At 41.1% G+C, this 72,089-nt stretch overlaps 2 protein-coding genes across 2 annotated transcripts; one reads left to right on the top strand and one right to left on the bottom strand.

The window, feature by feature from the left end:
* The first annotated feature begins 7,939 nt into the window (after positions 1 to 7,939).
* Positions 7,940 to 10,114, top strand: LOC128711107 (facilitated trehalose transporter Tret1-like). The gene is made up of 2 exons (XM_053805972.1): positions 7,940 to 8,023; positions 8,666 to 10,114. The coding sequence occupies exons 1-2, from the start codon at positions 7,940 to 7,942 to the stop codon at positions 10,112 to 10,114; spliced, it is 1,533 nt and encodes a 510-aa protein (XP_053661947.1).
* Positions 10,115 to 18,415: 8,301 nt separating this feature from the next.
* Positions 18,416 to 50,100, bottom strand: LOC128715933 (uncharacterized). The gene is made up of 15 exons (XM_053810855.1): positions 49,229 to 50,100; positions 48,465 to 48,482; positions 47,867 to 47,955; positions 46,481 to 46,567; positions 45,264 to 45,328; positions 44,917 to 45,137; positions 44,771 to 44,853; positions 44,534 to 44,674; positions 42,436 to 42,510; positions 40,466 to 40,618; positions 36,163 to 36,377; positions 29,622 to 29,672; positions 26,560 to 26,934; positions 19,737 to 19,847; positions 18,416 to 18,562 (listed from the first exon to the last, which is right to left on the bottom strand). The coding sequence occupies exons 1-15, from the start codon at positions 50,098 to 50,100 to the stop codon at positions 18,416 to 18,418; spliced, it is 2,703 nt and encodes a 900-aa protein (XP_053666830.1).
* Between the last annotated feature and the right edge of the window lie 21,989 nt (positions 50,101 to 72,089).

Below are 72,089 nucleotides of genomic sequence, written 5' to 3'. Positions count from 1 at the left end.
ACTTACTTACTTATCCGGCGCTACAGCTGATTCGCGATCTTCGCCCTCTGAGTCCCTTGAACCGCTCACGGTAGAGCGCCGGCATCTGTCAATCTATTATCCAGGCCTTTATGGTGAACTCATCGACGGCATCACTCGTTCTCAATTTGGGACTTAATAATTTAATTTCCTATTTTCTGCTGCCAGAGCTCACATCTGCTAATCCATTATCCTGGCTTTTATAAGGAATACTTCAACTTGCTTTCTTCATCCCCTATCCCAGGCCTACCATGCCTACACAATTCATCCAGGCGGCGTTAAACAAAATTAACTCGTAAGATCGTCCGGTAGCGGGTTTAATGACATGCCAAGCTAATCAGAACCCTGGTAATTAAATTCATTGTATTATTAGTGTGAGAGATCTAGAAAGACAGAACCATTTCTTCTTTTCCTTTATCGGTGCAACAAACCTCAAGAGGTCTAGGGTTGCCATTTCTGTCTTTCTTTGACTTTATTTACCCGTAGCGAGATAGTCAGTCCTGCGTACGGAGGATTAGCCCGGATGGGATTTTGGACCGATCCTGTCGTGTGAAGGCACCGGTGCCGCTACCAATACACCACTGAGGATCATATTGTACGAGTAAACCAAATCAAAGAAAAACAAAAATGGTCTAGACCTCTTAAGGTTGTTGTGCCACTAAGGAAAAAGATTATTACGTGAGGTCATCTCTCATAGCTATGGTAAAACTTAGACAGTGTATTATTGTGAAATAACTTCCATTGCTCAACTGGTATGAAACTTGCGTGTAATGTTTTTGGGTTAATTTTGATACGAAGTAATAGATACATTCTTTTGAAATGTCGCTTTTTCGGATGACATCTCAAAAGCTAACAAGAACTTTAACCTAAAAACAATAACAAAATCTGTTTTATTAATCGCTTTTCAATTCAGGCCATCTTCAGGTTGCTGGTTGGCTAATGGTAAATTCTTTTAATTTGCTGTTGTTTCATGTTTTGAGGATCAAGCTTGTGATCGTCCATCACATATGTTGGTGAGCAGAATGGTGATTTCTTCACAGTGTGTACGTTCGTGTTAGTTGCACCCATTGCACTCGTTTGTGTAAGGATAGCTAGATCGGTGTGGCTAATTGTGCCTCGAAAAAATCACATACACAGATGAGCGGCTGGTGGACCGTGGGCGGAGCGGAAAGGTGCGCAATCGATGAAAACTTTACATAACACTTTACCAACAAACACGCACCTCCCGGGCTGCCGGTTAGAATACTTGTTTGGTGCGCCTTCTGGGCCACGCTTGGGGGTGCGCGGTATCGTAGCGATGGACCCTCAACAATGGCGCCATGGGTGGAAAATCTAATCGGCATTCGGCAAGGGGGAAAGCATCCTGTTTGTTTCCCGAATCACGCTGCCACGCGTGAGTCGTGTAATTTTGCCCCACGGGGTCGCACGTTAGCGGCACCTATCCTTACACCACTTCACCTTCAACACACAATTACCTGCCCGCCTGCCTCTGGTTGGCTGGCAAGCCATACTGCATTGTAATTCCATACCGTGGGCGGTTTGTTGCTACGAGAACCGTACAGAAGCGAAGGAGCACCAGTTCCAAATACGCCAAAAACACCATCGAGCAAATGATTTGCTGGCGTATGTTGTTCAGCGTAGGGGCGCCGACGGAGAACGAAACATCAGCTATCGATCAGAGCGTACAGGCCGCCTAGCGGAGGAAAGCGGCGAGGAAAGGGGTAGTTTGGGGTGGTCCTGGTGTGCCTGTTATGGGAAATTTCCTTGCGTGGGGAGTAGTTTTTTGCTCGGTACAGCACGGTGCACGTGAAATAACGATTCAAAGTTCATTAGCCATTTTATATTCAGGAACGCGGTGACTTACCCATCGATACTCTGATCCCTCCACCCTTCATGTAATGAGGTGCTGTGTACTACTTGCTGTAAGGAACCTCATTCTACCTAGCGGTTGGATGCTTGAAATTATGGGAATATTCTAGTTCAAGGAGTTAAAATTAATCTCGGAGCAAATAGTCGAGGTGTTATTCTTATGCATAGTTGTGTATTAATTGATAAGTTAATTGTAATAAATTATATTTAAGTAAATAAATCTTTAAAACTTCATTCATTGAATGATGAATTACCATAAATAAATTCCTTGGGTAAAGTACCCTCAGTAAAAGTTGGCTTGTTGTTTTTGGTTCTATTGACTTTATTTATCTGAAAATGAAGAGGGCGAGACTTAAGGTACGAGTGAACATGTGGGGATTTGGCATAAATCCTGTCCTGTTAAGACCTTGAGACGCCATCGCAAATCCTTAGGGATCACGCAAATAAAATGCAGCAATAAGAATTATAAACTAATATCTCTGTTTTGTCCATACAGCATTGTTTTTGTTCGATTTTCAATCCGACTGCATGTATTTGTGACGAATAGTATAATTTAACAATTGAGTAATTTTGTTTTATGAATTTTACCATCTGTCTGTAGACCCGTGCCGCGCTTTTCACATTCTAGTAAATTATGTGTGAAATATAAGTGAAGTAATTTTTGTCACGTCATAGATACCCAATTTACCACACTGATAGCTTATTCTCCTTCCTCCAGCGATCGAAACGTGTTTATCGAGAATATGTGTATTTTTTGGATGTTTTTTTTCCATGAAGTACATCATTAGGAAACATTACAGACAATTAGAAAGCTCCACAAAAGGCATCCACAATGCTCGGCGCTGTACGAGTTCTACCGGGCATGGGGATTCGGAAAAGCATTGGGCCATATCCTGGTGGGTCGTACCGTCCAGCTCGTTGGCCGAATCAAGCCACGTTACCTCACCATAACCGCATAATGGTATTGATTTAATAAAATAATCATACTTTCTACTGCAATCGCTACTGGTGAACGGGAGGTTAGGTGAGTTGGTTTTTTTTGTGTGTGTAGTTGTTCTGTATTTCATTTTTTCCCTTCGTTCGGTAAAAGCTTCTCTGTCTGCGCATTCTATCGACAGGTTGAAAATGTGAGGTTATGCTCGTACGGTTTATTGCGGAAGACAGGAGAGAAGGCAGACGAACGAGTTGCAACTAGGTGTGGTCAGTTTGCTAATGCTATTTTCCTGCTTAAATGTTCTAGCAGAATGTTTCTTCGCGGGGTTTGGGAACAGATTTTCTGTTCGCTAATCTCCAGTCAGTAATCAAAGTTAGATTAGAAGAGGTGCGTGTGGAGAACATGGATTCAATAACGATTTATTTCATTAAAGATATCGGAAGATATTTTTCTCAATTGCTTAATTTTGTAAAAGAAAACAAATACGATCGTTTGGGGCTATCATCTACATTTGATAATGATTAAGTTAACTTTGGGATTACGCTTTGGGTGTCTTACACAAATGTGTCAAATAAGATAACTTGTAATAATATGAAATAAGAAATAAGAACAATGTTAACCGCAAATTAACATCGCTTCAGGTTCAATGTCAAAGATAATATAATGATAAATAATAATGAAATGAATGAAAATAAAATGAATAAATAAAATTTAAGGTTAGCAGTTGTGTTCTACTTCGTTGACGGAAACTTTCGCTGTGTTGATTTCATTGCACACAAAACCAAAACAGTGCGTGTGAAACATTTCATGGAACAACGTGAAATCTTTCATTCAAAATTCTGCAACGTGGTTTCATGGACTACGGGTGAATGTAGTGGCATATTTTGGTCATAAAAAATATTACAGGCTCATTTGTCTGTGGTTCAGTATTATCGTGATTTAATTGTTTCTTTGTGTTATACAATAACAGTTTCAAACGCACTCACAAATGTCATGCATTGTTGGTATATTAATGAACCTATTTAAGATGTTCCTAACGTTCCTGAATTGGCCGAACTGCTTAAATCCATTTCTTAAATAATTCAATCGAATCCTTATAACACATGAATGCATGATATAAAATATAACAAACTCTCTATAAATTGAACATCTACGTTTGCTTAACACAAATCTGGTGTCTAAGCAGAAAAAAATCTCGTACCGCGTGAGCTAGAAGTGCTAATTGTTACTGCTATCATCGTTATGCGAAGCAGCCGGTTCGGAACGGCGTAAAATCGATTAGCAATAAATCTCTTGTTATGAAGGTGGGACAGAAATTTATGAAAAAATAAATAAGAAGATTGGCGATCGCTGGCGCTGCGCGTGGTTGTCTGCAAGGAATCGTAACGAACGTCACCACCTGTGGCATTTGGTGGTGGAATTTCCTGATTGCGTCCATTGCGCGCGGACAAAAGTTAGATTTTTTTGTCTGCTAATGTTAAGCAATGTGGGTGTAAACATTCCGAATTATTTATGTTTATCGAACATTAACACTTTTTCTCCAACGAGAGCAAACTTGTTGGGATTGTGCAGTTGTCCCATGTGTGCGATTTCACGGCGTGGTTAGTTCGTATCACAGTAAATCAATAATGAAAGTTTGCACTTTCGATTAGCATAGGTTATTAGAATTGAGGCCATAGAACTGGTTTCGAAACCGGAAAAGGGTGAGTTTAGAAATTGTACATTATACAGGTAAGATGAGCAATGTTCAAGAACGTCCAAGAGCGTGCTGAAGAACAGTGATCTTCTGAAAATATTATTTATTTATTTATTTATTTATTGATTTACCCTAACACTTTACTGCAAAACGCTGTAATGCATATGAAGCCAATTATAGACTAAACACTTATAAAAGTCATTATACTAATCACTCATCGGTTTATTGTGAAAAACCCGGCTCGTTTCACATTCGTCCTTTGCATGCATCCGGCGGTACGGTAGATTGATTAAGTAATCAATCATACTCATACCTCGCTGCATTACTTCACTTTTACTTCCAAACGATCAAGCAGCGATCGATGCTCGCCGCTGACACACCAGGCGAAGACTTTTTCTAACCATTTCTATCCCCGGTGTGTTGTGTTGGGGTAAAACACAAAGCAAAAGACCATTCCTCTCAAGACTCAAGAAAGTGTTGCTCCTACATGTTTTGTGCCCTTTTTTTTCGGCTGTCAAGTAAAATTGAGCGAGCCCCAAAACGTGTCAACAAGCGCCACACGGTGTTTGAGAAAGTGAGCCCGTTCGAGTGCGGCTCGTGTGAGAAGCCGAGCATGGCCTATGCTGCAGCTTGGGGAGAGAGTGTGCAGTGATAACGCATCGGCAGAGCCGCTGCTGCTCGCGTATATGATCGCGGTTTGCGTCGAATGGTCAGCTCATTGTTGAGCGATCGCGATCGGTGATCGGATCGGTGCGTCGTGCGTCGAGCTTGGTGAGCGGAAAAAGCCGTCTGCCGTGTGGAACCAAAAAACCATTACAGGGTGCATAATATTTAAGCATTACACAATACTACTGAAAAGAGCATTAATCGTGATGGCAGTGTTTGCAGTGCAGGGTGAAGAATAATAGGAAAATTGTAATATACAGCCTGAGAAGCACTCGCTCGGTGGTGTGTTGATTTGAGTACGCTTGAAGTGACCGCAAGTGCGTACAATACGCGCTGTTTGGTGTGGCCTGGTAGATGTATGCGAGTGCGCGTGTATGTGCAAGCGTTACTTAACAAACATCCGCCATTGTCGGCACAAACAGTAACATAATAACAACAGAAAAGTGTATGGTGCACTTGGCCGGCGACCTCCACAGTACCGCGCCGTGATTGTGGAATGCTGATGTGGTGTCTTGCAACAAGCTGAGGGTGTTTGGCAGCGCGCAGAGTTGGTCGTCCGTGGCCGAAAAGTGACCCCGGGCAGGAAATAGTGAGCAACAGCACGAGAAGCATCGATTTAGTTCAGTTACGCATGGGAGCGATCGGGAAGGATTTCGGTGTTAACCTTCAAGAGGTCGCGGTACGAAATGCACCATAAATCCAGCGTGAGTGTGTGAACGACGAGAAGAAGTTGTCCGTGGGCAGTTGTGGACGGGACAGCTGATGCTGTTCCTTTGCAGGCGAAGAATCTTGTGGCCTTTAAAATATCTACCGGTAAGCATAATGATAGCGATGCAACCCAAACCCCCATGAACGGTGCGACTAGCAATCGTGCGGCGGCAGGGCGAAAGAAAGAGAGAAAGCACCTTTCGTTTTCGTTTGTTGGTGCACGCTGTTTTTTTTTTATTTCGGCACCGGGCTTCTTCTGGTGACCTGATTTTACTTTCAAGACGACAGCGATTTCGGTGTTACGTTGGGCGACGAACCGGACTTTTTGGTGGATCGTTCCGTCGTGGTGGCTACGTGATTGAGTTGCGGTAGAGTTTATTGTTGTTTTGGGGTTTTTTTTTTTGGGCGGTGTTGTGCAGATACATGTGAGAGTGACTTTTATGTGTTGTTGGGAAATGGATGTCGAATAGATGCATCGTATTTGTATTCACACGTGGTTTATGTATGCGTAAACGAGTTGAGTGTTGCTTATTGATTTTGTTTGTTTTATTAACAACCACAGCCAATAGTGGCCTGTATCATACTCTAAGCCAGTTTTTTTTTGTATGCGTTTTGACGTTTCCAGGCTTCTCCACTTACAGCTCCCTATATAAATGGCAAGCCAAGTTAATCTTAGGAAAAAAGGATTAGATCCTGATGAAAGCTTCGATCAGCTGCTTGGCAGATGTCAAAACAAACATTTTTTTTGGCTGGTCTTATCCAGGTTAGGCCATATTTTACAAATATTAAAATTGTAAACAAACATTTTTAATGTAAATAACTAAAAAGGATTATTTTAATAAATAGATTTTTATATTTAAATTGAATTTAAAATAAAATGTCATTCTATATGTCCAAATGCTATGTCCTTTACGAATCTGCAAAGAATGATACAACCTGACAATTGGATTATTTGACAGATACAGTCTGAAAGCTTAAGCCTTCGAACTTATGGTATGATCTGTCCGAGTATTAGTTTCCCCCAATGTGTTAGTGAAAATGACTGTTACATTGGTTAGAGAAAGATTTTGAATACTTTACATTCATTTTTAGCTAACAGCTCTTAATTGCATGCTTCCAAAGCCATAATATATTTTGCACTTTACAATGCTCATTTCCTACTAACGCTTTCTTGGTTAAGAATTTGAATTGTTAAACAGAGGCATGCAAATGCTTTATCTATCATTATCTTTGATGTACGCTTGTTTCGTAAATGAGTCTGACTAATGATAAGAAAAAAAAGACGCTTGGACGCAGTTTCGACTGTTCGCTGCTTTGCAACTAGCGATGCTTTTAAGCGTTGCACTTTGACGGAAACGCCGACCGTGAAACGAATATTAGGCAAATGAGTTTTGACATCTTGCTTGCTGGACAGGATGTCCATTCCGGGTTGTGTGGTGCGGTTTTGTGTTGCATTCTAATCGTGATCCATTATTTTAATTACGCACCAGAGATGTAGACGATAGAAGCTCTTAACTTTGGAAGATTTTGGTAGTCAATTCTGATTGGTAGTCCATAACCGATCTAAAAAAACAACATTATTAAAGGGCCAGACTATTGTTTTAAATTCGAATTAGTAGTTCATTTTGTACTTTCTGCGAAGGATTTGCAAGTTGCTGTACATCCACTAATACGTAGATCATGCATGGCTGAGCTCATCAGTTGACTGATTAATCGACCCACATAAGTCCCCGTGCATCGTCTAACTGCAAATGTGTCTTATGCACAACACGCCAACCTTCCCGCTGACACAAGTGTCACCTTATCACGCTACCAGCCACTCTAAAGGCTGTTGACTTCGGACGCTGGCGGCGCAGAAATGTGCGAACCTTATCAATGTGGGTCACACATATTCTTAGGCTAATCCCTGGGTGGTGGTTATCATTTGTTTCATCCGTGCTATTTAACTAACTTTCTTATTTGCTTTCCATGATCTTGCCCTCAGTTCTCGGTTGTCGTCAGAATTTGGCTCAAATCACTTCGCTAGCTGTTTTCCCCTTCGTATCGCGATGATCATCAAGAAGCCACCGGCGACGGATGACGCGTTCATCGAGAGCAACGTAGTTAAACGCTTTTCTCCCCTGGCACGTCAGGTGAGTGTGCAAATAGAGCGTTATTTATGGTGTGCGCTAGACAGCAAATCAAACAGCGGAAGATGGCGAGCCGCGCGTTTAAGTGTGGTCGCTTCTTTTAGATAAGAACGAGTCGGAATATTTGTTTTGGTAATGTATGATATAAATTTATGTGAGAACAAAGAGATACAATATGAACTTTGAAATCTTTCAAATAATTATTTTTTTAAAGAATGAAATTTTTCTAATCTATTTGAACACTGTATAAAAATTATAATTATCTATTCTAGTGAAATTAGATGCGAAATATTGAATGTTCTTCTTCTTCTTTATGGGCACAACAACCTCAAGGAGGTCTAGGCCTGCCAATTCTGGCTTTCTGTGACTTTATTTACCTGTAGCTGGATAGTCAGTCCTGCGTACAGGGGATTGGTCCGGATGGGATTTTGGTCCGGTCCGGTCGTGTGAAGACCGGCGCCTCTACCATCATGCCACCGGGCCGTCCCAATACTAAATGTTAGTATATTAAATTTCTCAATGCTTTATTTAACCATTGCTAGATTATTTGGTCATAGTCAGAACAAGTAAATGAAGGGATGTCAGGAAAATAAGAAAATGGCAACCTTATCGTTTTAGTAAACAATTATCTTCCATTTTTCACAGGTGCTGGCAGCATCCGGACCCATCATCAGCAGTGCAGCAGCCGGCATGACGAACGGCTTTTCCGCCATTTTACTTCCACAGCTCCAGCAGCCGGGCAGCAAACTATCCATCACCGAAGATCAAGCGTCATGGATCGCTTCAATGGCACCGTTACCGATGGCGCTCGGCTGCATACTGGGTGGTTTGCTGATGGAACGCTGCGGCCGTAAGTCGGCCCACCTGCTGCTGAACATATCGTTTGCCGTCGGTTGGTGTGTACTGTCAATGGCCGGCAGTTATCCACAAATTCTAGCCGGGCGCTTTATCACCGGACTAAGCTGCGGGCTGGTTGGGCCTCCTGCCTCGGTGTACATAGCGGAAACGAGTGATCCACGCTACCGTGGCATTCTGCTCGCTGGCGTCACGTTCGCTGTGTCGGGTGGCATTTTGCTGGCGCATCTGTTCGGGACCTTCTTCCGATGGCAAACGGCCGCCTTGCTGTGCTCGCTGTTTATGATCGTCGCGTATCTGTTGATGCTTGTATCGCCGGAAAGTCCTGCATGGTTGCTTGCCCGGGGAGCTCGGGCCGAGGCGGAAACATCGTTCCGTTGGTTGCGCGGTTTCGATCCGGCTAGCCGGCAAGAGTTCGATGCGATGGTAGCGAGAACGGAAAAGCGCGAGAGCAATGATAAAAGCATGGAAACGCGGCCAGGGGCTTCGAATGTGAAGCGCTCGCCATATCGACGACGGGAGTTTCTTATGCCGCTGGCAACACTGCTCGTGTTCTTTGCCACCATGCAGTTTTCGGGCGTGAACATCGTCGCGTTCTACTCGATCGCACTGATGAAGACTACGATCGGGAGCGATAACTTGAACGAGTATCTCGCCATGTTGATTGTGGATTTGGTACGCGTCGTAACGTCACTGGTGGCGTGCATTCTGCTCCGCTCCGTTGGCCGTCGTCCACTGGCGATGGCAAGCGGTGTAGGTACGACCGTGTCGCTGATCGGACTGTCGATCTTCCTGTACTTCCAAACGAGTATCCCGCTGTACCGGAACTACTCCTGGCTGTCGTTGGTCTTTCTCATCAGCTACATCGTGTTCGTCGGCATTGGTCTGTTTCCACTGCCCTGGTGTATGACGGGCGAAATCTTCCCGGTGGCCACCCGCGGTCTTGGTTCGGGGTTAACATCGTCGTTTAATTTCGTGTGCTTCTTCGCTGTGATCAAAACTGGCCCGACGCTGTTTGCGACTGTTGGGATTAATGGAACGTTCCTGGTGTACGGGGTGATTTCCTTGCTTGGGACGCTGCTGCTGTATGTCATACTGCCGGAGACGAAGAACCGCACCTTGCAGGAGATTGAGGAACAGTTCCGGCGTGGACGAAGGAAAGCAAAGGATGCAGAAGCGCCTACAGTGGAAGTAGGACCGTCAGCAACACCGTCAGCTGGAATAGCAACAATCTCTTAAGTGCCTACAGAGCTATGCAAATGTCCATGCCGGTGTGGTTGCTGAAGATATTATGTCTAACAGTTGTTTATTTCTAGAACTCGTTGTGTTCGATTGATTTTAGTTAGTTTTAAGATAAGTAAGTTTTAAAATAGCGTCATTTACGATAGAATTTCACTTTAAAACTTTGTTATTAATGCGTAGTGTTGAGGTACGAGATTCAAGGAGTTGTTTTTTTTTGTACTTACCACAAGAGCAATGGTAAAGTGAATGTAAATGTCTTAATTCCATCTCAAACGCCATTTTTATTATTTCAATCAAAAAATCGTTTATTTAGGATCATAAAATTAAAAACATAACGTGACGTACAACATGTTGGGTTTCCTTTTTTGGTTTTGTTTTGTCCTCAATTTACTTGTTTTGTTTGTTTTCCTTGCTTTATTTATGTATATATATATACGTTTATGTATATGTATATTTTGTGTATATATATATAATTTTCGTTTTCTTGTCTCTTTCCTATGTTGCTTCTTTCCTTCTTTCTTCCTCCCATTATCTGTCTCTCGCTCTCTCTCTGTTTTTATGTTTCTGATTCCTCATAACCGCGCTTCATTAAACATTTAATGTTTTCTAGATTCCCTTCCTTTGTCATATGTTTTCGCTCATTAGCGCACTATGAAACGTTTGCGTTTGCGTTTGTTATTCCAATTGGTTTTGTGTTGCTTTTCGCGGCTTTTTCTCCTTCGCATCGTCTTAGTGCTACTACGTTTGCATTTATTTTATCGCGCTTTTGTATTAACTGCTGTAACTGCTTTGCAATTGCTATCGTTTTTCTATGCTCAACATTTCATACATTTGCTTCCATTCCTGGTCGTGAAACACAGTCGTTCTCATTCACGCAACACAACTCTTACTTACTCGCTACACCTTTACACCTGTTGTTTAGTTTAGTTTAGGACTTCTTTTGCTTGTTTGCCTTCCCACTCCTCCTTTTTTGTTTTGCTTGACAGTTTTGTTTGTTTCGATAAATGTAGTAAAAGTTGCAGTACAAGTTTAAGCTGCTAAAACTTATCAAATAATCAACAGTTCGCTGCGGACGATTGAAAACTGATTGTGGTAACGTTCTGTTTAACAGTTTGTGGTCGGTTTGTTGTTTTTGCTTTTGCCAGGGGTGGTTTGTTTTGCTTTTGTATGCGTATTATTTTGTGTGTGTGTGTGAGTGTGTAAAATGTTTTCTCACGTTTTGTAGGAAAAGAGAGGCGACGTTTAGAAAAAAAAACAAACAAGTTTGTCAGTTTGTTTGTTTCGTTCGTGGTAGTTAAAGGTACAACAAGACAGTAAAAGCGATAAAAGTAGTAAAAAAGCACATGTTTTCCGTGCATCATACATGCTAATAGAACGGTACGTATTCAGTGAAAGAAATAGTACGAATCACGTTTTAAAAAGGAAATAAAATTTAAACCGGGTGTTTTCAAAGTGTTTGAAGATTACTTACAACTTAGTGAACTGTTTGCGTAATTATTTATTAATGCCAAAGTGTACGTGTGTAGTTCTGTGTGTTGTTTGTCTTCGTGCATACATTGGTTTGCTTTGCTAGAGCTCCGAATCCTAGCCTTATAAGTGGGTTAACTAACGGTGCTGAAAAGAATCCCTTTACTTCCTGCCCTTTACAGTACGTTGTTGGGTTATTGCAATCTTTCTGTGTTTCCTGTCCCAACTAAAACCTCGACAGCCTGAATGGGATTTTGAACAGTTCATTACACTATGATATAAGTATGTATATGTTATATATATATATATAGTTGTGTATATATATATACTTTTATGTATAAAAAATCATAGCACGATCATAGCGTAGCGCTAGTATGTAGGAGTTGTCGCTCATTTTTATTTACCTCTTCTAATTACCTGCCCAATTTTTTGTGTATTTTTGCTGGTGATGTTTTACCTTCTCTACGGATTTCTTTAGTAGCCTTCGTGTATTTTTTGATAAAGTTTTGTATTTTTTTGTCCTTTTTTGTCAGCAAGTTTCGATTTTTCCGTGATAACGAAAGAAGTTTGCTTTATTTTTGTTACTCTTTTAATGTGAAATCGTTTTCTAGTCCACAGGTTGTCCCAACTGTTATTTCCTTTTTCTTTTATTCCATTGCTTGTGTTTATTCTACTCGTTCTTGCCCGTGCCTTTAGGTTGAAGCTTAGCTCAGCACTGTTTGCTTATCTTTCATCCGTGCCATGCGCAAATGTTTTGTTTTGTGTGTTTTGTTTTCTTCTTCAGCACAAGTTTCTAGCTCTCGTTTTATTTCACTTCTAAATAGCAATTTCTTTTTTTTTCGCTTATAGTTCAGCTTAGTAATCAGCCATTTTGTCTTGTGTTGCTGTACCCCGTTGCATCTAATTTGATTTGCAACAGTACAGCTTTGTTTACTCTTTAACTTTCGCTTGGCAGCTTGTCCCTAACCTTCCTCTCTCTCTCCCCAGAACCCGACCCAATAATTCTTCGAGCGTTTAAAGATGCGCGCTTGCATTCGGCTTCGCACATCTACGCACTTACTTATTACCCATATTGTTCGAACGTTTTTTTTTGTTAGTTAGTACATTTTCATTGTGTTGTGTGTTTGTGTGTATGTGTGTGACTTTTATACTTGAGTTTTTGTAACTGACTTAATTCGATGGAAAACAATAAACAATAATAACGCTTCCTTGCTTAATGGCTTTAGTTTGGCGGGCAAAAAACATGCACTAAATTATTTAAATATTGAATTTTACTTTCTTCGTGTGTGTGTGTGTTTGCTTTATGTCTGATTGGAAATGTTTTGTTTTCGTACAAGAAACGATGTGTATCGACGTAATACCGCTCCACCGCTTTATGCTCAAACCGTGCCCTTAGTTGACTACAAGGATGGCGTTTTTCTTGTCGCTTTAACATGTTTAAAGAAGCGCAACGTGATGGTGATGCTTATTTAATTCCGCTGTTTTTTTCTTGTTTGCTACTCTATTAACAACTCGTTGCTATCACTGTTTGTATAGCTTGAGCGTTCGGTTTTAAGTGTTACTAATGTACAAGTGGTTACGTGCACGGTTTTGTTCGTTTGCTTTAATTACGTTTTTTGTTTTTGTTTGGGGTTTTAGAAATGCTGCTTGCTTGTTTGTTTGAGAATTTGACTTATTTTGTTTGTTTTGTTTTTGTCAGTGGTTTGCTCAAAATTTCGTATAAAACCTTTACCCTGAATCGATTAATTCTTGCCGTCTAACTTTTGTTCAACAATTGTGCTTACGATAATTTGCCTGTACAATGTAGGTTGGGAGTGTTTTCAAGGGGAAATATAGATGAGACAATAGATAACAAAAGCGCCTACAATTATGCTTCTTTTTGAAGCTTTCACTTTGCACGATAAAGTAAAGCTGAATGTCTAATAAGTTATGCTTAGCTATAAGCATGAAATAAACAAAGAAGAAAGGAATTTTGTGAGGAAAAAATTTTAATTTTGAAATAATCAACTATGCTGGTGAAACAGGATCAATCACCAAGTACATCATTCTATCATTTTAAGTTTTGTTTTTGTTTATTACCAAGTTTTCCAATTGCGTTCAATGTATCCAACAGCTATTTCAGTGGAACAGTGTATTACGTTTACTGTCAGCTTTGCAGAACCATCGCGTGTTTTTTTTGTTTCTTTTATTTTATTTTCGTTCATCAATTAATTTATCTATTTTCAACTTGCACATGAGGCTCAGGCTGTGCTTTTAGCATTTAGCCACATCCAATTGCTTTTCGTTTAAAAGCGCTTCTGTTATTAAGCCGGCGAGTGTGTATGTGTTTGTGTTTTGGGTCTTGTTGGGTTCCACGTGCATCAACCGCGTATACCGGGGAGGCGATTTCGCAAAATGTGTCCGCACAGTTTGTTTTCGCTTTTACGATTTATTACTCGCTACATATTCTTCGGCGATCATCATCTTTGGTAAATCACAATCTTAGCTGAGCTGTAGTTTTTTTTTCGTTTATTATATTCATTATTTAAACCGTGTATGCTTGTACAGATGGTTTTCATGGGCTGTTTGGATGTGTGATGTGTGTTTGTGTTTGGTTGAGTGTGGTGCACATGTGTGAATTGGTGAGCGTTTCCCACATTACCAAAGAGAGAAGCTTAAAGTAAGCGGAACTGGGTTGGTTTTTTTTAAGAAACTACCGGCCAAAACGAGATAAAAGATAGTCCTTTAACCCATAAAAGAGACTTTTAACTTTACTTTCGAAGAATACTAGAAACATAACAATTGGAGCCCTGACGTGGAGATTATAATTATGGTAGTAAATATAGTTACCCAAAATAGCAACAAGATGTTTTTGGAGGAGAGTGCAGTGTTTTCAAGAGCTCTGATTGCTCTTGTGTCATATGTGCTCGTGTAACGGTGACTTAGGGTGTATAGGAGTGTAGTGTTACATACTTATGATAAACTTTACAAAATACACGGTACATCCTTTTCCGGCCTGGATGCACACGATACTTAGCTAACTCTGTTTGCTTTAAATACTTTTTTTTTACATACGTACAGTAGCTGGTTCAAATGGTTTCGAGCGAGTGAGTGAATTTTTTTTTCATTTGTTTTTGGGTTTGTTGCTACACTTTGAAGTAACAATTTATTCGTTTTCTTTAGTAAGCATTTTTATTCGTTAATGTCTTTTCGGTGTTTGTTTGTAATGGAAAGTAGGCGCTGGATGTAGCAAATGGTGGTGTGTTTTTTTTTTCAACGTAATTTACAAAACGTACGGTGCAGCAGCATTAAATGAGGTTACCATAGCGACCATCGAACGGGGATCGCCTAGGACACGCTCCACCACCGAATTGGCAAACTAAACACTCACATTGTTACTATTCACCACCTTCGCTTACCCACCTTTTGTTTCACAATCTGTTTAGAATTAGTTTAGAATAGTTACGTTCACTAGCAGTTACGTGTAGATTAGTAAGAAAATGATGAATTTACTCGTTGAGCAGTTTATGTAAAGGAAGTATGCATGACGTATTATGTGATTTTCTAAAGAAAAACGATCAACAAAAGGCTTACCCACTTTATGCATTACGATAGGTTTTTTTGTTTGTTTGTTTCAAAGGCATTCAAGCGATAGATTGTTTTAGAGTGGCGTTCAGTAGTTTGTTGCTTTAGTGTTTGCTATCGTCATTCCGTTTTTGCCTACATGTGTTGTGTTTTTTTTTTCGTTTTCTTTTGTTTGGTTATCTAGTTTTTAATATCCTCTTGCATTGGTTTTGATGCTTTGAAACAATGTTTGTATTTTTGTATTCCATTCTAGCCTTTTTCGCCTTCTACCATCCTCATTTCCATTTTTTCACTAGCATTATTTTGTTCCACTTTCACTACGTTTTGATATGTTAAATGATGCAAAATAAGCACTTGGTTTCAGCGTTTTAGTTAGTGTTTTACATTCATATTGAGTTACTTCCTCGCCGATTTCTATGTTTGATGCATTGATTTTCAGCGCGTTCTTCCTACATTCCTTCATCTGCTCTAAGTTGCGGTTTCTTACTTCAATAGGAATGAGATTTGCTGTTCGTTTCTTTGTTTTGGTATAATGTTGATGTCACATTGAGAAAGGAAATAATAGTTATGGTCGAGGTTGAGCGATCTTCTTTAGTTTTTTCGTTTTTCCTCATGCACTAATAGTGGTGCAGTTGCTTTCCATGCTTGTGAATTGATTCCAAGCTGCCCCATTGCTACACAGCTCAGACTTTCCGATCGATGCTTGTTCCACGCTTCCATCCATATCCGGTCTACAGTTAGCAGACTGTAAGTGCAAGTTAGCAAGGTAAGTCGCAAATTTCAGGCAAATGTCCCCGGGATTGTGCAACCAGGCAAAGAAATAGAAAACCAATGCCAATAAGCATTTATTGCTTGTTCTCGCAAATCGAAACCTTGGAAAAAATGTTCACCCTCACTATGAATTATTTTTCTTTTTCGCTAGCTACATCAGCAACATCCAAAAACTACCATCGCGAGAGACGAATGCAAAATGTAGAAATTGAATGAAAAAAAAAAAAAAAACTGGCTACAACACTTTAAGGCCAAAAGTGATCAATTGCGAGGGGGTTGCCTACTGCTTACAAATTGGAAACCAAACTGTGCTATCTAAAGCAGTGCAACGTAGTTGGTTGGCCATTTTTTTTGCATTGCGTGTTGGAAGAAGCGATCTTAAACTAAGTTGGTCCGAATGTCAAACATTATCGAAGGCAAATTGCAAAAACCGGACCCGGTTGCAATCATTGTGCGAGTTCGTTAAACGCCACTAAGCACTAGCAATTTTTGTTAAAGGTGCGATAGACAATCCGGGATTTTAAAGTCGATCCTTTTTTCGAAAAATAATATATACCCTTAAGCTGTAGACAAAAGAATGCAAGAGTAAAGCTTCCCTTCTAGCACACGGTTTGCCCAAGGTAGGTGATTTTATGTGCAGTTAGTTGGTCTTGTATAAAAATAAATCAGATATTACCTCCCAGTGTATTCTTTTCCTTCTACTCTCCCAACTGGTCAACGAGATCACAGAATTGCCTGAAGCACGCAAATATTGGAAAGGCTTTTTTATAATATTCAAACCCTGGTTGCGTGGTTCCAGTGCTACTGACCGACCTATGCATCATACCGTATCTGCAATATGTTCGTTCTTACATTTCTAATCCGATCGAACCGAATCATTTCACTAACAAGCTGTATTGAAACGAGAGAAGAATAGTGTGTGTTTTTGTGTGTAGTGTTTGTTTGGTGGTTGGTCGTAAGCTTTTAGCAAGGAACTTTGGTACATTACTCGCGTGTCGCATTGCTGCTTAGTACTGGACTCGATAAATTACCTGTTTTAATGAACGTACTAAAATATCTCTGATTCATTTAATGCCTAAAGTCCCTGTCGGGGACATCGTTTAGCTAGCCTAGTGTTTTTTTTGTCGTACAGTTTGCCTCTCCCTAAGCATGCATTGAAAGAAATATTTCGCTTGTGAATATTCAAATTACTCTATTTAATAGTGAAAGTGTGGGTGTATGTGTGTTTGTGAGGATGTTTTTGTATGTGTTTCATTGTTTACGTTCATATTGCTATTGGCATTTTATACTTTACACTGGTACAAAGATTCTTCAAACAGCATTATTTTACATCATTGTTGTTGTCACTTTGACCGCTTGTTTGCCGGATGCCGGGAAGCGTAGCATGAAACGCTTGCATATTTTTTCTTCCTCTCATTACTGCCATAGGTGTAATTTAATGGTGTGTTGTTCTGCTGAAACGGTCTACTGCCTAGCTGAGCTAGCCTAGTTTTAATAAGGATGTCTCACCTTCGCCACTACCAACCTAGCTGTATCGTATTTGTGCTTGTGTAAGAATAAACGGACTCTATTCGCTTTTTTACTTTATGCAAAAATGTGTTTCGACTACAGGCAATAATCCTTCCTCTCTTAGTCGTCATCGGGATGATGGAATCGTAAGCAATCAGAACGCTTTTAGACGGTTACCCAAAACCCCAAACCGCGATAGATCGCTTCCGGTTCGCTTGCAGCTATGGTTATTATTTTTTTTGTCTCCACTACCACTGCTAGATTGAAACAGTTTGCCTGCAATAATGATGCTGATGGTTTATGGGTTTTACGATGAGTTGTACGTTTGCGGTTGCTTTTTGGCGGCGGTTCACCATGTTGCGGTCTAATTGAGTTCGCCCCACATTCTCGTATCACAAATCAATCGAAATCGGACTCGGCTTCCCGGCACCGGCGCTACCGGTGCTTTATCGTTATGAAAAAAGGCAGTATCTGTTGGTTTGATTTAGCCATCGTTTGATTACTAATCGTGCGGTGATGGTGGTTTCGAGTGGTTTTTTTTCTCCTCTGCCACGGGATGGTATGCTGACCGGACTCGGACCGGATGCTTTTGAAGCCACCCGGGAGTGGGACTTTGTCCCAGAAAACTTCCGCACACCGATACAAAACGACAAACGATGGTTTAATGGCGAACAGCGTTGTGATGGGTGCGAGTTCCGAGGCATCCGAGGTTTGGTTTAGGAACGTCGGGTATCGGATTAGCAGCTCGAAGCTGATGTCGTTGCAGCACAGTGAAGCAGAGCGTGAGCATCCGGGTGAGTGATGTGTATGTATATGTTCATATGTTTGCCAAAGCTGGTTCGGATCGACAGCGATCCTTTCTCACCATCACACATACTCTCCGTGCCAACAAACGCGTAGATAAAGGCCGCACCGTCGCCAGGACACCCTCCGTTACAGCAGGTTGTTGGTGTAGATCTTGTGGATGAGTGACTTCTGGATCGTATTCTAGGAGAATCCTTTGTAGTGGATGAAGAAAAATATCAAAAACACGGCGTACGCCGACGGGAAGGTAATGCGCGCGATCACGTCGATCGTCTTTGCGACGCGTATCGGATGCGGCGGTTCCTTTTTGCGCACTTGCACGAAGCACGTCTGGAATAGAGTAAAAGCGATACGAATGCAATAAGTTTGAGTGACATTGATTTTTGAGATCACTTTAAAAAGAGGACAAAAGGTCATTGCGTTTGACATGATTTGATGCGAATTGGGGTAAAGTAATAGAGTCAAGACAATAAGAGTAATTGTCGACTTAACTTATCTCAATGCTGTTCACAGCTGTTCTTAAAGGTCTTACGAATTTAACAATATGAGTACATTTGCTACACGAGATGTGTAAAGTGTGCAAGTGTTATAAATGATTGGCAAAAAGGTGCTAAAAGAAACCCATATAGGGACAATTTGTATTAGTTAAGCTAGCCTTCATAAGCAATATATTATTTTATAATATAGAAATTCGTCTCTTTTTAACAGCTTCTAACAGCATCTGTGGTTCTTTGAAAATATAACTTACTAATAATGGAATAAAACATGTTTGCATATTTTCAGACTTGATAAGATGTGAATCCGACAATGCTTTGCTACCCGAATTCAATCACTAAGAGTGATTGTTTGTAGTGTTGGATATATCTGATTTCATGATCAAGATCTGATTCATGAATCTAGTTAAATCTCTATTCCGAAGGATAATATTCTTACAGAGTAAAGAATCCTCGTAGATTCTTGAATAGCTCCGAAAACATTAAGTTAGGTTTATTTTAATTTTTTGCTTTGGAAATAAGAATTTTTCTATGGGGACTACTAGCGAGTTCCGGACTGTGCTTCATAGGAACATTTAAATATTTATAGTTTAAAAAATAGACACCTTACAAAATTGCACTAAAGACTACGCAAAGTGGCTTTTAAGAATCATACATTAAAATGGACACTAGCAAAAAGTCTGCTCGAACGGTTTACACAAGCGAATGCTAACAGTGTTTATACTTAGTTGATCTGTATTTAAATTCCTATTTCAGAAACACAACGAATAAAAATAAGCCTGACATAATGTTACCAGAGAGATTTTTGAATCTATGAGGATTCGAGAATCTTCCTGATTTAAATGACTTCTCGTTAAAAAACCATATGAATCAATCCTCTCAAAACATTCATAAAGCACAATAAAAGCTCTTCTATATTATTTATGTTCTGTCTTCTGATAGCGATCGGGATGTAACACATTAAAATAATCAGTCTCATTTAAATTGTTCAGTAAAATGTGTCTTCTTACCTCTGTTGCACAGCCATTGTTCGCCGAGTGTGTGCAGGGGCTCGTACCGCCCGCACAACTGGTACACGCGACGATCTCGTTCGGTCCACCGGATTCCCGCTTCTTGACACCCTGTCAAAGGGAGCACCATTAGTGGGGTGTTGAACAAGTGAATGATAAAGGACACGACGGAGAAGAAAAAAAAAACTCGTACTCGGTCGGGTTTTGCTAAGTTTGTAAACGTATTAGTAAAAACCAAGTTCCAACACAAGCGTAAATCAAATGGATTAGGAAAAACCAAAAGTCAAACGAAACAGTACTTTAGTTAGAATGAAATCGTCAATCTATTCACTCCGGGGTTCACTGTGGGGTAGATCTACGTAAGGGGTAAAGATTGCGCAACAGCGCGGCGGTGCGTTGGTGTGATCGTGCGTACTGGGTAACGCGGGACACATAAGGGCGCAGACGATCATACACACAGACAAATGCACTCAACACAGACGGACACGATGTAGCATAGGGAAGAGCATCACATTGCAACAATGTGGTGCAACATAATAATAGAGCCCGCAAGAAAGTAACCTTCCGTGTTTCGGGTGGGATCAATGTTGAAAACTGTAAATGTTCTCACACGATAAAACATTGCATCTGTGCCACGGGGGAACGCTACAAAACACACGTACGCCTTTTTCAAACACACTCAACACACAACAACACACGAAGGACACACATACACGCACACACTAGTTATGCTTGGAATGCAAGTTTTTCATCGCATGTGCATCGATCAAGCCTTGGGCGTACGGAAAGCAGTTCTAGGATAAGGCTACATACAATCCTAGTGAGTTGTATAAAAACAGGTGGTAAACAATTATCAACAATAGTGTGGTATCTCTATGGGTGAGTGTGTGTGTATAGAGAAACAGGCGGCCGAGAACTAGCTTCCCAGTCGATAAAGGTAGTTTGGTTATCATCTTCTAACCGCAGGCACAGAGAACGCAGGAAGAGGGAGAGAGAGAGAAAGAGTAAAAGAGAGATAGGTAGAAAGAGACAGAATTTCTAAAGGGGACATTAAAAGTGACGTGCACGGAGTACATTCTTGGAGCATGGGTGCGCTATGTACTAGTTATTGTCGACGGTCTAAATTAGATTTGCAAACTTAAACACTTTAACATAACAAAAAAGACAATGTACAATCAATCAAATGAAAACTCTAACGGTTTTATATATAAGCGTTTGTTAAGAGTGGTAGTGAAAGTAGTTCTTTAATATATTCATATTATGTACAATTCGTTTATGTCTATACGTCGGACGAATTAGGACGATAATGAGAATCTGGCTGACCCCACAGTATTATGGTAATTTTTAAATTAATCTCATTCGAATTACATCACTTCGTTATCTTCTCGAATCAGAGGATAAGGTTTAAAGTTATAATTAAGCTCTTGCCAGGGCTTGAATTAAAAAAAAACCCTAATCATTAAAGCTTTCGGAAGTGTTTTGATTAGCGTGTCGTCTTGAAAAGTTCATCCACTTCCACATGACACAACTAACACGAACTAACCGAACCGTAAGTACCATTAGGGAGACCGATGTGTCACCGGATGAAGAACCCGTCCATAAATTACATATTCCAGTGGCATGCTAAAATTGTCGTCCCTGCGATTGGACACGGGCTGCCCCGGGAGGGTTTTCATTTGGAGGGAGCGAAAGGGGGCTTTACGGGTGTTAACCCCCGTCCCGAACGGTGATAATACAATGCACCGGAAGGTACGTTGAAGATAAAATAGCCAACACCCAACCGGGACGATCTCCTGCAGGTAATCATTCATTCGTTGACGGTATTTCAATTATGCTAGGAACATGCACGGTACACTGTTGCAAAACTGGGGGCTGACGAATGAAAAGAACTTTGAATCCGCCGTGAGAATTGAGTTTGTGTGTGTGTGTGTTTGGGGGGGATAAAATGGATAAAGCACTTGAACTACACGGCTCAAGAATGGGCGGACAATGTTATCTTTATGTTCGTTTCTCGCTTCGTTCCGTTATCGTTCATTTTGTTCGCTGTTTTATCTGAAGCTGTTCGGTGGAAAGGGTGAAACCAACCACCCTTTTCGGGGCTGGGTCGTTGTCATTTGGCCGGCCCTGGCTTATTGGGAGTCCGTGTGTATGTGTGTGTATAGTCTTTAATCCTAAGGCTCCTTGTGGTGGAGGTAATGTCGGTAGGGCGTTCGTTTCGGGTGGATAACAGGACACACTTACCGGCTACGATAGGTGAAAGGCATTTCCACGAAGCATTAGCAGGAATGATTGGAGATGCGATGATGTTGGATGCAGTATTGTAGGTGTATGGTAGAGGCGTGTGATTGTTCAGGTTAGGTTCCACCGTTGAGCCAGAGTGAAGGGGTAAGGTAACACAGTAAGAGACACGGGAGGGAGGGTGTGTATGTGTATGGGGGTGGTTTTTTTTTTTAAATTTTCGACACCGGCACAAGAAACGTCAGCCAGATACAGATGGTTGTGGGACAGCAGGGTACACACATACACACACACATACATACATACACGTAGAGCAGGGGGTTAGTTGGTACGGGAAGAGAATAAAACATGAAACTAATTATTACACACGTTCAGTGCTAGACGGGCAGGCATCGCTCGATAGAGGGTCTGTAAAGGCAACGTTTAACAGCAGGTGGTCGGTAGCATCTAGGGCGAGGATACATTTTTTGCCCCATACAGAAGCAGTGACACTGTGTGTTCATTGTGAATGAACCAGGGAAACATAATTTAATCAATTCCGTGTCCAAAAGTTTCGAAAAACGATCGACTCTGTGCCGCACCATTCGTCTCGTGCGAAATGTTGCGTTGTTGCATACATTTAGGCGGATATGTTTTAGTACTAAATGCCAATCAAGCAGGAGAGCACCGTAATGAAGAGCAGTTCACGCCACGCCGTGAAGTTGATGTATCCTCGCCTTCGGCTATACCATCTTACTAGCAGTTGGTGATGGTGCGAAATGCTCTTTCTATCTAGCTAGATTATGAGTGGTTGTGTGCGCAATGGAATTGTTAACGACTGGCACGGGACAAGAAACGGGACAGGAAACAAACAGATGGGAACTTGTAGGAACTGGGGCGGGATGTTTGTGTGATTGTGTGTGAGGAAAGAAAGCACGGAGTATGATTTTGGTTTCGCGTTCTTCGCATCACAGACGCTTCGTAGAGTTGATTTCGAACCATCCAGAACGACTACTCATTACAGAATGCAATTAGCTAACTATCCATCAACCAACCGCCAACCGGAGGTGCGTTCTAGTACGGAAGGCAAAAGCGTGTACGGCGTGTTCGTGTTGGCTCGAGGCGGTCCCCTTGAAAGTGGTCCCACGTGGAGAAAACCTGACACGAGCCGCCCGATGGACTGATGGACGGCACGGACACAGGAAACGGGAATGGGAAGGAATAGAAATGCACCAAACGCTTCACCGATGGATGGGATTTATGTTGTGGGGTAGCGTTTCTTCCGCATATTTGGTTGGTAAGATGGCTTCCGAAAGCTTGCGCAATGGGCTAAAAAGCACAAATTAGAAGCGGCTGTTTTGATCTGATAAATTAAAAGACAAGCAGAAATGTATGTACATTGTGGATGTTATTTCTGTTCCGGTTCTGTTGGTGTTGTACTATTGTTACATGTTTAAAAGTATCCCTATCCACATCCTGTGTTGGTAATGTTAGTTTTCAGAGTGTGCGTTTTCCTGAAAATCTATTAAATGTTGACAAACTTAAAATAGATGTTGTCGCTCGTTTGGTTGCCACCCTCCTTGCTGATATTTTATGTCTAATCTCAATGCCCCCGGCGAAGGTTTCATTTTGTTTTGATTGTGTTTTAAGAATTTAATTTCAAAACTGCTCCAAAATCCTTCCATACTTCCTTCGGCTCAAGGGTATGATTAATGTGCTTCGGGGTAGCTCCCTAACCTTGTCACCATCCCGTAGCAAAACTTGTAGCCAGCCAGCCACCTTTGCCTTTACCGGTTGGTGAACGGTAATCATCAAAGTTTTTTTTTTGCCTTGCTTGCGGAAAATGTCGTTAACTCAGTTGAGAAGAATTTACAGCTTTTGCAGCAGTCAGTAGCGCGAAAAGCCTGCCCCAAACAAGCGGCACAATAAAGATGATGAACGATTGTTTGCCGGTTGAAAATGGTTTCCACTTGTTTTGTTGAAAACGGGAGTGGTAAGGTAGAGCGAATGTATCGAAGTGGTTTGGGATCCGTTTTGGACCCGAAAGGTGAACCTACTTACGCCGGGAACGTAGTTCTAGTACCTTTCCCCGTCACAATAGCAATAGCAGAAACAATGGGCACCCAAAATTCCATAATCAACTCGATCCGATCATATTTTCTAAAGGTCCGTTCAATGTTTTAATGGTTTGGCTTGCTTCCAAGCTCAGCCAAGAGGCGGACCATAAACTAGGATGAGCACAAACATGTGCACACAGACACAAGCATCATTTGCAAGCTGAATGGGAGCAACCACTTCCGGGATTGCCATACCCATTTTCCCGGCTGCCCGCCTGCGAGAGCGTTGATTGGAAGGCATCGAGAGCTCGGCAACTCGTCACGGTACAATCGGGCAGCCTGGGTAACCCGGTACAGCCAGTATCATCGATAAACAGCAAACCACCGACGGACGGCTGGCAAATAAACCCCCGAGTGATGTTGGATTATGAAAGCCGTGGGTATGGTATAAGGCCATATGGAAAGACAACGCTGGGATTGAGGCTTGATTTAGCGCGAGCTGTTGCATTATGTGTGCTTGTTGTGAAGCTTTGTGGCATTCACGGCCCACAGAGTGTTCCCTTCTCGAAAGAGAGGTCAATTGCGTGCACGATGTCTGCCCACCTGTGTTGAGTCGCTCGTACGAAATGCTAAAGATAATTGCAGTGTAGCGAGCAGGTATAAATGTACAAAAGTTCATGTGGCCCAGGCCAGTTCGAGAAGAAATGTTCACTACACAGAACGATGCTGTTGGGCAGCTGTTACAACGTAAAGCGAGAGTCGGAAAACTTAATGTGCCAAGAGGGTACATGTTAAGAATTCTTGGCAACAAATGCTTGCATTGAATATTTTAAACTGTAAGGTAGATAGAACAGGAAGGTATCTAGGGAGATATGTGCATCGAAATGAAAATTTCAATACAAACACACATGGAGGTCAGTAACGGAAGAATATTAATATTGGAACAAGTTGAATCGCCATTACGCACCAGGCGTCTCCATTTAATTAAACTAAAAGTGTACTAAAATATTGTTATAATACTCTTATGCACCTTCTAGAATGTCTGCATAAGAATAGAGTACGTGTACTAAAATAAATTTAAAAATAGAAGAAACGGCAATTTACTAATCAATTGATATAAAAAGAAGTCTTCATCCAGAACTATAGCCAATATCGGAACACCATCTTAACGATCAGTAAGGTCGAAAGAAACGGCGAAAACACAAAGCACTCAATTCGTTGTGGTAAACAATTCCTTTGGGAAGAGTTATTCATATGAATCATTAACGAGGATATATTAAAATCCGGAAACAACTCTTAAAAGATTCATGAATCCACAAAACAACGCGAGTCCTAGAGGTTGTTGAATACTCAGTGATATTATTTTAGGCTTTTTTTTTTATACAAAATGACTTCTGAAGTATAATTTTTTATACCGATGGTATGAATAGTAGCACTGGTTAATTAAGGTGGATCAAGTTGACGTTATTGTTAATAATTATTCTAGTTTATGTTTTGTAATGGCCGGTTTGCGCCTCCATTAGAGAAATTTATACGCCGAGGTCCTTTTTTTCAACTTAAATATTTTAATTATTCTTTGAAGCACAATCCGGGATAGCCCGATGTACCCCATAGAAAAACTTTTACAACTTTGCAGAATTTTTGTATCTAACATTTTAATTTCATCGGGTACTCTAGAAAAACAAGATGTTTTGAAGTTATGCCACAGAGTGTATAAAAAGCCTTATTTCAGAAGCAAAACTGAATAAAAATAATCCTAAAATTCATGATTTATCGAGGATTCATTGAGGAGCATGATATATCGAGCATTCATATATTGCTAAGGATTTCATGAATATTTGAAACAGACGTTCAGAATCATTAAGTTAGTTCAAAGATTTAACGAGATTGATGAATCTGATGCAGATTCATCCAACACTAGTTTCAATCATGTGTGTGTAAAAGATCTGCAAGTGTTTTTTTGTGAATGTTGATCCACACAATACCATTAAAACCTCACACTACCATGCATGATATAAAATTAAAACTGCTTTTTGTATGTGTGTTGCTGTTTTCTTCATCAGGTGTTGTGCTCAAAACAGTCGCAAAGCAATGCAGTCGATCGATCGATAGGGCCCTAATGAAGAAAAAATCCGTTCCACTGCAATCGATGCAGCTTAACTGTGTGTTCGCTTTTAACTGTAAGCTGGTGGTCCAAACAGTTGGTTAGTGATTTGGTGAGTGGAAAACACGATTCCAACTGTGGCATGTACGGCGTTTCGTATGAATTTTTCATCAGCATATAACGCCAACGTCCAGCGGCAGCTGGCATTGCCGCAGCATAAATGGATTAGCATAAAAACCGTTGCAGTTAGTCACACAAGATACACACACAAGCACAGCACAATGCTCTTTTGGAAAAAACAAACTCCACTGGAGCAAGTACATCCGAAATGCTGCCTCCCGGATTCGCGAGTCTGGTTCGCGGCTGCCACGGGAGCCAGCGGTTGTACGGTGGGTTGTTGCGTTGCGTTGATGTCGATAGCTCACAGCAAAACCGTTCAACTTACAAAGCTCGTTTCCATGAGGCCGGCCTCGTTAAGCTTCGTCTCGACCGTGGGACGGCGGCGGATTAGGCCGGGTTCGGCGGACGTATCGGTGGAAAGTCCCTCCTCGCACAGCACCACAGCGGCTTGCGCCGGTCGCTGACCGGCGGCACCAGAGGCGACGGCGGCTGTGGTGGCGCTAGGTGTTGCTGTGGCGGCTGCTGGAGCTAGCTGTACATTGCGATGCGGTTGCGTTTGCGCGATGCGACCGGTAGTGGCGGCGTTGGTGGTGGCGGCGGCGTTGGCAACAGTAGCGGCAGCAGCAGAGGAGACCGTGCCAGTGGCCGGTGCAGTCTTCTCCGCGGCAATGGCGGTGTGAAACTCGCGGTCAATTGTTTCCTGCTCGGTTTAGACAATGTTTCGAGTTGGGTTAAAACTTCAGTTTTGCGATCGGTTACGGCCGTTTAAGGGTTAGCAATGGCGAGCTCGTTAGTGTTAGACGTATTGGTTGACCTGTTTCGAGCTGGTATCGAGCGCAGCGGTTGAAAGATGTTGGTTTTGGGATATGTGGTTGACTAATACACATGTTTCCAGGTTCCGCTTGTGGGTTGAATGTTGGATGAAACTAGCATTCGACACACCGGACAAATGAGTCTGTATGTACGAGTCTGTACGAGTCAAAATGATCAGCCAACAAGCTGTTGTGACTTGTGTTGAACATTACTGTGTCGTAAGGGAAATCTGTTTTACGTTATATTTTATCAACCTTTTGAATTTTACTTCACACAAGCATGCTGAGCAATCTGCCAACAAAATGTCCGTGTGTAATAAGTAACAATTCTCAAAATATACTTAACTATTTCATTTCAATTTTGTGTTAAAGTCTTTCAACACAACCCGAATACAAATGATTGAAAATGTGTTGTTAAAATGTGTATGTGGTAACACTTATGTTTGAGATGCGATACAGGAATGTATTTATTTACGTCGTTAAGTTATGGTTGCTTAAACAAAGCCGTACTACGACAATCGTTTCTACACTACAAAAAAGCTTTTCTTTTTACAACTATCCCAACTATGCATCCATATCGATTCACTACGCTTTACCATCGATTTTTTTTTTTACAGTGAAAGCCAATGCAACATTTTGCAAATTATAGTTTGTTATCGCAATTTTAACACGATCAGTTGAATATTGTGAACAATGAGCTTGAGGTTAAAAGTGACTTTTTTGAAACGTTTATTTGAATATTTGTTGTTAGTATGGAACTTAATAAAACTTATTCGCTACAACGGATTGTAGCCTATACAATTGAAACCAAACTGTAAATGTTAAAAAACAACGAACGGCTCACTTTGATAACAAACTAGACAGTCAGGCGGTAAGCTACTAATTACTACGGCAGCCCGAACGGAACGCAATCTACTGGAGGGGAGCTTAATGAACGAACCACTGACAAGCGTCAACCAAGAACACAAACAAACAAACAAACAATCAACAAGAGTCCAGCAGGAAAGAGTAACAGAGCGCAACGAAGGATGAGAAGAAGAGAAACGAAGAATGTAGGAACAGTAGCGATGGCGACAGGCGTGATGGTGGCGATTTTTTAGGTAACTCAACAGGACGCTTTATGTCAAACTGCTTTTTATAAAGGTACAACCGAAACAGTGAAAAACAAAAACCAGCAACTATCGATTTTTTCTACATAGAAGCGTTTGGAAATTACCGAAAAGAGTCTCGAGGACTGGTGGGCATCGAGAAATTGGAAACGGTTTTGCAGCACGTGGCATGGATCGCAATTCGGAGCGCGTAATAATTACGGAACAGGGCGTTCATTGTTTTTGTTTAGAAGAAGAGTAATATTTCGCCTCCCCAGCAAATGGAGCGAAAATCATTATTTAAAACAGTTTAGTTCAGAAGGTTCATGGATTTAGGTTGAATCGTTTGGTTAAAATGTTCAGTAGAAACATGCCATTTAAAGGGAGTTATTTTGAGTCAAGTGATTTAGAATTATATTAAATGGATTGTATTTAAAATCGGTAGAACATTGAAGGACATTAGTGATAGCAGACAGTGGAAGAGAAGGAGAAGAAAGAGAAGAAAGAAAGAAAGAGATGAGAAGAACGAGTAATTCGGAAATGAGTACGGCACAAGAGATGGAATGGAAATGAAATTTTGAAGGCTACGCGATTGTAAGATCGCTTCGTTTCAGATTCTGTACGATGTGTTTAATGGAGTTAAGATGCTTATTGAAGTCAGGTTTGGAAATAAAAACCAAACAGTTGTTAGGTAGAAGTAGAGTTCTACACGAGCTACTGGAGCGTTGAGGGAATTCTATCTGCACGTTGAATAACTCCTTCCGTTGTGCTTAGAAATATCTACTACATGTTTTAAACTGGTTGTTAGATTACGCTTCAAGTAGTATTTTTCTATACAAAAACACATTTAAGTGTTTTCGGAACATTTGACCATTGAAAGCGAACAAAAGTAGAAGCAAAAATTGGATGGTTAGGAGTAGGACATTGGGTACGTTGGGGCAGCAGTAATAACAATCCCTTCATCCGACAGATCAAACGGTTCATCCATCATATCGAGCAGCATATAGGCAGCACACATGGGAATTGGAGGAAAATAAGATTGGGGGCGAGGTTTGGAACCGTAGATGGGTCGCTCTAGCAGCGCCATCTGCAATCAGGCAGCAGTAGCAAGACAGCGCTCAGCACAATCAGGAGCCACAAAGGGGCAAAGGGCGCTAAGGTGTAGGTACAGAGGTTATTTACGCGGCGCATTGTAAAGGCGTTAGGCGGTACGAGTTAGTACGAACGAACGTGCAGCAATTGCATTGGCCAGGTTGCCGCACGTTGCACTAGCTATTTCCTCGGGAATCGGGTAAAAGGGGATGCATTGAACCAAAAACAAAATGAAGGATTCAATATTGAGCCATTTTGCTGGCCAGTAGGGGTGATTTTTTTTTTTTTGGTGGGAGGAGGTGGGTGAAGTCTAGGAGGCGGTAGGTTTCGATTATTTTGGGGGCGGTCGGGGTTGGGTTTTAGTAGTTGATGGTTGAATAAATAAGATAGCTTACCAGGGGACTAGCGAGAATTATTCCGATCCTGCTTAGGACAGCTGGAAGACGCTGGAAAATGACATTACACAAATTGGTTGATACTAAAACATACACAATACACGTACAACAATGCTCATCGTAGAATAGTCTGTCTTCAATTGTTTATAAGTAAGGAAATGGGATTTTTTGGGGTTTGGAAACGAAAAAAAAAAACGAACACAAGAAAACAAACATAGACTGAGGGGAGAAAGAAGGATGGAACGAAAGTTGGTAACAGAAAGGAAATCGTTTTACTACATGTTTGGACTGTCACTGCGATGGTATGTAAATGCTAGCTGACCATATTTTATCAGATTTGATCGTTAACATTCATTTTGAAACACGTCTATAGAACCGGATTGCTATCGGCTATAATTTGTAATTCGAAGTCATCGCTAGCAGCAAGGGAAATAAGTATATGTGTGTGTTTTTCTTTTAATTTCTATCAACTATATCATTCGTTACAGACAAGCTATAAACACAAAAACTTTACGAAAGTGTGTTTTTTTTTCAAAGCGATGGTGAAAGTTTCGTGTTAAAGAAACCTTTTTGTTTGCTTATAACTGTGAAGAAGAGAAATATACGTAAAAAAACAACAATAGCGCAGGAAGAATGAAGAAAGATTCATATCAAAGGAAAGAAGCGAACAAGGTAAAGCAAACAAAAGGAAGCTTTAGGAAAGCCGTGAAGTGGATGTTGTTAAAGCACGATTCAGTAACAAAATCGAATAGTATGAAATTGGAAAAAAGAAGAATATAACACAAAATTATGAAATAAATCGAAATAAATAAAAATCCCTACAAATTACCACAAACCCGATCAGAAATAATATATATTTCATGGTTTAAAGGTCAATATTTTCAAAGTCGGATTTATAAACATCAGGTTTATGGATGGAAAAGATAGTTAGGGAAAATTATTAGCCACTCAGTGCCACCGAATGGCTTAGGAGATCATAAATTGTAGAGAAAATTAGTGGATATAATTTATGGAACTTCGTTAGGGAAAATCAAGAAACAGCAATAATATATAGGCAGTCTCCAATAATATATATAAGCAATAATATATAGGCAGATACGCTATTATAACCCGGGAAAAATCCGCGTACCTCGAATTTCCGCGTAAATCGAATCTGGGATTAAAATCGTTTATACTTCAAAGTTGCATAGTTGACTTCCTTCTCTGCACTTAGTTTAATAAGCAAACCAAGCTACATTTTGATAGAATACATCAAAATAAACTAAAAACAAAAGTTTTATGAGACAAAAGAAGCTATTTTAGATCTATTTCACACCTTTTTGCTTAGATTTTGTGCAATAAACTAACTCAGCTGTCAAATTTTCAAAAATCGCGTATCTCCGAATCCGCGTATAAGAGGAACCGCGTATCTCGGGGACTACCTGTATTCTGAAATCTTTCATCAGTTTTCATACAAAATACTGTCATTAACATTGAATAATCTACAATCAGACAAAATCTTTTTCAATATATGAAAACACCAATGTTTATAACAATTTCTAAGACTGAAAACTTCTATACAACTATTCTGGGATCATTCATAAACAATAAAGCGAGTCATTGTTTAACGCTGAAAAATTGGAATCCTAGCTTCGACTGCTAATGGCGCAATATGTTCTCGAATGCAAATACCTGCAGTAAATTGCATATCGTGCAACATGCACCTTGTCCCATACACTTTTGGTATCGACTGAGAGACGCCTTCGTATGTAGCACCCGCCGGGGAGTGAAGCAAGGAGTCGAAAAACAATCAAACAGCACAGCAAAACCGAGCACGTTACAGCTGGCCACCGACTGTGACTGTTCAGGTTTAGCATATTTAACGATTTGTTTCGAAATATTGTCCATAAAATCCCCTCGGTATTGTGCATGCCACTCACAAAGACTGCTTTTCGTAAGCTTTTCTTACATTGCCACCTGCAAGCAAATTGTCACAACAACAACAACAAAAAAAAACAACAAACATCCAAACAAAGCAAGACAGAGACCCATTCGCGCTTGTTTTGATTGGTTTTGTTGTGTCATGCTACGGTTTTTTTTTCGGGTGGTACCGATCTGTCTTGTACCGACCATCGATCGTTTGTTCCGGCTCCGGTCCATATTGTACCCTTCGGGGATGCCAGTGCTGCACAACACAAAGCTTCAGAAAAATCGTGCTCCAAAGCTTGATTACACCTGGCAACGTCGCGAAAAAAGGAAGGAAAGCAAACACACACACACAGAGCGAGCGAAGGAAATTGATAAGAATGACGGTAAAGTTCGATGGTGAGCAGTGAGTTCTTTCCCGTTTGGCGAAAATGTGTTGCTAACATTACACCGGCTACCACCCCAACTGGAAGGGCATACTTGCAGGGGTAGGGATAGAAACGCCGAGTCTCCAATATCAACGGCTGCCTGTCCTTTTTTTACACCCTAAGGTGAAATTGTTTGGTGCAGATTTGTTGCACGATGCTTGTGACCAGCTTTATAACCGGTGCAAACGCTACCTTTGTGTGTTTGTTTGGTGTTCTTTATTTTCCCGACCGGTTTTGCGGTTGCCTTCGGTTGCAATGAATGATTCTCTTCGGCCCGTCTGGCACCTTGCTCGTCACGGGAAGTTTATTGGCTTTCCGAACGCCGGGCGGAGGGGTAAAGAATGATGTTTAATAGTGCCAAAGGCTAGGGCGAATGTTGATAGCTGCTCCAGAACGGAATTGCCCCGCGCGACCGATGGGCGAAAGCTTATGGCACCGTGCTGTGAGAAGCTGACATCAATAAAACATAATAAATATCGATTCAGCAAGTGAAGCCATCGTGCCAAGGATGTCGGCTGGGTGATAGTAAAAGCGGATAGTAATGGATGTTTCTTCGAAGTGAATCTGGTACATGGCACTGGTTTGCGATGGGTCGAATGTAGGCGAGGAGTTTGTGCAACGAATTTGGCGAAAAATTACGACAAATGGAAGATAATAATAAATAAAATGCATTGTTGGAAATGTGTTCTGATGTGTGAACCAAGTTACTTGAGTATTTTATCAAAAGAATTGAGTCCCGTAGACCATTTCATCTTGTTTTTCAATATCATTTTATGATTACGTAAAGATAAATAAATTAATGTCAAAAATAGAAAATTACTAGAGATGTTAAAATGGATCGAAACCAACAAACTTCACAGCTACTGTATGCTAATTCTAAACATCTTTAACACTTAATAAAATTATTAAGCTAAGTAATTTCGGGCTTCTATCATATAAACTGTTAAAGCCGTCCAATAGAATTTTTTTATACTCATTTCATCCTTTTGTTCAATGCTTCGAAAGTTCGAAATCGATTGTGACCTGGGTAGGCAAACGATAGGGACTTGTGGTCACTCGCTCGCATCGTGCACCACTTCTACGTATTGTCAATGACGGTTGATGCAGCTTTTCCACAATTCAACATGAACTGCATGGTGCAACCACAAGGATGTGACCGATGCGATTGAATGGTCGACGTCGAGAAGCGGAAATACCCATCACCGGCAGTAAAGATGATGGGCTTTCGTTTGAGGTCACTCCACCACACTGCGGCTGAGAAGCAAACTGTCAGATACGGGTCATGCTACTGCTTTGCGCGCAAGCTTTGCTATGTGCTGACATGAGTCAGACTGGCATATCAGAAGGTACGCTACGCTGCATCGGTATGGCGTTTGAAAGGTGGAAGATTAAATTCATGAGAACATCCGCGAGACAGGTTTCTCGTTGAGGCTGTCGATGACAATTCGCCTCACTGAAGCACATCACGAGCGATTGTTTAAAAAGAGCAAGGAAAAAAGTGACTTTAAGTGCAACGAGTTTAATTAAATGTTTTTGGAACGAAAAATACTACAACTTTTATTTAAAAAAGTGCATCAAAAGTTTAAAATTCATTCCTTTTTTATAAGCTTGTCCTGTCAGCGATGCAGCATACTTGAAGCTCTAGGCTTAGCATGATAGAATGCGTCATCAAAAATGTATACAACGGCTTATGTAAAATGACACAGTAATGCAGCAGGGAAAAACTGGTGCTGCAGCGGTGGTGCCAAACAGTGTGACCGTAAAGATAATTTGTCTTTCGTGCACGAAATATGATTACTTGCAGTCATGCATATTTAATCACTGGCAGCAACATATTCTATGCCTGGCATATAATTAATACCAGAAACGTTGCTAGAAATGGCTGATTGATCCTTGCGCTCTTTGAAGTAAATTTATCTGGTATGTGTTTTTTTCGCTTGTAAAGCTTTACGTTTTATGAAACTAATTTAATCCATGATGGTAGTTACATCACGCTGCGAAGCATTCCAAAATTTAATCCGTAAATGTATTGTTATAATTAACCGTATTGATCGGAAATCAATTTTGATTGATCAATGACGGTGTGGCGAGTTTGTGTCTGTGTGTGTGTCACTGTTCGAATGAAAAGTAGGTCGACTAAAAATTCGACTCCAACTGGACGCTGTAATGAATTGTGTTTATGCATGTATGATTGCCTCCGTGGTAAACCGTGGCCGATATGGGATGGATTAATTATTGAAATGGATTTCATTTTTGTAATCATGTGGAAGGAATCGCTTCGGGTAGGGAAAAGTTCCCCGTTTCCACACGTTTACCACCCAACCCACGGAGAGTTCAGTGAACTGTGACTTGTGGTATGCATGGATCGATACGGTGCTTTGTGAGTTTGTGCGGTGTTTGGGTTAGAGTATCGTGAAACACCGAACAGGCACTACCAGTAGGAAAGGTTCAATATTCATCACGTGTTTAGTGGAACGATAGATACTAAAAATGTATTGGTATCGTTTCTATTCAGAACATTGACGATATCACTTAGAGGACCACATATTTCGCTGGTGTTAAAGATATTTCATTTGAATTAAAGACAAAAATAGAGTATGAATGAAAGTAACAAAATAATCAACAGAAACGCATGGAATGAGTTTAGTGATACTTATGCACTATGCTGGGGGAAACCATTAGCACAACAAATCCACTCATACAACAAACAGGCAGTACATCGTGGTGCACGTACTACAGGGTTCAATGGAAAGCGAAGAATAGATAGAACAAGCGGAAAAACCCTGTTTGCGTGAAACATGAAAGTAAAATGCTGGCAAAGAGAGAGAGAGAGAGAGTAAGAGAGAAATAAAGGTACAACCGACTGAAGAGTATGAAGAAAGTGTGCAACAAGTAAAGCGTGACAAGAAAAGTTATACAAATTAGAGCAAAGATGAAACGGCGGGCTATTCAAGTGGAAATGATTTATAGAAATGACTTGTTAACTGTTGTTAAAGATGTTTAACAATTTTATAGTTAAAATAAAGCGTTTATAGCGCATGAATTATGTTGATTTTGGTACAAATTTGTGTTTACAATCGACTGTTACATATATCTACACCGGACGGTACATTTTGGATAAAGTTGGTAATTGTTTTTTTACTTAAAATTAGATAAAATTTTGTGTTGTTTGCAAATTTGCCTTTATTAGCTTAGACTGTACCAGTCTAAGGAACCCGCTGTATCAAAATGCTGAAATAGTTTTCAATTAAATGTGAATTCGCTCAATTTTCTTCGGAAAAGTCAGGAAATATAGAATCGATTCGGTTAAACAAAATACAAAACATAAAAAAAAGTTTGTTAAACAGCAAAATAAGTGGCAAGTTGGATTAAAGAATTTTTTTTGCTAAAATGCCTAAAAATTTGAAAAAAGAAAATAAAATCGAATGGAAGGGAAGGACGGATTTTTAAACACTGGGAAACACAAGTTGATAAGGATCGAACGAAAAACTATAAACAAGATAACTAAAGTGCATTCGGATAGCTGCTTGTTGGGGACAACTCAAAAAACAAACCAAACAAACAAGTAATAAAATGAACATAGGTCGCTAGAACGTATCAAAACGGAACACAGTATGTGCAATGCAGTGAACTTCGCAAAGGACAGTATCGACTATTGGTCGTGGTGGCCACCGGAAGCCTTTGGTGTTGGTGAAGAAAGCTATCGGTTTGTGTGCGGATGTGCGGAGAAACCAGGGAGCGATAAGTGGGGGCTGCGAGGGTGGGGGAAACAGAGCGTGGGGGAAAGTGGGGATTTGTGTTTTTCTAATCGAATGGAAAAACAAAAACACAAAACATGATGCGAGCCGTTGTCGCTCCATTCGATAAGCGCTTCTGCAGAGTCAATTGATATTGGTTGTGCGTGCGTTTGCTTCTTGCTGCAGCTTGAACGCTTTTTTGTTTGTATTTTTGGTGCATACCGATACATTGTGTGCAGGAAAGTTTTGTTTTGGGGAAGTTTTTCCTTTTCCTTGTTGGTGGAATTTAAAGTAGGGTGAAAACGAGGGGTGGAGTGGATGGGATAGGCAGTTTTTACTCCTTCGCTTTTTTGCTTTCTTTGGTTGTTGTTTTGTGTTTGCTACTATCACTTCTCTTCGTAAAGGAGTCATTGTTTTCGCATCGGGAGGAAATGTTTCGAAAGGGTTTCAAATTAACTAGTCGTACATTACCTGAGTAACTGGATTCTCTCCAGGTCTATATACAACGTTGTGCAACGGCCGCTTCCGGCCGACATAGTTGACGCAGACGAACTCCAGCAGCGAGGCGTAGATGAAGCACATGCACACGCCGTCCCACACGTTCATCGCCGTCAGGTTCGACACGACCGGAAGTGTACTGCGGAAACCGTTTGAGGTGGTGAAAAAATTCAACATGGTCGTTACACCTGCATTCACGATCACAAGTTGCATCCAAGCGATGGAGGCGCCAGGTCGTCCGTACACGGGCACGGTTGATTTGCATGCAGTCCCCGACCGGTCCGCGGAGTGTCGTACGGTACGTAGGGGAAGAAGGAAGAAAAGAACGAGATCGGTATGAGAAAATGCAATTCAAACGGTCGTGGTCAGCGCGAGATGCATTTTTAATGAGCACGTCGCATTTTTAATGAATCCGTCCTGTAGGTCCCGTGTCAAGTCGTTGGGTTGAGTCCTCGCAATGAAGTCCACGCGTCCTAATGGTCGAGTGCGTAAAGGTGTGTGTGTGTGTGATTGTGAGAAAAATAGAGAGAGGGAGAAAGTGTGACGGTTTACGTCCCGGAGTGTCCGTGTTTGTATAAGTAATTTGTGCATAACGGATGAAGCTGACGCAGTGATCGTGTCGGCGATTCTTTCGGGCTTTCTACACCAAACACAAACGCAAACACACAAAGTCACACTGATGTTACACGCTGAAAGGGTTGGTATATGTTTTTTAATGATGCAAGTGAATAGTGACCATGTATCGTGTAGGCGAAATGGGTGAAATGAGAGCGAAAACATAGAAATTATGGCGCAAACTATTAATGCATCACTGCACGGAAATGGCATGAATCATGGCAGCGGTGCAGAATGATTGCTGCAGCGGGGTTAACGTGAACCGACCGGGTGGAAAAGATCGGGCAAATAATGCAGTCGATTAAGCACGCGGTGCGTGTTTGTGCTGTTATTGATTTTTTCTTGTACGCTGTTTCGTGTTAATACATGGTTTAAGGTATTGTTAAAAAGCTTTTTACAGGGCAATAGGGTAAAGGAACCTGTAGGTGTATTATTCATTTTATTTTCAATTTAATTAAAAAAAAACAATATTTATTCCAAACAAAACTGAAACTATTATTTGAGTTTAAAAGTTAATAAAAAATAGCCTTTTCATTAAAAAAAAATATTTGAATCAACTCCATTTTGCATTGCGGTTCCTCCATGTTAGGATTAAATCGTTCGATGTACACCAACTGATGTGAATAGAATTATTCATATCACTTACGTGTATAACATCAACGTGTAAAATACAATGTAAAGGTTAATGTGCATGTCCTATGAATAAGTGTCATCTACTGGGAAGATCTAAATTGATTCGACCACTTAACCACATCCAATTAAAGCAAACATTGGCACATTCACAACAAACAATGATGACCATTTTGCCATCGTTCGGTACATATGAGGGGCATCATTCCAGTGAATACCCATTCGTAGCCATGATCCTTGACACAGTTCTGGGAAGTCAGGACCTGACAGGCCGAAAGCCAACAACCGGAAATGGCTACACCCTTCCATGTAACGGTGCACCCTCTTTCAGTGGTTTTGGTCAGCAAAACTGTACAGTCACTCGGTTGTTTGATTTTTCCCCTTTTCGCGTTGGCCATAGCCATGGTGAAGGTCACCGTACGGCACTCCCTGGTGTTGGATGGTTGGAAATAAGGGTAATGTGGGTTCCAACCAGACGTTTCGATGAATTTGTTTGTTTCATGGCGTATCAGTTATTTATATCGGTAAAATCGAACGACTGAGTGTCTGGAAATGTTGGATCAGCGCCTAGAAGAGCACATTTTACATAAAAAAGAATCATACGATGCAATCACATCATCCTAGAAACATGCATAACTATGTTTGAAAAAATATTTGTTTCAATTGTTTAGATAGATCTTCAGTAAAAACGAGTTTGTTATTTGTTTTATGGTTGTTATAACAGATGTAATTGTCCATTTTCCTTTACAAATGTTAATTTAACTAAGGATTTTCAATAAGATTTGGAGGTTATTTTAAGATGCAGGAACTCTATCGTGTCGGTTAATGTTGAATAGTTGCAGTGGCAACTTTTAGTTTATATTACCTGCTCAGTACCCTTTTCAAGAACGACATCAAAAACGGAACGTAACGATATTTTTATGCAACCATCAATAAGCCAATGAAAGTTAATGTCTGCAAGAGCGGTGAGTAGAAGCGAACGGGTAAGGTATGCAAACACAGTGAAACATCACACAAAGACAACACGACAGTGTGTACTGAATATGGGAAGAGTGCGTTTTGAGACAGAAAAAAGGATTCCGGCAACGACAACATAATCAGTAACTTTTACTGATGCACATTGCACACAATTGCCTCCTCATTTCGGTGCGTGGAGAGAGCACCCGGAGGAGTGTTAGAGGTGACGCAGGTGGGTTGTGGGTGGGATTTCGCTTGTGATAATGTTCGCTTACCTATCATGACCCTTGCCGGGACCGCATTCCATTCGAGCCAGAACGTGATAAACGATGAGGTCACCAGTATGATGCCCGGTATAAAGACGGTCGTGAAATAGAAGGCTCGATCCCGCGTAAACATAAGATCTACCTTCAGGCAACTGTAATTACCTATTGTTGTTGTTGCCCACGAAGTTCGCGAGTATCAGCCGGTTGGAATCGTACCGTAGAGGCGGCAAGAGATGCAGTTTTGTTTTTCGTCCCGGAAGGTTCAATGGTATGGTGGTGAAGTTTGGCCAAGTTTATAACAAATGGAGGAATTTGTGTTTGGGTGTCAGAGTGTGTAAAAGATGGGGGTTGTATTGACAAGTTCAAAACAATTGTTATAGAAAGGGAATTGGGAACAGAATACCATTTTTGTATTATAACAAGTGTGTTAGCAACGGAATTTAACACATTTGAAAATGTTATCCAGAAGAATAATTAGAGGAGAAATATACAAAGAAATTGAGGAATAGAAGAAAAGAAGAAAGAGAGAGAGAGAGAGAAAGAGAGAAAGAGAAGAGAATGGGGATGAAAACGAAAGTGTTAAGCAATGCATTTGATTAGAATCAATTTGAAGAAGAAGATTTAGATTTTATAAATCATTATAATCCCATTATACCGATTATATCCTGTGACCAATGTGATGTACATAAATAATTCGTCATATCAGAAAAACATACAACCAATTTAAAACAATATTGAAATAAGGTTTTGTTCAATTAGGTGTTGATATAATAGCAAAACTAAAACGCTCGTAATGGTGAAATGAAATAAAAACAGTACTTTATACTTAACACTCTTACAAACTAGATTAAACATCAGCATCGGATGTAGGTAGTGGTGGAGCAAGGAGAACGAATTCAAACCGACATATATTTCCCCTGTATAACATGGATTAATTCTTACCGTAGTCAGGACGGTGGTACTGAGCAGAGCATGATTTTTTTTATTTACCTTTTATCAACATTATTTACCTCTACCATAAACGATTGGACGATGCGAACAAGGACAAGGTAGAGCAAATACGCGTGCGACAAAGAAAATGGAGACGCCTGGTACGTGGTGGAAGTAGAAACAACACGAGGCAAATAATCATGCAGTTTTGGCTTGATAACAGTGAAAATTTGGTACGTGTGTGTGGAGGTGTTTTAGAACGATTTATTTATAACAAAAAAATGCGACTTCATAAAATGTACTGTGACTTATAGCAAGAGTTTCCACAAGCGACGAAAATGGAAACACTGGAAAATTGCTGTCAAACATTGGGGCAGAGTGGAAATAAAATCGAACTCGATTCATGCAGTTTGATGACAAGGCTGCAAACATGTTTGCACGCCTTTGGTGTAACGGTGAAGCGTCAATGATTAGGATGAATGGGCAAAAAAATAGTAATGTTGGAATGTGTTTCATCGGCGAGCACAAGCATGGCACTCGTCGTCGAGTTAACCCTGCTGCCCGGGGCTGGTTCTGTTTGCCCGCTTCCGTGCAGCCAGCACCGTACGTTAGCAAAGTAGTGCGTCCGAGTGTTGTTTGCTTGTTAGCAAACTAGTTAAGTGTGTTTGTCAGCCTATCGATCCACCCCCAAAAGCGTGGAATGGATGGGCAGAAGCGGTGCGTCCGTCAGGCTCGGTCTACTACTCGGTCTACGATCGATTTCTCCCGTCCCGTATCGGTAGATGCAGTTATGGAGCGTTTTGTTTGTTTATGTTGTTCTTTTGTTGTTGTTGCTAGCACTCGGTTTACCGGCCGGATGCACATTTTGCCACATTTACCTATCATCGAGCGGGCCGGGACGGCGTTCCATTCTAGCCAGAAGGTGATGAACGATGACGTCACCAGTATGATGCCCGGTATAAAGACGGTCGTGAAATAGAACGCTCGGTCTCTTGTAAATATTAAATCCACTTTCAGACAACTGTAATTTCCTACACGGGCGCACACGCACACACACACGATACGAACAGAAACATATGTACACGCAGCACATCGACATTTGGGTGTTTTTTATTTGGTAGTAAATGGGAAGAGAGAGAAAGAAAGAAAGAGAGAAAGAGAGAGGTTTCTTACGGTCAACCAGTTTTGCTTGCGTGTCATTACGGCTGCATGGATGAGGTTACATTGATCAATGATTGGTTTAGGCAAAATTGCGGATGCAATTGTTTTTTTTTTTGGTTTTGTTTTTGTAATGTTTGTTTAATGCACTACCAGGATAAAACTAGACAGGAAAATAGATACAGCACATTTCAGAACAGAGGTGAAAAGGGAGAGCCATTTGGGTAAGACATATTGCAACTACCTAAGAGAGGGATGTTGGGCATTTTGGTACGCATCGAGGTACAATAACACGCATTCAAGAAAAAATAAACTCAAAGGAATTGGAAATCATGAGTAAAAAGTAGTACTAAACAATTAACATCCTACGTTTGTTTAGCCATGCACGGGAAGACAAAGTGGAAAGCCGGAGGAGTTGATAGATCAGTCAGTTCTAAGTAGTAAAAGGCGCTTTGGAAACTAAAACATGTGTAATTAAGGAAGAAATACACAATCTGATTCCTTTACATGCTTCTTATTTCATCACTTTTAATTTTATCCATTTCTTTAAAACCATCGAGATGTAAAAGAATTAAAATCGGTTGGTCATATAAAACAGTGCGAACAAACATAAAACAAACAAACAACAAACAAAAAAATAGAAGAAAAGGTGAAGAAGTGCCTTCTAATGAAACAACAGTTTAACAGTTCCGATTTAACAATAAAACTTCAGTAAAACAAAAATAGCATTGGAAGGAGCTTGCGATGACTTGTGGCGTTTTGCACGAAATTATGTTAAATTTTTAACATACTATCCTACATGTTGTGGTTTCAATGTTATGAAAGTTAAAATAAAAAATATAAATCAATAATAAAATGATTTCCACATAGATGCTGCAAGAAAAACAGCAAAATATAACATTTTAAAACACAATGCACCACGTGAATTGCAATGCCATATGCAACTGAAACTAGAAATATGCTAGATTTCATTAAATATCCATGGATTGTATCACTGCAGTTTGAATGTCTGCAGAATCCCATGAATTTTTTCACTACTTATCAGTTGTCTGTGGAATACATTTAACCATAACCCGATATAATATTAGTGAATTTTTTATTTCAGTGGAAAACATAATAAAAGTAAGCCTCACATCGTGTTTACTGAAAAAATAATGATTCTTTGATGATTTATGAGTCAATAAGGTTTCACAAAGCTTTAAAGATTCCGCTAAATTTTAAAAATTTTGTCAATCCAAATTTAGAACAGAGATTCGGATTCCTTCCTTCAGTTCAAATATTCATTCTGAATTATGTATCTGAAACAGATATAACCAACACTAGTCAGGACGAAGAAGCAGTGCATTTTGTGCAAGATCAGGTTCCAGACTCATTCAAGAAGAGGAAGAGCGAGAGAGAGAGATAGAAAGAGAATAATAGAAACCAAACTAGATAGAGCTAATTAAGAAGAGAACATAATTCAAAGAACATAATCTGTAGAAACTAAACAAATCATACGAAAACCAGAGCAACACAAAGTGTGAACACTCACGAACCGAATATCTACCGGAGCTAGCGAAGAGATAAAAACGGCCAGGAGTGAGTGAGAGCATTTTGAGGGGATAGCGCGTGTGTGTGTGTGTGTGGGCATACGTTTGGTTGTTTTTGCAAACGGGAAGAAAAGGAAATAGTTTTGAATGCTTGTATGTACCTTGCTCCTCAAATCGTCTCTGACATAAATTACAAAGAAACTCTTCGTCTTCTACCGACAACGTTTGTCCTTCGGCTGATGAAGAAAATGTTTGCACGTGCATTATGTCATTGTGGGTTGTTTCACAGATAATTTGAAAGTTGCGTAAGTAGGGAAGTGGGGAATGAATTGGTTGTGGTGTTGTGGGAAAGGTTGGGAGCAGGAAGGGACAAAATCGCGATCGTGACGTAGTGGTAGTGGGAGCAGGAGTAGGGGGAGGATGAGGGGATAAAGGATTGAACAAAGGGCTTTGCTTTCGAATTAAACAATGAAGAAAGTAAAGTAAAGAAATTATTGTACTTTTAATAAAATTCTTAACTTAATCATTGAAGTTGATCGTGAAGAGTCGTAACTGGTATTAAGCGAAGCAGAAATAAGTTGAGAAAGTGTGAGAAAATATTCTGGTGCACATGTACGGTAAATCATGGTTGGCTTTTGAAGCAGTAACTTCTGTTAAACAAAGAATCTGCAATTCAGAACTATGTTGAAAAACATTTTGAAATATTCGTGTAAGGACCAAATTGACCAGGTAAATAAAATGCTCAGATGAATTGTAGTGGCATACCCTGCTAACTACTAGAAACGTAAGTGGAACGCACACAGGACGGCAAAATCATGTTGAAAAGTAATAAACAAAATAATTATGTTATCACGTACGTAAATTATACCTAGCCTTATCTCATCACAGTCACTTTAGGAAACCAAGGTTAATGTTTTCTAAATAATGCAAGCAAATTGCAAAACCTAGACTCCACCCATTGCATCCAATGTCCAAGCTCCAAGCCACGCAATGTTTCAATTTCCTGTCGGCTCCCGGTTTGTCACTTACTCAAACACTAGCAATCTACTTAATCACATTCATTAATTAATGAAAAGGTCTGCACGTAATGTGGAGCGAATAATTTAATCGCTCGAGAGAGAAAGGGAAGACCAGAAAGTGAGGGAGCACAGAAACATGTTGGTCTCCCGGGCTTGAGCCTGTAATAATAGTGTAGCGTAGGAAAACCCCCTTAAGATAATAACTAACTGGCAAAGGCACACTATAAACAATTAAATAAACGATAGCTTTTTTTGTCCCCCACTGATGCGTGGCAAAACACTTGCTCCATAGTGCTCACGAATGGTTAGCCACTTGGTCACAGCCCGAACAGCGAAAAGAGGCACTTGATTTACATCCCTCTCCGGAGTCTGACGTTAAGGTTTTAATTGTGATTGAGCAGAATGCGGCACGCGCCCTATGCGACGGACGTTGCAATAATTTGCAATTCTCGCCCGATTACACTAATGGCGCACTCTAACGCGGAGGAGGCGCACTGCTTTTTGTGCGTTGGGCGGAGCTTTGTACACGGTCAGCTCAACGAGGTGTTAATGGAAAGCGTGGGATCTTAAGACATCTGAAGGATGCTTCCGACAAGCTCCTTCCAGCATTTGGTTTGGAATGGTTCATGCCAAATCATACGAAGGAAAGGAACAAAACATGGGAAGCAAAAAAAATTAAGTGAGAAAATACGTTAAACTGAATATTCGGTTGAAGCATTACAAAGGAAAGAAACAACAGAATGGGAGAAAATAATTTACAAACAAGGTTGAACGTAATGCAAAGCATTGGAATAATGGTGCAATCGAAGAAATTGCTTCAAATTGGTAAAAATATAATCGAATAAAAAGAGTTAAACAATCTAACCACAATTCGATTCGGTTCAAGAAATACACTATTCTGTTTAACACAGTAATTATGGCGCTTGAACGAAATCGGAACAGAATTCAGGCGCTTAATGCAATAGTATATTCGATCAAAGAATAACGAAAAAAACAAATGCACAAAATACCATTTCAATATTACAAATACCATTGCAAACGGTTTACGGCTCCGAAAAAGGAAATGGTACACAAATCGATCCAGAAGAAAACAAAATCATAATAAAACACAACTTAACACAAACGGAACTGAATACACCAGCGTTTCGCAGCTGGAACAAAAGTGTTTCCCCTCGTGTGGGGGCAATAGAATGGACCTTCAATACTACAATCCAATGGACCCAGCAAGAGATTCACTTACCTCTCCAGCTAGCTTTGATGGGGCAGGCAATTGTTTGGTTCTGTATCAAGTAGGCGTTTAAGGTCGTCAGCGAAGGGCTCTTGCGGAGAGTGTCCTCGTCATTCTTCCAGACGTACGTTATTGCCGATTGTTCGTACGATACTGTATGCAAAGATTGATAAGGCATGGGGAAAAAGAAACCGGAAGAGATATTGAAGGTAAACAATGAATGATACAAGAAGGTTGCATTTTACTTACTGCTTTCTAAAGCAAAAGAACACAGTGGATCATCGAAGGGAAATATGTTCAACCGTCCCTGGCAGGACAGTATCAGATGCCTCCTGGAAAATGATAGATAATATTAGCATTGCAGAAACACTCCCCGACCGTGCCTGGCGCCGTACCTCATTAGATAATTAATCGTTCCATTGCGGTATATCCGGAGCGCAAAGTGCATCGGTATGATCGGATCCTTAAAGTCGCCGTGCATGATGAAGTACGTATCCGGTAACCAAATGTCTTCGTGGTGGTGTATCGCGTTCAGATACTCGTACTGGGACTGGTTTGCGTATCGGAGCCGCGGATCGAACCACTGCTGCTGCAGCAGAAATTCCACCTCGTATTTCTGTTGTTGTTGTTTGAGAGAGTTGACAGATGTTTGAAAAAACATTTTTAATTTTAACGATTTGTTATCTACATGCATTGTCGAATATTCTTGCGCGTTGGAACAAACGCTTCCAAGTACACCTACCAAACTAGATTCGTCGGGTGACGCTAAGCTTAATAGTAAAACGCTAACGTTCACAGTCAATGTACCTGCAACGAGATAAAGCACAGGCCATTATAATGCATATGGCGTTAGCATTCTGTTTCACGCAGTGCCTTTCGACAGCCAAAACATTATCGTTCGCTTTTGGGATTAAAACTATCAAAGAAAAGATTGAAACTGCATCGTCCGCGTGCAATTAGCATAAACTTTGCTTAGGTCTACTGCTATGTTTGCTGTTATAGGTATAAACCAAACAAAAAGTTGAGCAACAGAACCAGTTGTCGAAAAATAACTTCAACCCATGAACGTACGGCGGACGTTTAACAGGCGTTTACAAAGAAAAAAAGAGACACTTTATGGCTCAATCTACAGAGAAAAAAAGTAACCCAACAACATTTGCATATCGAAAGGTGCCCGTAAACTTGACAAGAAAAAAAAGGTGCATCAAGTTTATTTGTATTTGTAAACTTAAAGGTGTACAATTGTGTTTGTTCGATTCTATTTGTATTGCATTTGCAAAACTAATAAAATCATTTCAATGTATTCAGGTTCGGTTGAGGATGAAATAAATGTTAGAAAATATAATCTTAAATAATAATGAATAGTATTGTGTACTGTATGTCTTGTTTCACTATTAACAATTAATGCTAATGTCATAATATTAGTAATCATTGGCACAACTCTCTAGTTTGGTGCGAAAAAACCGACATCAAAGTGCGCTGAAATATAATGTTATGTCGTTATAATTATTGGCATAAAATATGCATATAAAATGAAATAAAAAACTATGTGATGAATGTGCGTTTCATGCCCGAATGGGATGACGTGAAAAGCAAGCACGCAACTGAAGAGTGAACAGTGAACAGAAAGTCTACAGATGGACAGAAATCAACAGATATACCAATACCAACGAAGCACTCATTGCAAGGATGCAGCCATCAGTAGAGGCAAAAGAAGGAAAATAAAGAGGCCGTCGAGCTGATTGGTTCACACACACAGTAATACTTGTGTTGGACGCATACGCAAAAAAAACAGCAAACAGAAGAGCACCACATAAAATGAAAGAAAACAGAAGGACAAATGTACGCATAAACCGAAATGGGGTGACGGAAAGGAATGAGGAACAAAGAGTAGTAGTAGTAGTAGCGGACGAAACTGGTAGCAGACAAAATTAAGGGCACAAGGGAAAGCAAACGGACCACGATTCTGGGGTCGTCCTGGAACACGCATATCCGGTATGTGTTTAGCCATTTCCGGCGTGTGCATGCCACAGCAAAAATCCGCATCTGCAAAGAGGAAGAGAGATAAGAAGAAGAAGCAAAAAACACGCGACTAGCCACGGATTGTTCAGAATAGGGGGGCTGTGGGGCGGTGGGTGGGGGGAGGTTGTTAAAAGGGTAGTTGTTGTGTGGGTTGGGGGGTTGAAAATTGTTTGGCGCAACCAATTTTCGGCTCTGTGTGTTTGTCTTTGCTATCATGAGAGTATATTCTGGCCTGAGTGTGTATGAAGTACAGAGTTGTTTGAAGGAATTTGTTACAAACATGTCCCTTTGGCTGCTGTCTGTTTGGCACCTTGTATAAAACCCTACCGTACTGTGTATTGAGAGATGGAGAGTGATAAAGAGAAAGAGGGAGAGATAGAGAGTGGAAGACTGGTTGCCGGTTCGTCCATCGACTGTTTCGTGATGCTATACTTTGTCACCATCCCATGGTTGTGGTTGTTTTGTAGCGTAGGAGCTGAACGGGGTTTTAAGTAGATAGTTTTGATAGTTGTATGCAACACTACTGGATACTGATGGGCAAGCACTATTGAAGGACAACACTGCACGAGGAAGGAAAATGTTGCATAATGACATTGAAGTGAGTACCGAACGAAAAAAAAAATGACAGTTGCATTGTGTGGGCTAGGCGTGAGAAAACAAACGGATTTAAATTAGCGTTTTGAAAGCGGCTGAAAGTGCGGAGAAGGGTGTTGACCACTATCCATTTTATATTGCATATGGGATCAGTCAAAACTTTTCTCTTAAAATTCATGCAAGTAGTAAGAACAAAATAAACAAATAATAATAATCATCAATAAATCGTCCAACAAGTCAACACATACGGCATGGAATTATAAATAATTTATACATGGAATAAAAAAATGAAGAAGAAGGTAAGAAAACTAGTTAAGGTTGAATGGAATATTTTTTGAAAGTAAATACTTAAACTCACTTTGAAAAACAAAGAAAAAGGGTGTAAATTAATAAAAACCTTGATAAAACATGAACGAAAGAAGAAAGTGCACGAATATAAGGGCGTTGGTATGATCGCATGTACAAACACAAATGCGCATGGTGATTTGACCATTAAAGTTGTCTAAAAGGTTAGTTTTTCTAGAAAATTCCTAATTAAAAATTCAAAAACCCAAAATTATTGTTGAAACAATAGAAGCAAGCAGCTAGGTTGACCGATAAAAACAAGTACCATTTTCGACCAAGAAAAAAAAGTGATATGACATGAGTGACAGCTAGTTGTCATCAGCAAATCAGCAAAAAATGAAAGGAAATTCGTAACCGTACATCGGCGGACCCCAAAACACTTACCGTCCACTGGTGGTAGCAAACGCTTATCGTAACGGGAGTTTTTTAACAGATGGTCTAAAATTTCCTTATCCGACTTCCCTTCGGCGAATCTACGGCGAACGATAGAGAAAGGAAGATGCATTAATACGCCTGGTCGTGTTACGTGTGTGTGTGTTTGTGTAGACGTGTGGTCGTTTGGTTGAGACGTGAAAACTGTAATTAACATCGGAAGGAAAAACACTGAAACGCATGCATTTTAAAACCTGTAACTGTAGCAAACCGATCGAGACGATTGGAAAGAGCACAAGAAGGTTAACATTGGAACCGGACGTTCATTCATTACGGTGTCACAGGTTCGATCTGGTTGGAACTGAAGTAATTACGTCCTGTGCGAGAGTTCTATCAAAAAAATGGTTCTATCAACACACTAGTCTAGGCAAAATGTTTGTGAAATGTTTTATATTGCTCCACGAGTTACTGCATTCGTTTGTATTACAATGTGTTGGTATGTGTGTGTTAGTGTGTGTGTGGGTGTATGTGTTTTATTTTGCTGCTGTGGTGATGCGAAAAAACGAGTCTGCGTTAGGTTGTGAATAAGTCTAGACATTATGGTATTTACCGAACTCTTCCTCTTCTGCTAGTGTTACGTTAATGGGAGTTGACGTGAAGAAACAGAATGGTTAGAACAGTTGTGGCAAATGTTTCAAGTACAAGTAACCTAAAGGAGTAATGGTTTAATGGTTGTTTTTGTTTTTTTTTTGCTGTTCAATTGCGCGTTTGCTTTTAGCGGCCTAGCGTACTCTATCAGTATTATTTCATTGCCTGGCAGAGCTATGGAACGAGCGCGAATATGATCGTATGTGTATTGTTTCTGTTTGCAAATCTGGAGCCACTGCTTGAGGAGGCTGCTTCGTTAGTTCTTAGGAGGGGAGCTTAAATGTGTTGGTATTCTGTATTTGTTACCGATGGAAGCTGGCACAGGGAAGTACAAATAGAATTACCAGAAACTAAAACTTATAGACATGGTACACATTAATGAATACGAGAACCAAATAATGATGAGAAGAAATGCCAAGCACAGAGTTTTCAATAGCCTTCGCGCTAAAAGAAAGTTAATTTTTAATTCAAAGTTAGTTTTAATTTACCCAGGGATAGCTCCTTTGCAAAATAGAATTGAATTTTCTTTAATGCTACAATGGAAAACTCTGCACTTTAAAGCCATTTACGGTGGACGAGTTGACGGAAAACTGCATGAGCAAATTAAGATGGCGATGGTGGCTTTGACATGATGGCCATCGCCACAAAATGACGGATGAGACAGCGAGGTAGCTAAGCGGCTAAGCCCAGCACTGGACAGTTCGACCGACCGCCGACGGTACTTACATGGGGTGCGCTGTGTCTGAGGCAACTGTTGGTATCGTTAGATAACATAACGCTAGTAGTACACTAGAGGCTGCGTATAAACAAAGTGAATGTCTTACAAGATGGTGGCTACTGGCGGGCCGGCTAGTGGCCGCCGCTACGTCCCGCTGCACAGTGCGGGCGTGGAATTGCGTTGGTTCCGCGCGTTGCGCTTCCGTTCGCGCCCCGCTGCGGCAGTGTGCGTCCTCGCCACCGGCATGCCTTCGCTGCTCGCCCGGGCTGGAGCTGGTGGACGGTGTGATGCGCGTCATTGGTCGACGACTCGTAGCGCTAGTGGACGATGCCGGGCCAGGGGAACCATGCTGTGGAGTGGTGGCATGCTGGTGGCATGGTGCGAGTGGTCGTCCGCTCACTGCAACATGGCGGCTGATGAAGCGGGACAGCTTTTCGAGCACGATCGTCGAGTATCCGTCAAACACGGTCGACGGACGCAGCAGGTTGAAGGAGGAGTGCCACCGGGGAATGGTGGCAGGATTGGTGGGATCGGTGGGGGATAGACTTCTTCGCCGTTTCTTAAGCGTGGCCAGGACGATCCTTTCCTTCTCGGTAGGTTCGGTTTCGTCGCAGAACCCTTGGTGAAGGCTGAGGGTGCTTCTCGGTGGAGAAATCCTCGATGCGATGTCCGGGGTCGGTGTCACCCAGGGAGGGTGATCGGGCGGCTGGGTTGGCGGTGTGCGGCTGCTGCGGTCGGTTGCGGTCGTGGTTAGTGGTTGACGGATGTCACCGGCTGTTCTGGTGTCCAGCTGCAGTGGCTCGGTTGACCAACTTCGCTGGTTGCGGTCCGATCGTACTGGTCGATACTGTAGATGCGCACTTTCGCACGAGTAACCCATATTATGACATCTGCAGAGGTACGTGATTGTAGCAGTGAAGAGAGGAAGAGAAATGGGCAAGAAAAAGTTTGTCAGAAATTTATGTCCTTTTCATTCTTGTATGCGAGAGAGGCAAGTGGACGGAGCGAAATACGTCCCATAATCAATGGTTAAATAACGGGTGCAAATAAACGAAGTAAAATATTCAACACAAATTGGTAAAAAATCTCGAAACTCACAGCTGGGTCTTGCTGAAGAGTCGCAGCAATTTTGCCCACGGCCAACCCATCGCTAGGTCAGCGATCCACAGGGAAGGGAACAGATCGATATCATTAATTCCATATTAATACCGATTCGATTACGTTCGCAACGAGCGATTCGCGAAATTTTGGGTTGGATTTATAATGCCAGCTTTGTGTGGTCGTAAGCGAATGAAGCAAAGACTAACAACGGAGGCAATGAGCTAAGACGATGTTCATTAACGATTACGGAGCACTGTAGGAGCACCGTGTCAGGAAGAACACTAATCAATAATGCGGAGTATGGGGTGAATGATATTATATCAAAATCGAATTAATAACCAAAATCTCATTATGGTTGAGGTAAACATGTAAAGGATAATCAACTTTTTTGTTGTACCGCGTATAAATGATTTAAAATTGATGGCTTTTTTTTCAATACGAAAAAGGAATAATGTCTAAGACAGTGTAGTTACACAGAAATATTGCTTGAAGGGAAGATCAAATTTTCAGTGAAAAACATCACACCGTTAGGTCACAGAAACATCTGGTAAGACATAACGAAATTCTCGAAAATCTATAAATTTCCTCCAGAATTCCAGAATTTCCCAGAAAGAAACCTACGTACTGATTGACTTGATAATTTCACCATGTGTTCTTCACTAGTACCAGAGAAGAGTTTTGATGTTGTAATTAATATTTGATTGTTTTGTAGCCAAAATAGTGAGACATTTTGAGTACAACATCGCTTTCGTAGCTTTAAAGATTCTCCTTGCAGTCTTCTTGAGCTCTTTAAGCTGTCCAATATTTGAGTTAGTTTTCGATTGTCGAGCTTTCCAAGTTAATAGTCTCCGTTAAAGATCACAAATATGCACTTAAAGCAAACCGCCAGTGAAGTTTTCGTTTTTCTCTAGTCAAACCGATCCAACAGCATTACGCCATTTGAACTCTTCTCTTGCTCATCAATACCATACCGCCACTGCTGACGAGCGATCGATAATGGTACACATTCTTTTTTCCTCCACCCAGCAAAGCGCTAAAGCAGCAATGTTCAACGAGTGTTAGTTTGCTTTGCGGGAACCGAAAACGGCACGAAACGAAAATCATCATCTCGCCCAACCGAACCGAGCCGGTTCGCTTGATGATCGATTAGAGTGCCTTTACCGAACGTTCCTTTATTGTCCGTTTGCTGTTTGATCGAACGAATCGTAAAAATGGTTCACTGTTTGTTTTCGCGCAACGAGACCGTTTTGCATGTCTGTTGTTCTCGGTTGCGAAATAATAAAACACACTTTTAAACACCGCTCTTGTAGCTTTGGCACGCTGCGAGGGCGCTAGTTTGAAGTGCTTCTCAACATTTATTTTGGTGGTTTGAACGAGTAGGAAGATAAAATCTTTAATTTGTTGCATTACAATGAAAATCCATTGCTTCGGTTTCTGTTATTCTCCTTCCGTTCCGTTCCTATCCTAAAAAAAACATTCTGCCAAGGAACAATCTGGAACAGTAATTACGGTGTAATTACAGTTTTTATTACAATCATGGATTCTTATGATCGCCCCGAAGGGTAATCGACTGGAATGGTCCAACGCTCCATGACGTGACAGGAAACTAGCCAAACCAATCTCACGACCCTTGGTTTAATCGAAAACAGGCAACAAGGCAAGGGGAAATAAAAGCTCCTCGAATGCAAATGATGTCCTTCGAATGCGCATCGTGCAAGGTCAGAGTCATCCTGCAGGCTGAAGACACTGCGCCCTGGCCTGGACGGCATTTTCAATCTAATTAATTTTATCGTTGCGAACCGATCCGGCAAATCGGTGTCGGATGTCAGATATCATACAAGGTGGTCGGGCACAAGATTTATGATGAAGATTGTACGTCACCCTCCCCGGGGAGCAAGTGGATTCTTTTCATACTGACCGAAAGATTGATCTGCGCGGTGCCGATCGAGCAAGCTGAAACTGTCATGTTGCGGATATGTGCGCCCCCGGACGGGACATCAATTTGTCGGAGAGATGGTGAGTCGTGTGTAAATTTCGGAACACCGACCGATATGCGCATCCGTGTAAAGTTTGCACTGTCATCGAGCTGTGGAGTGTATCGGGCTATGAGAGACTGAAATTATAGACGCCACCAGCAAATACAGACCCATTAATCAAACGATTAATTTGTAATACGGTCCTGTTGGAAATGGAACGTTTTGTAGAACACATTCGTGGAAGCACGGCCGAATCGGGCACGAGCCTGTATGTCTCGTGGCGTTAGCGTAATGAAATTAGTGGTGAAATTAATTATCACCCAGCCCTAACGAAGGGCAGGAAGAGAAGAGCAGGTGCACACCATTGCAAAATGGGCTATTTTGGGCGTAGGTAAAATATTGTTTAGCATAATGAAATTCCTCTCCCTTGATTTTATCCCCGTCAAAAGGGGAGTGGAATTTATTTTAAACTAAACCTATTTTACCGCGGCTATTTGGGGACTCAAATAAAGAAACGCCCAACTCAAACATCGGGTTTTTGCGCTTCGCTCCCGCTCTGCGCGATTTATTTGTTTGGTCGCACAATATAAAAAGGGCATCGTAGGGCAAGCGATATAGTTATTCATCGACCGGGCCTTAATTATGTGACTACCCTAAATGAATCATAATCAGTGCGTTTGCGTTAATCCCGATAGTGGGCAATGATAGTGAGCAGCCCATTCTAGTGCGTCATTTCAATGATCGAAAACCAACGATCAACGAAAACGGCAAATATGTGATGATGTTATTCAATTTTAATTACGGCATTACCATATTGCAATGGATAAATTATGCAGTTCCGGCTGTTGCACGATTGGCGAAACGTTGAGGCAAATCGTCACCCGAAAATCCGTTCCCGTGTTGCGGTGCGGTGGAAAATTGTATCCGCCAGTGGCGTGGTTTGCCGTGCGGGATGGTCTTAAGGATATGGGTTGGACATATGGCAGGTTGAACGTGACAGTAGCAAAGGCGCCTGCTTGTGTCGGAATTTTCGTCTTACGCTTTTGACACTGATTGCACTTGACGCGATGGGATGACAAGCTATGTTCAAGTTGTTGGCGGTTGACGGTTCGATAGTGTGGTATATGGCGGATGGCATTTGTGCCAACATGGAACTATTAAAGTGGTGATGATATGTTCCGTTAAAGCTCATCACCATCAATATCGGAATCAATTTGTTCTAGACAATTGAGACCTCTTCAAAATGGTCTGAAATTCCGATATTGAAGCAAATGATTTAAAAATATAGCGTGGTAAAAGATGCCCTTACCCAAAAGACCTTGATCCTCAACTTCTACTACAAAATCAATCGATTAAAATTGAATTATGATTATATTTTATAATATCCATATGGTTGATAATGAGCTACGTAATGGGGTTTTTTTATGCACCCTGATACCACGATAGAAAAAGCATATTTCATGATTTTTTTTTTATTAATTACAAGTTGAAGTCAATTTTTTATAGGTACTCTCTTCTATTTAACGACTGAATCAGTCTGTACAATGTCCGAAACGTTTGTTTAAATGTTGTAAATGTGTTTGTGTGTGTCATGCTTAGAGTGGCACTCAAGAACTCTCGCCAAGAGGAATGGTAAATCCGTACGTGGCATTTTCAGTGTTTGTTGAGAAAAGTTGTCAAATACTCCATATCAACTGGCAACCGATCGAGAAAACTGAGACGGTGTATCTCAACTGACAAAAATAAAAAAAACGAAAAGTTCCAGGATCCTCACTTTAACTCAAAAACCTCGTAAAATTTGGGCAATGTCGAGAGTTCTTAAATCTAGTTGAGAATTCTTAAATCATCCATCAAAGAGCTGCCGTAGGTTCTGTCACAGGATGTTTTAAATATTGAATAGCTTTGTCAGAAAAGATGGATAATCTGAAACTGATACTTGTCTTGATTCCAGAGCGTCATTGGATTTTACGGAGTTTCAAATTTGGAGAATACTTAGTGCATAATAAAAACACAGTGTTAGGCACAGCTAAGCTACTTCAATTATTTGAAAGACAATATCTTTTCCAGAGTTATTGGAACTATGTATTTAAACTGCTTTAAATTGGTTGGATTCGTTATCAGAACCAAATTCTTTTTCTACCATGGAAGTAAACTGATGGAAGAATTGATTGAAGAATGTATAACTCCATTGAACTCATATGGTAACAATTGTTCGCGTTTTCAAATCACATTATGATTAAAAATACTGTACTCTGCTTTAGTATCTCCTACTCACGCTACCGTAAAGCGCTTCTAGCCATCACCTTACTTTTCGGTAACGAACCGATGTCAAGAGCTTCACTGCGTTCCATGAATAATGTATTGCACAGTGCCCCGTTTGGATAATGTAATGTTTTATTTATCGGCACTCCTACCAGGAACATTCGTTTTCGTGCGAGTTGAAGATGGATTTGCCGTGGTTTTTGCTAATTTATGACAATCGGCAGTTCCGCCGACTAAAAACACTCTCGCATGACTTCATACCTCTCCATCCTACCGACAGGTCAAAGACCTTCGCGAGAGGCTACTGGAAAGGGGTTTGCAATTTTCCAGCGGTACGCACGAGTGGGGTTGGGGTTTGGGTCGCTTGTGGCAGTAAAGGATACATTTTGACAGCCGCGCTTACGAGTTCTGAGATTCGCAGCAGAATAAAATATAAGCAGGAGACAGCTTACGCAGCGACACAAACCCACGATCGGTGCAAGCAGAAATAAATCTTTGAAACCGACAAACCAAACGGTGCGGAACGCTTTCGCACCGCTTGTAGAACTCACCGGAATGTGTCGGGTGAGTGCTTATATTGTTATGAATTTATTGAATCTAGCTATTTTGGGCCCGATTGTGCTGACAGTGACAGCGATTTGCTTTATTAGTAGCCCGGCTCGTGCCGCATCACGCTCGCAGCGCGCCGGATGTTGACCACCGTATTAAGTCTTCGGGCGGACGGCAAGATATCATAGCAAATAAAGACGAGTGAAACGTTCTTTGCACTTTGCAGGAAAAACGGAGCCAACGGCAAAAACATTCGGACAGCTGTCCCGCAAAAAGAAGTTTGCGTCGTACCGTCAGCCGGGCTTTCGTTCCAGTTGAAACTGAAGTTCTGCTTACCAAGTCAAATTTAACCGACGCGGCGAGAAAGTTTTGCATCGTAAATATTGCCACCAGTGTGGCGGCGTGTACTTTCGAGAATGGAAATGTCCTTTCTGTGCGGAGTTGCTTTTTTTTAAATTTTGTGCTGTTCCTCGGGTTTTTGCTTTCCTTTTCAGGTAATTTTTGATTTCTGTTTTTTTTGCTGTTGTGAGGAAAGGTTTAGCAGCGTCAATTGAAAGTGAAGTTTTGTATCCGTACCTTTTGTTGGCCTTTTCTCTGTTTTTTGTCGGTTTGGCGGAAAGGTGCAAATGAATTGAAATGGTACCGAGTTTGCGTGTTGTTTCTGGGCCTTAATGTTTCCTGTAAGCGCCAGCAAGCATAAATAATGAAGATATTTGCAAAGATACTTTTTGTAATGGCGTTTGAGATAAGGTTTTAAACTAACGCTTATCACCAACAGATAAGCAGTGAATTGAAGGAATATTTATACCATAATTAAAGAATTGTTTCAGTACAATTGCACAAAGATAAGAAAATTTACCTAAAATCCTACTGGAAGTGGAGAGCATGATCCAGACATAAATATGCTCCATGCCCAAGCAACTGTTCCATTTCCCATTCTCTTTTTCCTCTGTCTGTGGCAGAATCAACTCAAAGTCACATTCCTCCCGAGAACAGATAAATTGATGACTTCCAGCTCGTGCGAAGGTAGAGCTATCAGTGGGGTTTTCTTTACTGGTCCGGGTCAGTATCGAATTCCGGTCACGTAATGCATCATTCTCGAGTGAAGAAAATAGGCAACATAATGGAAGAAACCACAGGCATGGTTCGGTGCCGGTAGTGGAGTGCGAGTTGCCAAAGACATTACGACCGTTGGCAATTATCCTTTTATCCGTCGATATCGAATGTCCATCATTCACCGCAGCGAACGGGGGCGGTGGGAAAAGGAAACCGCCAGAGGGTAGTGGGGATGGGCATTATTTAGTTGTACAGCAGCAAACTAATCCGTCATCCAACCGGCCGGTACAGGGCATTCGTGGTTAGGATCATCCCAAGTAAGTGTGATTAGGCGCTGCGTTAAGCGGTATTAATTGACTGTATCCAGTAGCACACTGACCTGGAGGCTTATTAGGAATTCCTTTAACCACTAAAAGGGTCGAATAATCCGATGTTTGCAGGGAGCTTAAAGCTCTCTCGAATCGTGGGAAGTAGGGCGTTAAAGCGAACCCAGGTTTTTTAACCGGTTGTAGAAGAACAACAAGTGTGGTAAGCTATTTTCCACTTCTTTGTACATCTCATTAGTATCTTTACCAATCGCAAACATAAAGCTATCGCTTTTGAGATGCAACAAAGTTTTCTATCGTTGAGAGTAAATTATCTAATTACTTGCAATGAGGCAATTCAATTTTATTGCAAACCCACTCGGATAAAAATGTGCTCCGCTCGAACTAGGTTACGAAGCGAAGCCATTTAGCTTAAAGTTGAATTGGTACATTGTCCAATAGCAATAGTGGAAGCGGTGTTTGCGTTGAGCCAAAAAAAAAAAAAGATATCGAACGCTAAACGCATACCAGAATAAACTCGATCGTTCGTAGTGAGCAAACCTTTGCACTACTGTGTGTGTGTGTGTGTTTTTTTTTTTTTCCTTTCCTGTGGGAATACTCCTGCTAGAAGGAAAGTTTGTATAGAAAAACGGAAAAAACACTATCCCCAGAATGGAATTTGAGCAAGCAAACCCCGAAACGACTTGTCGTAGTTTTCACAATCAACAAACCGACCGAGTCAACGAGCAGTAGTAGCAAATAGGGCGTAGAAAAGCAGTAACAGCAGCCAAAGCGAAAAGAGTGAGTAACAAGAAATAGCGCCAGAGAAAAAAACCTTTCACTTTAATGATGATTATGGTAACGAATTTTCTGCTTTTGGCTGACGATGCTGGCAATGGCTGGAGCATCATAAATTTAGCATTATCTCGGCGAGGCAATAAATTTCGGCGTCTTACAACAAGCGGTTCCACGAATTCGCGGCTCAATGGAAACACAGGCGGAAGCCTGCCGACACAACGCTTGTTAAGGGTGCTGGAAGAGGTGCTTGAGAAATTGGGAATGTGTAAAGCTCGCGCCGGAGGGATGGGAAGAAAGTTCAACCCTGGAGAAGGTACCGAAGGTTGAAGCATCCTTTAAATTTGAGATCATTCTGCCGTCTTTCCATCGCATGTGGTGGAATGCGGTTAGAAAGCAAATAAATAAACCCCACAATAATAATCATGTGCGATGATAACGAATACAACTGAACGAAAACATGGTCGTACGAATAAAATAGCAGAAGAATGAATGGAAGACGCGCCAAAAAAGGTGTTTGAGGGTGTGGGTAAGGAAGAACAAATGTAGTTAGCAGTTGGACTTTGAAATAATATTTCTCTTTCTTATTTATATGTTAAATTGAATTTATCATCTTTCTGTTTTTTGTATAGAATTATGTGTGTTAGTTTTTTGTCTTTTTGTCTGTCTATGGAATCATACTCTATGTCAATTTTTTTTGTATGCGTTGTGATGTTTTAAGGGTTATCCGCTTACAGCTCTCCATACAAAAGGCAAGCCAGGTTAAGCGTATGGAAATAGGATTAAATTGTTTTCTTAATGAAAGCTTCAGTCAGCTGCTCGGCAAATATCAAAACAAACCATTTGGCTGGCTGGTCTTATCCAGGTCAGACCATGTTTCCCTCTAAATGTCTAAATGTCTCTACATTTTTAACGAAAACAACCAACAAAGGATTATTTTGATGATCAGGTTTACATATTGTTTTAAATTAATTGGATTCAATGTTTAAACTTTAAAATTAAATCAATTTTTATCAAATTGTGTTTACATAAAATTGATCCCTTATGTCGTTCTTTATGTCAACATGCGAATCTGTACAGAATGGTACAGCCCGGCATCTGGATTATTTGACAGATACAGGCTGAAAGCTTAAGCCTTGTAACTTATGGTATGATCTGTCCTTATTTTAGGATTAGGTTTTTAGTTATATTAGATAAATTTTAAAAAGAGAACGGCAGATGTACATAAAATATTGTGTAATTCATACGTTATTTATAAAGAATATTTCTTATTTATGTACTATTTATATTGCTGTCAAATCGCTGCCATCTGCCTTTGTGCTCCAGGCTTCTATAACCACTTCAGCCTTCCGCAATGAAGAACAAACAAAACTATGCGGTTGTACCATTTGTTGCAACAAAACCAAAAACTTTGTTGTCCAGCAAAGATAATTGGAACGGACAACCTAAATATTGTTGCTGAGGAAGAAAACTTTCCATCGAATGTTGATGTTGGCAAATGAATTTTCCTTCTGCACCATCGCTCGCTTCAGTCGCTTCTTTGGAAATTTTCGGGACCTGTGTAAAGCGGACGGCATTGTACGATATCGCTCGTAGGCTCGAATCAAGTTAAGCCGAAATGTTTACGCATTGAAACCTCCTTGCACCGTAAATCAAGATCAACGACGAGTGCGGGATCGGACGTGGTAGGACATTTCTGTTAAAATAATACCGAGGTCCCGTTCGGTTTTTGGGGTGCTCGCTTGAAAAACAGCTCGATTGTTGATTAAATTAAGCAAGGTTAATGGTTTGCTTCAGGTCCGATCGATAGCACACCGGGGCTGTGTGACCAGTAAGCGTGAACATGTCCAAAAAGCCGGCTTCCAATTACTGTGTTGTTTTTGAGAAGTTGTTTGGCAATGTGCTTTGTGGAATTACATTCATTTTCGGTACATATTTAGCAGGAAGAGAAGAAGGTTTCCTTTTTGCTTTACGTTATTCAGCAAAGAGGCGAAACCGAACTGTTGTGACAAACAAACAGAGCCCGTGATGGAAACCGAATTGAATTAGGCCGGTAGCAAAGGTGAACAAATTGTTAAGCTGTGGGGTTTTTTCTTTCTTTCTACGGATTGGAAATTATAAATAGAAAGTTGAAAATGAGGGCTGGAAAGAGGGTTTCATATTTCTTGCAACATTGGTCTAAATCACTCAAATGCCAAAAATATGTATGGTTTCTATTTGTTAAACCATGATGGTCAATAAGGAGCACTCTAATAGCTATTGTTTATTTATGTTCAGGTGAACAAATGTATTGAGTTTCCATAACTTTTCCTTTCCTTAAATCATTATTAAAGCAGACTACTTGTAGGATAATTAGTTGAGGTTACTGCTGAACCTGCTATATTTTTTATATTAGGTGAAATGTCAATCATAAGTTCTACTTGTTTTGGGCATCATCTCAATGTGTTTATTATTTTAGTTATAGTACCTTAAAACTTATAATTTTTATTATACTCCAAAGCATAAAAAGAAGACGATCATGTTTTTGACTTTGCATATTTGTCGTAGTTAATCTCTTTTTTATATTCGCTCATTGCTCGTAATTTAGCTTATTCTATACTACTTATTATTAATTACATAAAATACATTCATTCATGTTTCGACGAGGAATGCAATCACGATAATTAAAAAAAGAATAAAAAAACATCCCAGAAGAAAATATCACTGAGAAACAAACAAGCAAAAGGATCTGTAATTTATAATTTCAAGCATGAGTTATAAGCTTTAGAAGCTTAAGACCTTAGTAGACGCGTCTCCAGCATCTGTCATCCAATTTTGTTCTGCGCCAGATGGCATGGGGGAGAGATTGTTTTTTTTTTTTTGCATGAACTTAATTTGGGAATGTGTTTTTGTTCGAAATTAAAGTCTGCTTCACTTAAAAGTACATAAATTCTAGTTTACCATTTCACGCCGTACGAGCGTAGCATGATGCAAGACGCATAGAGCTAACAGTGCCCATTTGGCGCCAAAGCTCTTAACACGTGTCTCCTGTGCGAACCCATCGATGGATTGGAAAAACGACACCACCCTAGCTGTCAATTTCATTTTTCGCGTTCGATTTTAGCACAAAATGACAAATCGCACACTGAGCGCGAATCCACTGGTGCTGCGGAACGTTTCCAATGCATCCAGAGACAAGGGCGGCCCTTGAAAGGAAAGGACTGATGCAGGAAACTTTCCGTAACGAGTGAAAAGGAAACGGCAATGACAGCGTAGCGGAAGATTGTTTCAGCGCGGGAAATGTTTGACTGGCAAATGGCAATTCATAACGAAATGTCTTCCGCGTAAGGACGGTGGAAAATAACGTACTCAAACACACATACACACACAAAATACGGCTTTATCGCAGACTGCCGGAACATCGCGTGTGTGTGGCTGTTTGGGTTCTGATGTTTGTATAAGAGCTTAAATCAGCGTAACGAAATGGAGAAAAAGTGACGACGGAAGGAAGCGAAGTGAAAGCTCGCACGAACAAATATTATCATGCCTTAACTAAGGATGTTGGGTCGGTGAGGGTGTTGGGAGGGGGGGGGGGGGGAGGGGTTATGGGAAATGGGCGGAAAGATCTGGTGTAGCGGAAAAGTGGGATTTGTAATTTATGCTTTCCTGCTGCTCGTGTTGTCCCCAGGATTCAATGTGATCGAAAGGAAGCCTTAACGATGGAAACAAAATTTGTCCCAAACTTGGACAGCAGCAAGTGGCTCGAGTTAAAGTTTACTCGAAGTTATGTTCAAATGATGTGGAGAAGGCGAAATAAGAGACCTCAATGGAAGGTTACTACTTTGTTCGCTGTTCATAGTGTGGCTAAAGTTTTCAAACCTTTGGTATTACGTGGTGGAAATTTTTATTAGCATTATGTTCATGTTTTGACATAGATATTATTCTGAACATAACTAAAAAATTTATCAGAAGAATGGCCATAAGTCAAACTTTGTCATCCTTGAATGAAATAAAAAAAAACAAATGAGTGAAATATGTTTTAGACGGAATAAAAAAAAAAAATAATTGCTTCGATGGAAAATTGCATTATTTCGACTAAAAAAAGAAAATTTATGCTCATTCTCATACAGCCAATCTGTTCATGACCTCTGCACCATCACACCGCAGTGAGCGCAGTAATTACATAAAACATAGACCCAAATTCGATTAAAACAAAGATTAATCATTGCAACGTTCGGTAAATAAATTGAGTTTTCCCGGTTTTTTGCCACTCTCGGTAAGCACCCTTGAATTGATTGACTTCGTGTCAAAAGTTGCAGATTCTGTGGTCTCCATCGGGCTGTGTACAAGCACCCCGCCCAGAAGCAGCCGTAAAATGATGTTGTTGTTTGATCGCATGTACGCTCGTTTCCGTTGACCGAAATGTGAAACGATGCAAGTTGATCGTTACGGTTGGGGAAAATTAATGTTCAACGTCGTTGCGATTTTCGTCCGACAAACATTCGGGAGTGGGAAAGTGGCCGAAAATTGGGACACTACTGATAAAATGCACAGCATAAAGGCCAAGCTGAAGGTTGAAGAGTGTGCCTGGTTGGCAATATATTAATCATGGTAAGTTTTTCTCACGTTGCATTAAAGCAACGCTGGTTCAATGTGAGATCCTACAAGCACATACGAACGGAAACAGCAGTAGTTGTTGTTTGTTTCGTTCGCTTTTATGCAATCTAAATTTTAATACATTTATGGAGAAGGTCTGTGCTTAACGACGTACTGCTTGCATAAGGTGAGTGGAATTTCAATTAAATTGTTTACCACCCAAACACACAGTGCAAACGATAATCAAATATGTGATGTGCTTACATCGATGCTGCCATTCCCTTGCATTCGAGCATGTGTATTTCATCAAATCGAATTAGTCTTACATCATGATTTTCTTCAACAGCTCCAACTGCAAAAAATGCCATTTCTCCATTCAAACACACAACGCATAACGAAACGGGCGAGTTGGTTTGCTTTTCCAAAGGCCAGCACACATACAGTGCCACACTTCCGAGAGGAACTTTCCAGACGAACCATTAGAACCATTCGTGCATTAAGCTCGATGCCCTCGGGTGGGTCAAAAGAATTGCCTTTTGCTCGAAACTCTTATCTCGAGCGGAGGTGCTTCTTTTTTTTTTGTTCTTGCTACACCCAAAGGGCCTTTTCAGGTGTGGCGCTGTACGAATTGATGGAACTCTTTGCGTGCGAAAGCTAACAACGTTCCTCCATTTGCTTTTACCCTCTCCTACCGCCGGTGTACGAACCGGTCGTCCGGAAGCAACATGTGCAACACAAGCACCAACCCTAAACCGATGGGTAAAGGATGCAGCAAAAATGTGCTACTGCAGCGCCTTAAGGCTCTACCTGGGCACAGCACAGGAAAAAAAAAATGCTTGGTGATAAAGGGGACCGGCTCGATTCGGATGGCAGATGCTAAAACTAGTACCCAGCAAACCCGGCCCGATTGGCATGGCATGGGTTTGCTGCACCTTTCGCTCTCACAAACTGCCCTCGGGGCACACTTGGTAACATCTCGGGCACTATGGCATCAGCGAAGCGACAACATTCATTCTTGTTGGGGACAGAAACACGACCGGTTGGCCGGTAATTAGTACCGGAAGGATTATCTCCTGCTTGGTGGCAATATGCGGCCCGGCGAAGGGAAGGAATCAGCGGGGAGGGATGGGTTCTTGGAGGGACACAAACACAAAAAAGGGATGCCATCCATTTTCCCACCTTTGCCTGCTTGGCAGCTGCGGGTCAATCTTTAGTGTGCCCCTTTTTCGGTGGATGTTATGATTATTTCCAACGACGCATCCCTTTCCTCACCATTAGAAGGTGTCACGGTGGGTGCACACTAAGTTCAGGGTCGTTCGGTATCATGTCGTAATTATTGCACGTTTTCCTTAATCAGCATTATTAATTCATAGATGGCTACGGAGCCTCAGGGCGGCTGGCTGGAGCGTCAGGGCATGGAAAACACCGATGTTCTTTTCACCTCAGGGACTTCTCTTTTTTTAGCCGCATCCTTCCACCGAAAACTGCCAGCCAAACAAAAGTCCCACACCGTTCAACTTCTTTGCGCGCCAACACAGCGGGCAAAAATCGATTGCAGGAAACTGTCACCCATTGTGAGACAATGAAGCGGATGGAGAAAAATTAGCAACGGCAAATACGGAGTCACCAGCAAAATGGGCCACTTCCGAAACGGACATCCGACCCCAGATGGTGTCCGATTCGAACGGGAACGGTAACGGCTTCACGAGTCGGGTCAATGGTCCGTTCCCGTTCCGATGGTCCGTGTTCCCATCCGTAATGGTATCAACAAAACGGAGCGTAATTGAATTACCTTTCATTACTTTTCGGGAACCATTCAAATTGCTTTCAGAAACGCTACGTACGAGGATAGGGCAACCCGAGGGGCGTCACAATGGTGCGCTCGCTTTAAGAGTATGATCGGAGGAAAAAAAAAATTGTCGACAGCAAAGGCCCTGGAGGCTGGAAGTGAAATGGATACTGGGTAAGTAAACAGAATGTCTTCTGTAAGAGCTATCACGTGTAGGAACTAGAAAGGTTCTGGCTAATAGGGCTCCGGAGCAATCGCAATCGTTTTAGTGTAACAAGTTGTACAAAGTTCATGCATTTTCCTTCAATATTTAAAAGTTATTGCAAGAATTAGGTAAATTTGATTCAGATTCATAAGGCTTCTAAGATTCAAGCATTTTTGAGTCCGCTACAATTATAAATGCTTAAATTTCTCCAAAGATCAATTCTCTAATAATTGAAGATTCGCAAAATATCCATGTACCATAAGCCAATATTGAATTCTTTAAGAGTCAATCTAAGATTCTTTAGTTCGTTTCCGATCAGACTAGTACGAATGACAATGACCAACGTCACATGTCAGGTGATGACAGATGAACAACTCTCAGGGCCCTTTGCTCTGCACTAAGGAGATTGTCTACTCTTCAACCAAGCGCCACCTGTAACTTGGAGGTGAATATTTCGGGGACCATCTTCTATAAGTTAATCTGACGGTACAGACACCATTGGTCTACAGCTCTCATAGCCTCCTGATTCTTATCAGGGGATTTGAATGGCGGCGGAAAAGCACGTGTTAGAGATTAAAGAGGCAAAAGCCAAATTGATGGTGGCACCACCAGCGACACTGGAAATAAAGTCTAGCTTAAGCAGTGATTCACCTATTTTGCGTCAAAAGTAATTCGTCTAAATCATTCGTACAGTGAATAAGATTCACCAGGCTTCGGTGGGTTGGACATGTCATGCAATTGACATCGATCGACCTAGCTCGTAAGGTCCTTGTAGGTCGACCACTTGGACTGTGGAGATGTGATGAGCAGAAATTGACATGGAGTGATGCGTGGTTGATGTGGTTGATGCGCTAGATCGTGAGCGAGGACTCCTTGGGGAACTCCTGGTGCAGGTCAAGAACTCGAAGTGGTTGTAGCACCTGACAAGTAGATCCATATTTCGAATGGCTCTACACTGAAGATTCATTGGAATGACTGTTCCATAACGATTTATCAAGCATAACCCCAGTTAATACTATCAAGAAACGATATTTCTAGTGTTAGTTTCTTTCCATAAAATTAATTGTTTTGTTGTACTGTCTAAGAAGCAAACGCTTTGGATGCGGAAGTTTGCAGAAGCTCTTTACCAAAAGTACACTTCACGGTTTCTATGGTTCCCAACAGCCTTAAGATATTATTGGCAAACATAGAAAAGGGTCAACTGGACCGCGTACAGAACCACAGTGATCAATCCGCAAGCACATCCCATCCGCAGCCACAGAATGTCCATCCAAACGCAAAAGCCAATATGAAGTCAGACGCACGGACGTATAAACACACAAATAAGCAATCGGACGAGATGATACGAAATGGTTCGGCAAATAAAGCCCCATCGTCGTACAAAGGGACAAAACCGGCCGATCGCTCGATTGCATACCATGCGAGATGCGGGTGTCCAGCGTGCGTTTCGGGACGAGTCGGGGGCCTTTGTGGACCGAGAAATGAAATTTAATTTAGTTCATAGGGTGGTAAATATTTGCACAAGCGTCCATTCGCCTCGCTGCAGGACGCGTGCGGATTGAATCGATTTCGATCCGGCATCGGTGAAAATTGCGTTCGATTCCGACAGCTTTATTGTTGTTTATGAAATGTCCGTGTCTATAGATTTGGACTCCGATGTTAACGAGCAACCATAAACGAATTTGAAGTTCTTGTTCTACATGGAGTCCGGTTCATCTTGGGGTGTCTTGCGTCTTCAGAGAACGATAGAGTACGGAAAAATACGAATGACTCAAACGAGAGCAGGGAATAGGGTACAGCTCGGAAGCTTCAACCGTCTAATACCGGTGCTATCGCAATACCAAGTTATGCCCTTTTGAGGACCTTTGCCATTCGCCGCTCCAATATGGAACCGGCGTTTGAACGATTCCTTTGTAGCAGTCTTTTCTGGAGTGTCTGGCGAGTATAGATTCCGGACGAGAAACCCCAACCGTGCAGGAAACGTAAGCCGTACACCGAATGCAAATCAGCAGCTGGTCGCACGCAAAAGTGTGCATCCAAAGAATCCTCGTCCGGAAAGTAGCAATTTGTCACTTGCATGCGACCAGCTTCTTCACATTCTCGATGCACCTTGCCGGGATGCAGCCAACGGCAGCATGGTTGATGATTTATTGTTTCCGTAATGCTTCGCATCGATGCACCCGATTCTGGGCCGTACTGCCCGGGAACGAGTGAGTGTGGTGTTGATTGGAATCGGTCGGGTTTATGAACGTGGCGAAATTATGAAAAACTAGCGGCGGCGAGTGGTGATGAGACCCAAGGGAAATGAGTTCCATGAATATGGATTATCGTTCGAACATAAACATCGCCACCGTGCAGTTGCATGCCGGTGCAGTAGCCATGAAGCGCAGTCTGCCTAAGGGAGCTGGCGCTGTTTGGTGTGCAGATAAGTAGGTTCGTGGCATGTTTCAAAGTGTTGTGTAAACGAGATACTGTAAGAAGTATTTTTGGATTCTTATCGAAGTTTGAATAGCAACGAAAGTAAAATGATTCAAAATGGGTTTGCACTTTATCCTTGATTTTTTATATATTTTATATATATATAATATTTTATAATATATCAAACCTTGTGTCTAGTTTGCTGTGATGTTTATGTTTGTTGAAGCTTTTCCTTACTGTTTAGTCTAATTAAATCTACAAATAAGATTTCTTTTACAACCAAGCATGCCACGGTTAAGGCAATAGACAAGGAGGAAAAACTTTTCACTCAAGGAATTTTTACTCTCCGTAGTCAATATATGACTGATAATACGGTTAAGAGCCGTCATATTTGAGTTAAATAATTAAATAATACGATTTATTTTATATATATACAGTGTTAACGTCCTTTTTGTGCTTCTTCAAGATCAAGAAGATCTTTCAAGGTTTTCTTGATTTATTCTTCTTGTCTTTAAGACCTTTAAAACCCTGATTTTCACATAGTTTCTATCTTATCTTATTTCTATCTCATAATTCGAGCGTGCTTTAGGGGATCTGTCCTAAAATTTAATCTACAAGAGATTTTAAAATGGTTAACAAATTTAGGCACCGATTTCTTTCCACCACCAAACACTGTATGTGAGATAATGAATTTCGCTACCAAAGAGTCCGAAGTCCTGCAGGCGTTAATCGTCGAGTTTCTTCTTCGTGTTTTCCCTGTCCATGGGAACCGGAAAAGAAATAACAGGAAACAGAGGCACTTCACATTTTATCTAGCCCCAAGCCTCTGCTTTTACTGCTGACCTCCCCGGAATCGAACATCAAAAGGATATTTTTTTTTCTTGAATTAATGCTTCGAGCCCAATCGTTCGTAAAATCGGGTCATTTGCTATTGTACGCCGGGTCACAAATTGGCTCTGACTGCCGGGGGTGGAGCGGGAACAGGAAAAACAGAACAATCTTCCATCGGAGTTTTTAATGCCCATTTTGTTGCCCCAATGTTCCCGTGTGCGTTCCACGGCAAACCGCAAACATTCGTAGCTTCCCAGCCAGCGGTGCGTCAATTTATGAGTTGCCATGAATTGATGTTGATGGTGATGGGAAGGCGCACAAAAGCAGGAACCGAAAACGAGAGAGCGCAAAGCATTCCGCCGACAATCGGTCGCCACAGGGTTTCCTTTTTGGTTGATGATAAATCGTAGCTTTTCTTTACCCGCACCCAGCGGGGAGGCTGTATTTTTGTTTGTTCGTTTGCATTTTGGGCTAGGCATATGAGGTTGTTGAGGGCTCGGCACCATCAAGCAACAAGCAGGACGGTTCCCCCATTCATAACGATTTTCCTCGATCGAGCCTTCAGGGATTGTTGATTCTCTGCTTGTGTGTGTTTGTGTGTATGTGTTGGTCTGTTTTGGTTGCGAGTGTACAGGGATGTTCAAGGTGCTGGGTTTTTTGTGCTTTTATGCTACTCATTTGTGTGAACCACTTTCCATGATTAAACTCGCTTTGGCCGCCTTACAATAGGGAACGATTCAAACGATTTGACTTTGAGGTTGATTTTCCCTTTTGAAATCAACTTTACGAACCTTAACGCCAAGCGGTGCTTTTGTTATTTAAAAATGAGCTTTTTTCGAGAAGGTGAAACGATGGGCATGATGATCGGCCCCGCACAATGGGCGACATGAGTTTTATGCATGTTGAAGGGTATATTGGGAAGTTTTTTTCATTAATTAATCAGAGTTGATTGCCCAGAATTTTCAAACACATTTGTTATCTCAAACATGTTTCGTACAAGCATAACAGTCAAGAATTAACACCATGCATGCGCAAGATCACCATCATGCCAATGCTCGTCTCATTCTAACCCAATTAAATTCATTCCGTATTCTAGATATCTCTCGTTAAACTTATTATGCAGCAGCGATTTTACGTCCCACCAGCTTTGTTAGAATAATTAGCATCGGAAACTAAATTTCCACCAGTTGGAGCCACATTCGTCACATGTGTTTCCCACCACCGCGGCATTTTCTATTTCATCTTTTAGCACCGGGTTTTCAATGACGGCAGTGGCACAACATTTTGCTCCGAATGCATCATACAAATTCTTCATCAGATACACCCAGACTCGGCATACCAGGGCTGGAGCAGGGTAAGCAATTCCTTCACCAAAGCTTGACATGTTAAGCATTTCAAATTCAGCTACTCCATACGGTGTCGTGAAACTTTGGTTTGCTTGCGATCGGTGCAGCTTCTTGAGCCGGCACACCTTGACGGTTGCCATCTTTGAGCAGAGGTTGGTTGACGAGTAAGAGGCGTGTAGTTTTTGAGGTGAGCGTAAGTTTCTCGCTTTAACGGGCTCATTAATAGTTTAACCACTGTGTGACAGCTTCCCACGGTGGATAGCAAAAGGACACCCTGCAGATGACACGGTACACAACCACTGCAAGTGCATCCGAAGCGGAACGAGCGTGACATCCACCAGCAGTGAAATTGGTTGCATTTCACCAGTATGTCAACTTCACCGAACAAGTGTGATGGGTAAAGTCAACAGACAACAGCCCACCGATGGCAGAGATGTGTGACGGTGCAATAAATCTTAGATGCCGGGCTGATGCAGGCCACAGTTGCGTTTGCTACTGGTGTAATTGATGATGATGTGCTGGAGCTGATGATGTAGATTCGTGTATGATTCATATTTGTGGTGGTTGTGTTGCGCTTGAAAGGGATTGATAAATGTAGCTTGCTGTAAACAGCACATTCGACGAAAGCCGACTCGTTTTGAACTGACTCTAATGGAAAACGGTTGTTTAAAACACGAAATTCTGATAATGTTTTTGTCATTGATGTGGGTACATGTTGTTGAATAAAACATTACCAAAACTCCCCCATAAGTATTGCACATTTCAACAAAAATATACCCTGGTTTTGTTGATATTCGACAAATCTGCATAATATATTTCTCGCATGCTCCTGTAAAATACATCTGTTTGTTGTAACACACTTCCAGTGCGATCGTGCGGAAGTCTTGTTCTCGCATTATTTATGTTCCATTATGCAACTACACAGAATCCATTCGTACACTTACAGTTGCGAAAGAAACAATCCAAGCCATGTTCGCTCAGTTCACAGAAGCCCAGTTTGTCATATCCCTGCAGTGCATCGAGTGCATCTCGCGAAAATGCAGCCAAGTGTTTGGCCTGAAGCAATGACCGAATCAACCGTGGTTGCTGCAGTGGTTGCAGTTGTTTCGCGTGGACATGCTGTTTCGCGATTCGTTTGGCCTCGTTTGGAACTGCTTGCCTTGCAGCGATGCTAACAAGCATCCGCTGCCATTGACAGCAGCCTGCAACAGATGGTTTTCATCGGGGAGGTCTCTTAAGAGTGGTTGAGCATTGAAAAGGTAGAACATGGACGCCATTTTTGTTAATGGAATGGAAAGTTCAACTTTTGGAAAGTTTATTTGATTTTAATAATCATGACCGTTTGTTTTTTTCAGTAAAAAGTGAGAAATTAAAAAATTAACACAAAAAAGAAAGAAATAATTAAATAACTTAACTCAATAACTTAATAACAGAAAATTAAATAACTTAACACATCGATTGACATTTATGTCAAGTCATTGAAGTTATTGACTATATGCAGCAGTATATAAAAGGGACTTAATTATAATATTTTATACTTTTGCATACAAACCATCTCATGAATAATTAAGTTCTGTCTCATGCAGAAAAAATACAAATTCGTTTAATTCTCCAGCATCGGTAGAAAATTGTTGACTGAAAGTGTTTTACCATCATGTTGTAAACACATCATATCTTATTTCGTTAACTTAAAAAAGGGCAAATAAAGGGTTTACATTGACGGTAATTTGTTTGTAAATGTGGTGTTATGTAAGCATAAACACGCATCTGCTATTTTTAATGGATGATGTTGATTCAATCAACATTAATCGATTTGATTAAACATTCTTGCATTACTCTGTAGTAACGATAATGTAGGTTTTTTTTGTTTCTAGATTGTTGCTTTACGTTGCCATGGGAATTTGTTTTCAAAAAACTCATCAACAAAAATGGAGCACAGATAGTTGTTAAATTTTATGGTGTGATTACGAACATTGGATAAGATTGAGAGCGAAGCAGATCGTTTTATAGCTCTAGCGAACATTGCACGAACGTTTGGGAACAATTCGATAAATTACCGATCGGAAATCATGTGAATTACATCCATAAACCTTATACACTCTTGTATTATGTCGAACTTCAAACATAGGCAAAGGAAGTGTTATAATATTCTTACGCCAGTATTTACATTTTGTAAAAATTTCAACGCTAGCTGCTTAAATGACGAAACATGAAAATCAAATCAACACACACATCATGTGCAATGTTTTACGCATCAGATGGTGGAAAATAATTTTCCATCGCTATCTCTTCCACCGGGCTTACCTGGGTAAGGTACTAACAACGCTGGATAAAGGTTAAACAAAGGGCCCGTACGCGAAAGCTCGCCAACAACATCAAATCAGGTTCATTCCCCAAACGGCAGAGCTGCAGGCAAAAAAAAAGCCATAGGAGGGCTCAAATTTGAAGCTTAAGCATAACGCTTCTTAGACGTGGTCGTCCCCAGCATGGAGCGTGGAAATCGAGGACACAAGGCGGCGATAATGTTGATGTTAGTTTCGTTGAAAGGATTTCGCTTTTTAGGACCGTCGGGGGATTCACGTCCCACACAGTCACGCTCGAACCGGCGATGGTACGGGCATTGCTGAAAACTGAAGACGCTAACATGCCTTCCGTGTTTCCCTGGACGATCGCGTCGAAGCATGCGTGTGCGCGAGAGAGCCGGTTCGGTGTACGGGGAACTGCGTGATGCTGATGGTTAAAATCATTATGATTCAGCCATTTTCAGGCGTTTTTCTTTACGAGCTCACACGGGACGCACTGGGACATTCGAGGAAAGAGCTCGCATGGAAGCATAACAGCAGGTGGGCAGACGCAATGGTAACGCATGAGTCACGTAAGGGAAGTAAACCTTTAATCAATCTTATCTGAGCTAATTTATTTCCATTTTTCAAGAGTTTGCACCGTGGATGGTGAGAAACATGGGTGAATTAATTCGGCATCCTGCTCACCTGTACGCAATGCGGATCCGTAAACTGACGAAAGTGTGGAAAACAAATAAAAAGAGAGAGAGAGAGAGAGGGAGTGAGAGTAAATGAAAGGGAGCTACGAGAGTGAGACATGAAACAGAAAAATGGCCTGACGGACGAGAGACGCAACTTCGTTTGACGCTCCGATCCATTTGAAGCCATTAATCTGCCTAACTACATTTACTGTTGCAAAGCGCACGAAACCAACAGTTTATGTTTGATAATGATGGGCTTTGTGGGCAGCCGGGTAAAATGGATTCAAAAGCCCTCTTCCCAACAGGTAAAAAACCAACGACATAGGAGGGCTGTACACTGCTTCTTCGGTGAAAAAGGGGATTACAACCAACATTGGCTGATTGATGGCAGAACAGCACCACATCCTGCGCCTGGTTAAGGGTATGGCACACCCGGAGAAGAAAGAAATAATTAATATTCAGCACCTTTGCGTGCGATCTCATTGCGTGGCAGCACAGCGGAGGCCCGGCTGATGGCTAGCAATGTAGCCGTATTCGCAACAACAACAAAAAATGCTCCAAATCTTTGTATTTTCCAGAATCATTAAGGTGGAATCGACTAGGGGCGGGGTAGAACAGAACGGTTTCCAGCTTGGCTCGGTAATTAACGACATTTCTTTGTGCTAATTAGGGAAAGCG

This window comes from Anopheles marshallii, chromosome 3 (genome assembly GCF_943734725.1).
Source record: "Anopheles marshallii chromosome 3, idAnoMarsDA_429_01, whole genome shotgun sequence".
NCBI lineage: Eukaryota > Metazoa > Arthropoda > Insecta > Diptera > Culicidae > Anopheles > Anopheles marshallii.
This window is presented reverse-complemented; position numbering and strand designations above follow the sequence as displayed.

Bases quoted from the DNA above. Each gene is read 5' to 3' on its own strand.
- LOC128711107 (XM_053805972.1), top strand. From the start codon at position 7,940: ATGATCATCAAGAAGCCACCGGCGACGGATGACGCGTTCATCGAGAGC. The intron at 8,024-8,665 runs GTGAGTGTGCAA...CATTTTTCACAG, and splicing joins TTTCTCCCCTGGCACGTCAG to GTGCTGGCAGCATCCGGACC.
- LOC128715933 (XM_053810855.1), bottom strand. From the start codon at position 50,100: ATGGGTTACTCGTGCGAAAGTGCGCATCTACAGTATCGACCAGTACGA. The intron at 46,568-47,866 runs GTAAGTGTTTTG...TCCTCTTTGCAG, and splicing joins TTTGCTACCACCAGTGGACG to ATGCGGATTTTTGCTGTGGC. The intron at 45,138-45,263 runs GTAGGTGTACTT...CAACAACAACAG, and splicing joins CACCCGACGAATCTAGTTTG to AAATACGAGGTGGAATTTCT.